The sequence below is a fragment of the Oryctolagus cuniculus genome, chromosome 2 (assembly GCF_051225735.1).
Source record: "Oryctolagus cuniculus isolate XC-2025 breed Fujian yellow rabbit chromosome 2, ASM5122573v1, whole genome shotgun sequence".
Taxonomy (NCBI): Eukaryota; Metazoa; Chordata; class Mammalia; order Lagomorpha; family Leporidae; genus Oryctolagus; species Oryctolagus cuniculus.
In genome coordinates, this window is record NC_142868.1 from 20,248,942 (window position 1) to 20,309,889 (window position 60,948).

At 53.0% G+C, this 60,948-nt stretch overlaps 1 protein-coding gene across 1 annotated transcript; it reads right to left on the reverse strand.

Annotated features, from left to right (window-relative positions):
• Positions 1–13,808: 13,808 nt before the first annotated feature.
• Positions 13,809–45,974, reverse strand: LGI2 (leucine rich repeat LGI family member 2). The gene is made up of 8 exons (XM_051830514.3): positions 45,476–45,974; positions 43,549–43,620; positions 41,364–41,435; positions 38,506–38,577; positions 34,440–34,511; positions 33,251–33,420; positions 26,468–26,632; positions 13,809–19,642 (listed from the first exon to the last, which is right to left on the reverse strand). The coding sequence occupies exons 1-8, from the start codon at positions 45,679–45,681 to the stop codon at positions 18,825–18,827; spliced, it is 1,647 nt and encodes a 548-aa protein (XP_051686474.2). The 5' UTR covers positions 45,682–45,974; the 3' UTR covers positions 13,809–18,824.
• Positions 45,975–60,948: the final 14,974 nt, after the last annotated feature.

Consider the following 60,948-nt stretch of genomic DNA (forward strand, 5'->3'; position numbering starts at 1 on the left):
TCAACAGTTGAAACTGGTGAGACAGCGCTTTTAGCAAGGACCCACACCTGCACTGACAAAACGGCCAAAGTGTTGTCCCAGAGCTCACATTTCGCAGGTGGCCACGGGAAGGAACAGGCGACGAGCCAAGAACTGAAGCTGCTGCATGGCAGGTGAGTGGTGAGAGCGATGGAGACGAATAAAACCAGTAACCAGCTTGGGGACATGGTGGGTAGGACGCAGGAAAGGGCACTAAACAGATACATTTCTGAGATCCTCATCCTACAGAGGTACCAATACAAGGAACTGCTCTTCGAGCGATCTCCCATTTGAAATGCCCACTGTTCCAATGACTACCGACGCATTAGGAACGATCCTACAGCTCAGGGACTTAGAACAGTAATGGTTTCCTTATGTCTCATTGCTTCTGGTGGCCAGGAAGTCGGAAAGTGCTCAGACAGGTGGTTTGGGCTTGCAGACTCACGCGGTAAGATCAGACAGTGGCTGAGCACCAGGGGGCTGTCCCAGGAAAGCCAGAAGACCCCGTGACACACTTTGTGGTGGACACTCCCTGGGGGGAGGACCCACGATTCCTGCCCCCTAATGACGACACCCTTTCTAACCACATCTGTGTAGGTTAGTCAGGCACTGCGACCGATTTGAACCAATCGAAAGGGTGTGATGCTGTATTAAGGTGGTGTTGTGCCTTATGTTATGCTGTGCTTTATGGAAAAGGTGTACAGACGTTTCAGTTGTACTCAAGTCCCTAATTAGTTGACCTTGACTTAGTCAAGAGGGTGATGATCCCAGTGGGACGGGCCTAATGCCAGGACATTCAGAAGAAAGGTCTAGGCCTTCCTGGGCAGGAGAGATCACAGCCCCTGAACCCCAATTCAAATGCTGACTCCCCAGTCTGCTCCCTCAAAAATATGACTGTATTTGAAGACGGGGCCTTTAATGTGGTGATTAAGTTAGAATAAGACAATCCCAGTGGACCCTAACCCAGCCTGACTATTGTTCTTTTTTATTAAAAGATTTATTTTATTTACTTGAAAATAAAATACAGAGAGAATGAGGGAGAGACAGATGAGACAGAGCCAGAAACAGAGACAGAGACAGAGACAGGGACAGAAAGAAAGATCTCCCATCTATTGGTTCACTCCCTAAATGGCCACAACAGCTGGTACTGAGCCAGGCCAAAGCCAGAAGCCAGGAGCTTCATCCAGGTCTCCCACATGGGTTTAGAGGCCCCCAGCACTTGGGCCATCCTCTGCTGCTTTTCCAGGCCATAGCAGAGAGCTGGATCGGAAGTGGAGCAGCCAGGACTTGAACTGGCACCCATATGGGAAGCCGGTGTTGCAGGTGGCAGCTTAATCCACAATAAGAAGAGGGAGAGACACGGGTTGTGTACACAATGAGAGGTCATGTGGGGCCCCACCCACACCTTGGCCTGACTTCCAGCCTCCAGGCCAGCGAGAAAATACGTGTCTGTCATTGAAGCCACTCGGCCTGTGATCTCTTGTCATGGTGCCCTAGCAAAGTAAGACACTTATCTAGAGGAAATCAGTGGCCATAAATTCTACATCTATGCCATCCTTGGGTGACCCTCAGCCGAGAACCCAGCTCAGCCATGCCCAGACGCTGGCCACAGAAGGTGCGAGTGAATGAGCGCGTGGTAAGCTGCTAAGTGTGTGGCCATTGGTTGTGCTACATGTAGACTTTACACATCCTTAATGTCCCAGCTGTGTGAGTGGCAGCTCCACTCCTGCGGTGTTCTCTTGCTTACAAGCGAGGCGTCCCTATACGCCCAGCAGGACTGCAGCATAGGGTTGGGAGGTATTGCTGGGGCAGGTTTGGAAAGCACAGCCTGTGACACCCACATAATTGAAGTTCAACGTATGGCTTCTGCTGGAAACTGTAGCTGACCTCCTGTGTCTGCATCTCCTCCAGTTATCCCGCATGCTTGCCCCTGTGGCTCTCCACGCACTGGAGCCCCCTCTGAAGGGCACCTGCCTGTCCCTGGGGAGGACCCCCAAGGCAGACCACACCAGCAGCATCATATCAGCCATGCCCTCCACGGTCAGTGACCGTGTGTCCAGCATTTTCACAGCTTGCCCCCATAGATGGAAATATTTGTTTAATTATATATATTTTTTTCCTTTTCCCCTCCTTTCCTCTGGGTACCTGATTCCATCAGCTGAACTTGGAAAGATACAAGCGTGATGACCTCAGTCCCTGACCACTGGCTGCCGGAACAGGTGCCCCCAGCCAGTTCTCAGGAGTGCACCTGCTCCAAGAAGCCCCCAGACCGGAAGTGGGTTCTTCTCGCACACCAGTGGCGTCCAAGAGCTCTGATCTCCCCACCAGGAAAGCCAGAACTGCCCGTGGCACTTCAGGAACCATGACACCAGCTCAGCTGTCCTGGGCAGGAAGGACTTGGAGGACGTGTAGGCCAAGCAGACAGCTGGTGCTCACTTCCCTTCTGCAACATCCCCACCTAGTGGAGCTGCCAGGGTGCTTCTCCAGTGGGGAGAATAGTCATTCCCAGTTGCCCCAGGGAAGCCAAGGGCGGGCTCTGTGCAGACGCTAGAGGCCGGTAACAGCTGGAGTCTCTAAGCTGCCTTCCTTGACCTCTTTAGCAAGACAATGGTCTCGCTGCCCAGTGCTGTGCACAGAAGAGGATTTTCTAGATTCGTGAGATTCTAGAGTCTATGTAAGACGGGAGAAAGAAGCCATGTTCATTCCCTCTAGTCCAGGAGGTGGCGGGGGAGGGGGAGAGAGGCCAGGGAAGCAGAGAGGAGCTGGCTGAGGTGGAGGAGGTGTGTGTGTGTGTGTGTGTGTCAGAGATCAAGGGGAGGGCCCGTGCGTCTGTAGATCCAGAGACAATACCGCCCCAGTATCCAAGTGGAAGTGCCGACTGTCCCTGAGAAGACCACCAAGTGCGTGGTGTCCAATACAGACGAAACACATGCCTTCTGCGGATCGCATGTCTGGCCTCTGATTTAGCCTTGTGGGGTGAGGACCGTGAGGATTTCCGCTCTGCAGATGCGGGAACTGAGGCCACTGCCCAACATCTCTCAGCACGATTAGATGGGCTCCACCTTCCCTCGGCGGTCCCAAGGCTGGGGACCGGGAGCAGAGGATAAGGGAATATTCAGCAGTAAGGACCCCTCACCCCCACCCCCACCTCCACAGGCCCCTGCAAGTTCTCCCAAGGGAGAAGCTGAGGGGGGTGGAAGTCTGACCTCTATGTCTTTTTCTTTTTTAAAGATTTATTTCTTTGAAAGGCAAAGTTACAGAGAGGCAGAGAGAGAGAGAGAGACAGAGAGAGACAGAGAGAGAGAGAGAGAGGTCTTCCATCTGCTGGTTCACTCCGCAGATGGCCACAATGGCTGGAGCTGTGCCAATCTGAAGCCAGGAGCTTCTTCCAGGTCTCCACACGGGTGCAGGGGCCCAAGCATCTGGGCCATCTTCTCCTGCTTTCCCAGGCCACAGCAGAGAGCTGGATCTGAGGTGGATCAGCCGGGACTCGAACCAGTGCCCATATGGGATGCCAGCACTGCAGGCGGCAACTTTACTTACTATGCCACAGTGCCGGCCCCTGACCTCTATGTCTAACTCATGACAGCCCGAAGGACCTGGTGGGAATGAACTGCCCACGGAGGCTGAGTTGTCTGCATTGGCCTGGGTTTGGTTCACTCAATACTCGATGTGGTGGAGCCCGTAAAAGTAATAGGTCAGTTAGAAGAAAGGTGCAGAATGGGACCCGAGTACATCTAAGGTCTGACTTCATTTCTTGGCCCTGCCACAGGCACCATTTGGTCTAAATTTGAGAATCAGGCAGTTCTGGGTTTGAATGCTGCCGAGTTACTCACTGGCTATTGGATTCTGAACAATTTTCTTAACCCTTAAAGGCATAATTTTCTTCCCTTCAAAAATAATGATGCATGTGCCTTGTGTAGAGTCAAGGCCAACAAACATTTCTATGAGGGGTCAGCGCTGTGGCCTAGCAGGTTAAAGCCCTGACCTGAAGCACCGGAATCCCATACAGGCGCTGGTTCTAGTCCCGGCTGCTCCACTTCCAATCCAGCTCTCTGCTGTGGCCTGGGAAAGCAGTAGAAGATGGCCCAAGTCCTAGGGCCCCTGCACCCACGTGGGAGACCTGGAAGAAGCTCCTGGCTTCTGACTTCGGATTGGCGCAGCTCCGGCCATTGCGGCCATCTGGGGAGTGAACCAGCAGATGGAAGACCTCTCTCTCTGCCTCTGCCTCTCTGTAACTCTGTCTTTCAAATAAATAAATTTTAAAAAAATAAAAAACCATTTCTACAAAAGGCTACAGAGTGAGCGTTCTAGGGTTTCGAGGTTACAGGGTCGGTATTGCAAACCCTCAGGTGCGCCACTGAAGCATAAAAGCCGCCACCGAGAATTCATAAATGTGTGAGTGTGACTGTGCTCCAATAAAACTTTATTTACAAAAGCAGACAGAGAACCAGATGTGGCCCAAGAGCCTTAGAGTGACAACTCCTGGCCACACAATACCAGAGTGCCCCAGTTTAGTGCTTTGGCTGAGACAGTGTGTTTCTCCCCCGTTAGTCTGAAGGTGAGCCGTGTAGGCTGGGCAGGGAGGAGCAGCTCTGCTCCATGTGGCCATTCGGGATCCAGGTTCTTCCTAACTGGCACGCCTGAGAAAGTCAAAGAGTAACAAAGACCAGGCCAGAGTGGCCTGAGCCAAGTAAGCAGGGGGGATGTTAGATGAGGTGGGAGAAGCTGTATGGGTGTGTGTGTGCGTGGTTGTGTGTGTGTGAGTGTGTGCCCGAGAAACAGAGAAAGCAGTTCCCATTCCTGTAGGGACTTGTAGGCTCCTGGCTTTGATCCTGCGAATGATGGCGTCTTAGCCAGTCTTCTGTTGCTGTAAGAAACTACCGACAGACTGGGTGATCGGTAAAGAGCCAAGATTTGTTCAGCTCATGGTTCTGAAGACTGGGAGGTTCAAGGTCAAGGGACCCAGTCTGGTGAGAGCCTCCCAGCTGGCAGGGACACTGCAGAGTCCTGGGGCAGCAGAGGACACCACCTGGTGGGGGCGGGGCAGTGCATCCAAGAGACAGGGCCAAAGAGGCTTGGATAACAGACCCCTTCTCAAGATAACCCATTGGTTCAAGAGTGGATTAATCCATTAGTTAATTAGTTAATGGATTAATCCTCTCAGGAGCACGGAGCCGTCCTGACCCAATCACCTCTTCAAAGTGCCGTCTGGTCCCACCTCTGGACTACCTTGCAACGGGGACTCAATTTCCACGTGAGTCTTGGTGGGGCCATTCAGACTCGAGCAGCTGGGAAGCCTTGGCTTGTTCCTGATCTGCCTTCCATTTGCACAGGACGCCTCCAGCCAGTAAGAGGACAGTGGACGGGAGGGAAGGCAGCAGGGAGGGGCCAGAGAGGTGGCCAGAGCGAAAACCGAGGCAAGAGAAAATGGCAACATGAACTAGGATTGTGGGAGGGGGAGGGGGTAGGGCGTGTGGGGGTGTAGGGGGGTAGGGATGCTTTGTGGTCAGATTCTGGCCATGTTTTTAAATGCAAATGTTTCCTTTTGCTGAGAAGGTTCACGACTTTGTCCAGGTTATCAAAAGTGGAACCTTCAAGAGGTGCAAATCACTGTGCAGGGCCTTCCCGTTTGCTGCATGAGCGAAGGCCTCTGGCCGTCCCATCTTCTGAGCGTCATCCAAGTAAATGGCTCCATGTGAGCAGGAATCGGGTCTCTGATTAGAGGGATCAGTGCAGAGCACAACACAGAGCAGAGCCTTAACAAAGGCTTCAAGAAGGAAAGAAGGATGGAAGTGAAGGAGAGAAGGGAAGGGGAGGGGAGGGAGAGGGGAGTGGAAGGGAGGGGAGGGGAGGGGAGGGAATGGGGGGGAGGGAGGAAGGGAAAGAAAGGAAGGAATTTCCCCAGCAAAATGCAAGCTTACAAGAAAGTACCCTGTAGAGCAGTGAACAGCGACCTCTGTGTCATCTTTATTAAAACACCTACACTTGGCTTGAGAGTTCCCAGTCTGCAGAACAAGAACCAAGGTGAGAGGCAGGTGTCGACACAGGCTGGCCCGTCCTTGGCTTGGAGAGCCACAGGCTCACAGCCTCCTGGGTGTGCTTCAGTAAGTCCCAAGGTCATGGGGTGTTCGTGGTCTTGATTATTGGAGCTGAGATGGTTAAAGCTGCGAATTCCAAGCAGGTGCTGTGTTCTGCTGTGTTGACAAGGCACAGCCAGAACTCTGCCCTGGAGCCAGGGGCAGCCCACCCAGCTTCTCAAGTCACCACACAGCAAGACAGACTCCTTCCCCTCCCCCTCCCCATGGTCCCCACTCTCATATGACTGCCACTGACTTTTTTTTTTTCAATGGGATTGCAGAGAATACACAGGAGTCAGCAAGTGGCATCCACAAAGCTATGCTTTTGTGCATTACCACAGCACACGCCCTGGGGCCAGAGTCTCCTGAGTGTAACTCCAGGCTCCTGCACCTGCAGGACCCGTGACTCCAGATAGGTCCCACAGCCTCCCCCCTGTGCCTCGGTGACTCATCCGCAAAGAGCGGATAGTGACTGGGCCTGCCTCGCAGAATTCGTGAATGGCAGCTGGCACCACGCAAGGGCCATGGAAGGGTCACCTTGGACAAGCAGCAGGCCCTGAGTCTTGGGTCTTTAACCTGTACAAAGAGACGAGAATATTGGCCCTGCCTGTGGGTTGTAAGGATTCGATGTACAATGTTGTATAAGGTGGGATCTGTACAGACTAACGTGAAGATGAGCTGAGTTCCCCAGAGGCACTCAGAACTTTTTTTTTAAGATTTATTTATTTATTTGAAAGGCAGTTACAGAGAGGCCGAGAGAGAGAGAGGTCTTCCATCTATGGTTCACTCCCCAGATGGCTGCAATGGCTGGAGTTGCGCTAATCCAAAGCCAGGAGCCAGGAGCTTCCTCTGGGTCTCCCACGTGGGTGCAGGGGCCCAAGGACTTGGGCTATCTATAGCTTCTACTGCTATCCCAGGCCATAGCAGAGAGCTGGATCAGAAGTGGAGCAGCCAGGACTGGAACCGGCACCCATATGGGATGCGGAACTGCAGGCGGCAGCTTTACCTGCTACACCTCAGCGCCAGTCCCACTCGGAGCTTCTTGAAGACAGCACAATGCAGTGGTTAACAGCATGGGCTCTGGATGGAGGTTGCCGCATTTATCAAGCAAAAGTATAGGAGCTCCTGTTAAATCTGAATTTCAGAAAAACAACACAATTTTTAGTAGAAGACGCCCATGCCATATATATATATATATATATATAATCTGAAGTTCAAATTTATCGGGCCATCCTGCATGTTGTCAGCCATCCTGTCCTGGAGGTGGACTCGTGTCACTGTTCCAGGTCGCATCAGCTGGGCAGGTTTGAACACGTTACCTACCCACCTTGGGTCGCTTTTTCTTAGCTTTCATTCTCTTTAGTTGTGTGACCCGGGGCTTCTTGGCACCTTCATTTTCTCTCCTGGGGGTGTCAGGGGGCCTGATCACAGAACAAGCCTCTGAGGAGTTTAGAGTGGACTAGTCCCTGCCTAGGGCCAGGCGCTCCACACATGCCAACCGTTCCTTCAGTCAGCCTCTTCCCAGCACATATGCATTAAGGAAGACTCGGGGCTGGGTGTGCTGGAGACACCGGGTGACCACAGAGATGCCTCTGCAGTGGGGATTTCCCCGCTGTGGCCTCCCACCGTGCCCGTGACTTCAACGGCTGTGGAAACTGTCACGTCAAGTTCACGTCTCTCGTTCCCTGACCGTTCCGCGAGCGCTGGCTGGAACTCACTTCTTTTCCCCGTGCAAATGTCCACTTTGGCCTTCCTTTGGGCGTCCTAACCATAAATCATTGTCTGGGAGTCCATGCTTAGAAAGAGCCTGGGCTAGAACGTACTCACTGGAGGGTTTTCCTGGGTTATTTATTGTGACAGAACATGCAAATGCATCGGCAAAAAGCTGCCTCAGCAGAGTGTGCAGAATGGAAATGCAGATGGAAATGGGGGAGGGGGGTGTCGTTTTTAGTAAGTAGAGCAGATACTCCACTTGGCAGCAACTGCGCAAGACTAGAAACTTCTCCCGACTTTCCCTGTCCCTGGAAGACCTGTTTGCTGACCTCCTTCTTCCAGGCCCCCGGAATGACATTATATTTCACTGAAACTCATGCCATCAATACGGAAAACTGATAAAACAGCAAATCAGAAGGTGACAAGGGACAGTGGAGGAGAACGGAGCTTATAAACTATAGCAACTCCCTCCGCGTCACCTGCACTGCAGACACATTTTCTCTTTGTGCTGCCAAATTTCCTTTTTCTGGTCTGTTTCATACCGAAAAGATCGTTTCCAAGTGGCTAAAAATACATTCCCCTCGTCTGCGTGCAGAACTTGGCAGTGGAGTTTGGGAAGCAGGGGGCCCCAGCTCCCCACCTCGGCTCAGGGTCACCTGGTCCTGGGTAATGAACCTCTCGCGGGAAAGGGCTTTCTGCCTCCGCCCCAGGGGTGTTGCCCCGCACCCCTCCGCGGCCGCCTGCTCTCCAGTCCTCATGCAGTTGGTGAGTCAGGACCCAGGATCTGGACCTGCTAAAGCCAAGCCTGCCCTTTCCCGGGTCTAGCTGCGGGGCGCGAATGTCCCCTCTGTTCCTCACCTGCAAACCCAAGGCCAGGTTGTCAGCCACCTTGCTCAGGGAGTCTGCCCGAGGAACTCCACTTCCTGTGGGCGGGGAGTCAGGCTCCAGGGAGCTGTGATCAGTGAGGAAGGTGCTGGTCTGGCGTTGTCCCTATTTCACAAGCAGCACGGTCCTCTGAGAACAGGGGTTCCGTTAAAGCCCACGAGCTGACAGAGAGGTGTCCCGGATGGTCTTTGGGCATCTTCATCTACCTCACAGTTATTCCTGGAGCGCAAGCCAGACGACCTTCTTGCCTCCGGGAAACCTTTCTGAGCGTGGTTAGGGAAGCTAAAGCAATCACATTCCCCTCCCATGTGCAAAGCCAGGTCAAGACTCTGTTGAAAGGCTTTCAAGCAATCTCTCGATTGTTTAGCTAAATTGAATATTTCCCACTTTTGATTTCAATACCGTTGTTTCCTCATGAGTCACGGGCCAACCTGGGCATGCATTATTTGCGGAACTGACCTTTCTCCTTTAAACAGTGTGTGTGTGTGCATGTGTGTGTGTGTGTGTCCATGCTGGTGGTGTGGCACAGCATGGTGTAGTATCTGTATTCATTTCTAAACTTTCTCAAGGTAATGGATTTATTCGGGAGAGACCTCGTTTCTGTATGCCAACAACAATGCTAGTATGGGGTGGGCGTTTGGTCTGGTGGTTAAGCCATTGGTTAGGACACCCACATCCCACATCGGAGTGTCTGGGTTCAACTCCAAGTTCCACATCCTTCCCAGCTTCTTCTAATGTAGACCTTAAAAGGCAGTAAGTGGTGGCCCAAATAGTTGGGTCTCAATGAGTCTCAGCCTCAACTATTGTGGGCATTTGGGAAGTGAAGCAAAAGAGAAGATCTCTCTCTCTCTCTCTCTCTCTTGCCCTCCCCCTGCCAAGAGGAGACAACCCAAGAGAGAGAAAGGGGAGGAAGCCAAAATACTTCTAAAACCTGTTCCGGGTTGTCCTACCAGCGCTTGTGTCCTGTCGCTGAGCACAGCTCACCCTCCAGGGGAGGGAAGTCGGGGTCCCCCTCTAGATGGGCGGGCAGCGGGGAATTTGAGGGAGCTTGGTGGAGCAGGAGAGAAGTGGTGGCAGAGGAATCTCCCATCTGACTGCATTTCAACAGCAAACACAAAGGTTGGAGGGCTTGGAGCATCCCCCACACCGTTCTGTTTCTGCCCAGGAGCCCTGATGTGGAGGACTGGGAGAGAGGGCTGGGCCGGAGGCAGAGGGGTGAGGTGAGCAAGAGTTTCTGGGAATGAGGGCTGGGGGCTGCTGCTGCTGTGTGGCTGGAGACCCACACTTTGGGGGTTGCATCTCAGAAGCAGCGTGGGGACCCTTGGGAACAGGCTCTCCTCCTCTTCCAAGGGCCACAAGGACGGATTCACTGTTGGGTCTTAAGCTGTTGGCACGAGTGCCACACTGGGGCGAGGCTGCCCCCACGGTCACACTACTGACCCCGGGATGCCTTCAGCCGCCCTGAGACTGTCCACCCCATGTAAACGGCTGAAATCACTGCTTTCAAAGCTTCTTCAGGCTTCTGTATCTTTCTGGAGGTTTTTGTATTCTCAGTATTAGCGCTGCACTGTCCAGATAGCTGGAAAGACTACGGTGGAAAGTTAATTGGGATTGTCATGTGATTCATGAATGAAGGTGCTGGGACCCAGGAGGACAAGAGAATAATGTAAACCTCGTATAACTATGTTTTGCAGTTGTAGTGTGTGCAGAATTCTTAGGAGAAACAAATGCAGGAGGAGACGACGGCTGAGTGACACCAGGGTGGGCAACAAGGTCATCGTGGGCCCAGGACAAGAGTCAAGGTCGCCGCTTTCTCCTGCGGCCCCAGCCTCACATGCCTCCCTCAGGTCACCTTATGACCAACTCAGACAGGGAGCTGGCACAACGGACAGGGCTGGCGACACGATCTGGAATCTCTCAGCCCGACAACTGGAGGAGTTGACCACAGCTCTGTGTCATTTCTGGGGCCATGGATGGCACAGACGGCTTGGCTAAGTTCTCTCTCCGCAGAACAGCTGGCTCTTGGAAGAGGAAGGGGATTGGCCTCTCCCTTGGTTTTGCGTAGATTTCCCGGAGAAGCCCCTGGAGGCGTGTGTCCTGAACTCCAGCAGGTGCATGGGCTTCTGGGGCAGCACGTCCCTTACTGGCGGCCTCTCCTTTGTGCTGCCTCGGCTTGCTGTCTGGCTGAAGGCAGGAGCAGAAGTTCACGTTTAACAAGAGGCAGGGGGTAGGGTTTGTCCAGGGTCTCGCGTCTCACCTCTGCTACCCATTTGTTGGGGAAAAAAAAGTCATTTGTGCCAATTAGACCCTGGTTAGGGAAGGGCTGTGCTGTCTGGGAGGCAGGTAAGGATGAACTCAGGGCCAGGTGACCAAGGAAGGTGACACGTGACTTAGGCCTCCAATTCTTCTCAGACAGTTAGTCCTCAGTTAGCTCTCCGAGAAGCAGAGAAAACAAGATGCCTGGCCCTGGTGAGTGCCCAGCAGAGCGCCTCAGCTCCAGGAGGCTGTGCACTGAGATGTTCAGACTGGCCTTGGCCTTAACTACTTCTAACTCACACGTCTGGGGAAACGTCACTGTTTTCTGCACTTCTCCACAAACACAGAAGAGTGGCTTAATGGGAAAAAATTACGTATGATGAGAGTGAGGAGGAACCAGGCCCTTCCCCCTCTATCTGGGTCAAAAGAGGAGTTCCCCTGCCTGCAAATGACCTTTTCTCCTATGAGCTTGTGATCTGGATCCAGGTGAAGGCTGTGATGGTTAGTGCCTGCTCTACCGGCTGGGCATTCGTCCAGCTGGGCTGGTGGCTGCGGTGGACACACCCTCTCAACCCTAACAATCATGTTCCTGGATAATCCCCTCCCCTTGACTGACATTGGACTGTGAGACCTGTTTCAAACCGATGGGATAGGGAAAGGGGGCCAGATGTCCCTCCAATGACTCCTGATGACCTTGAACAAGTCAACAGTTGAGCTGTCAAAGGTGAAGATCACAGGGTCAAGGACTTGTGGGCAGTCTCTAAGATCCAGGAGGGCCCCAGCCAACAGTGGCAAGAAAACAGGGCGTTCAGTGCTATAAGCACAAGACAGTGAACGCTGCCACAGCCTGAATAGGTTGCAAAGCAGCTCGGCTCCTGGGCGAGCTATCAAGTGAGAATGTGGTCAGGTTAACACCTTGATGGCAGCCGTGCCTGGACTGCGGGCCCATGTCAGCTGTGAGCTAATGCACATTTGGTTTTGAGCCGCTACTTGCATGGAAGTTTGTTGCATAGGGATACAAAATTCATCAGTGCTTTGCCACAGCAGTCATTAAATATTTGGCTCTGACCTGTAACTGTTTCACTACATTGTCCCACATGGCTCTGTGAAGCAGAATTTTATTAAGATCTTGTATTGCTGATTTTAACTTTAGGCAATCATGACTTTCTATTTTAACTAGACTGTAAGTCCCATGAGGGCCAGACTCTGCTCTTGCCTTTTTGAAAAAGCTCTCCAGGGTCCAGCATTGTGGCACAGCGGGTGACGTTGCCACCTGCAACATCGGCATCCCATTATAGGTGCCGATTCAAGTCCCAGTTGCTCTGCTCCTGATCCAGTTGCCTGCTAATGCATCTGGGAAAACAGCAGGAGATGATTCAAGTACTTGGGCCCCTACACCCACGTGGGAGACTTGGACAGAGTTCTGGGCTCTAGAACTCCAGTATGGCCCATCTCCAGCCATTGCCGCCATTTGGGGAGTGAAACAGTAGATGGAGATCTCTCTCTCTCTCTCTTTCTCTCTCTTTCTCTCTCTTTCTCTCTTTCTCTCCTTGCCTTTTGAGTAAATAAATGACATCTTTAAAAAGGAAACCGCTACCCAGCCCATCAAAGTACTTGGCACCCTGTTGGTCCATAGACTAAACTGAGATAGTCCACGTCTGGTTGGAGAATCAGAGATGTCACAGCGAGGATTTCACAGGCAGCAGTCTGAAGTGGCCACTTAGAAAGCTTCTGTGTGATGACACATTGTATACTTTTCTTATAGGGTGGGTATGGGCACTGAGTCTGATTTAAACAAGAAGTTTTACATGCAGTTGTCATTTGCATTAAGAATCAGCAAAGATACCTGCTAACAGTTAAAGCCTTGGTTGACGAGTGAGGACATACACTGCGTTCCCCACTGTGCAATGTCATCTCTGCAGGGAGGGGCAAAGGAGGGGGATGTTGACCCTTTTCCTACAATGGCCCCAAGACATGGAGCTCATTCCTCAACAGTAGATGCTTTCTTGGATGCAGCTGGAGTTGGTTGACAGTCCCATAGCCTGGGCACCAGCTACAGGGCTTCTGCAGCGTGGACGGCGTCTCAGCTGACTCGGGCCTCTGCGGACCCCATGGCGTTCTCAGAAGTCCACAAGAGTCATGTGGAATTTGTGATTTTTCTGAGCCGCCAGTTGTCCAACTCAACCAAATGGGGCTTGGATTAAGATATGTGCAGCAAACCATTACTGCGCACCTGCTGTGTGCCAGGTCGGAGCCTGGGCCTGCAGACAACCTGCCCTCCAGCGGCTCCCAGCTCAACCCCGCCAGCAGACCCAGAGGACGCCTGCGGTGCCTGGAGTTCAGAGCCGTGGGTCAGGATCCCACACCAGTGTTCCCCAAGACCAACAAGGTCTTGATAGACAAGGCAGAGCTGAGAAGCAGCCAATGATTTCTAGAAACTAAAATCCGATGACTAAAGTAGTGTGGTACTCTGGTCAGTCCTGGAACGGGAACTAGGACACATGCAGAAAAACTGGTGCACACCAAGTGAAGCCTGAGGTTTAATTAGTAGTGACGTGGCAGCGTTGATCCCAGTTTTGACAAGCGTACAGTGGAATCGCTGGATATTGACCTTGGAGGAGACTGCGCGAGGCATCTTTGGGAACCCTGTATCATCTCAGCGACTTTTGTGCAAACTTAAAATTATTCAGAAATAAAAATATTGAGTTTCAGAAAATTCCCTGTGGGGCCCGTCTCCCACTTAAACAGAGAGTGAGCCAGAAAGATATTACTGTCCCTTAGGGGTGTCCCTTCAACTCTGAGGCACAAGTGGACGTATCCATATTCAAACAGACCAGAGATCAAAGCCACACGAGACACGGACTACTTTTTATTCATAGGCTTACAGAGTATACCGAATTACGAGGCATATCATTTGTTAACTTTATTTACCAAAAAGGGCTAAATATATACACAGCCTTGAAATGCATTCATGAGAGCCTGAATCCTGCAAAACTTGCTTTCTTATACATATCAACGATTCGGATTTCACCTAAGGTATGCATTTCAAATACAGAAAAATGGTACCAAGTGCACACTGGCCTATTTTGTCACACCTCTTGGACGTTGTTGATAGTCACAGGGACGGACAGGGAGCATACGGTCTCCTACTAGAAAAAAAGGCGGATCCTGTACAGGCAATGGGACACGGTAAAGATAACCGTTCCTCTCGGTAGTGTCATGACGTAATCCACGCAGGTAGCACAGCAATGGGTCTTTTGCATTAAAAACTGGGATGCTGTGCATCTGCCCGGCCATTCTGCTCTCTGCTTGCTTGGCAGAGGCAAAGGAAATCATGACCAGTGTTTCTCTCCTTCCAAGTTTCTTTCTGCTTTCCCCCAAAGAGTGCCTGCCACCTGCCCATGCGTTCCTGCCCGCCCCCTTTCTATTGTCCCCCACCTTCCTCACCGCCTACACACAGGTTCACTGCATTCCACTCCAGGGAGCTGCTGGCCACTGTCCTGTTACAGAGCTTCCCCTGTGCGGGAGAGGCTGGGACCTCTGCAGGGGGCCCAGAAAGCGGGCTGAAGGAATTTTCTTTAGGTGGCATTCGAATAGACCCCCTCCTGAGACCCGTGCTGTCCTCCATCGCAGCCCCTGCCAGAGAACTTTCCATCAGGAGAGTTCCTGGCAGCCAAACTTCTGGCATCCCACGCTGATTTCTTACCTAAAAATACACAGCCTCGCACGCACTCCATGCGGAGGAAAACGCAGCACTGCCACTTCCAGTGTGTTCCCCGAAGGCCGCCTAGGGCCACGAGCCATTCATCACCGTCGTGCATTGGGTTTTAATTCTTCTCCCCAGCACGCTCTTGTACTCCGTGACAAGAGCCAGAGGCGCCCGAACCTTCGCTAAGAGTGGGGAGAGACAACCGGGCCAGCCAGCAGGCCGCTTTGAAACAGCAGACTCTCCCTGCTGGGAGACTTTCAGGAGCGGGGCCTTGCGTGTCGTAGCAGCTGTGTGGCGTTTGCTCATCGGTCAATGGGCCAGTCGATGGAGAGCTGCCCTTCATCATGGCTGTCTTCCGGCTCTGCCCGTTTTCTCGCACTTGTTACTTTATCTCTAGGTGCTGCTATATCCAAACCCGTAACAAAAAAGGAAAGTCTTTCTTTGGGAGGGTACCCCCAGAGCATCATACAAAGCAAATACAATGCCCACTACCTGACCTGAACGTCCGAGCACTGCCATCCACGACTGACTGCACAGGGGCAGGAAACACCACTTAGATTTCGCGTCTATCTCCTCCCTGAAATGAGGAGGATACCTCCAACCCACTGAAGAACCATTTACGAGCAAATGAGCTGCACACAAATGGACACACAAAATATCTAAAGCTTGGCAGGAATGCAAGGCGGGCTCAGGCCCCACTGCCAGGAACACAGTGCTTCCCAGATCAAGGGTGTTAGTGCAGACTTTATAAGACAGCTACTCCCAGTCCTGCACTGTCTGGGGACAAGTTCTCGCATTAAGGCAGTGGCCTGAAAGCCACGTGACTGTGCAGAGGAGCCACTGGGAGCCCAGCCACGGAGATGACCAAGGGAGGGACACAAGTGCATGGATGCCCGGACAGCGCCTCCTGCAGCCAATCGCCACAGGGTGGTCCCAGGGGTTTCCCTGCCTGGGACTTTTGCCAGGATGGTTGGGTTGGGGTTTTGGTTCACGTTATTACTAGAAGAGAATTTCTTGCAGAAATTACCTAAGACTTTAGGGATTCTTGGGATGGAATGGGAAGATTAATAAAGCAAAGCTTCTACTACCTGTGCCAAGAACAGCTACGCTGCTGTCCTCAGTTGGCTGGAACAACTGTCCCCTCCCCCAGCCCTAGCATTCTGCAGACTGCAGACTCTAGTCTTGCACACATTTTTTAAAAAAAGAAGAACAGAAAACCTGATTGCAGTTGAGTGGATTCTCACGCCCCACCCCCATTGCCTGGAGCTCTTTCTCCCCCAAAGGCCCGTCTATACTCACAAATATTCTTCCCCCACCCTCAGCTCAACACCCTGTGCTTCCTGCTTGTCCAGGCTGGAGGCAGTGGTCACCAGCATGGTGAGGACAGCTGAGAAGCTAGGGCAGGGAGGGAAGGGAGGGCAGGCTCTGGGGGGGAGGGGCACACTGCGAAATGATGCCCCAGGGCACCTGCTTTGCCAGTGACCAGAATGGGAGCGCCCTTCCCACCCTGTGTGAGTGCTGGGACCATTTCCATGTCTCCTTGCCAGCTGCCGCCTCTTCCACCCAGGGTCTATCTGAGGCTTCCCGGCAGCAGAAAGAACAGCTCGCCTGCCAGAGCTGTCTACCTTCAGTGGGAATCTGGACACTTGGAGCCAATGCAAAGAAACCAAGAGGGCAAAAAAAAAAAAAAAAAAAAGCAAAAGGAAGAGTTATTTATGCCTAAAAATGACAACAGGAATGGGTCTTTGGTCTACGGATTAAGATGCCACATCCGACAATGGAATACCTGGCTCCAGTCCGGTGATGGCTCAAGTCATCGAGTTCTTGTCACCCATGGGGGAGACCTCGATTGAGTTCCTGGCTCCTGGCTTCAGCCCTGGCCCAGCCCCTGCTGCCGTGGGTACCTGCAGAGTGAGGTCAGCTCCCTCTCTGTCTCTGTCTGTCTCTCTCCCTCTTTCAAATATATACTCTTTTTTTTTTTGGAAAAATACTTTTCTCCTGTTTGCTTTGTAGTTAGTCAAAATGTTTGCAGCAGCAACACTGATGTGTGTGGGCGAGTTGGTTCCTTAAGCTCCCTGGTTGCAGAATGGACGTGGGGGCTGATGGGCCCTCACCAGCTCAGCGCATCCTCCGAGTGCTATTTCTTGCCTTGGTCTGCACTGCTTACAGTCAGGAAACACAAACATTCGCACTTGCAGGCAAACATCTACCCACGCAGGCTGTGCCAACGGATCATCAAACAAATACACCACAGGGCTGCCTTCCTGGCAAGGGGAGAAGAAGTTGAGTTACCCTCCCTGGGAGCTTTCACTTCGTGTTCTCAGAAGGGCCCAGCCATGCAAGCAAGACACACGTGCGGCCCCTCCCACAAGGCCAGTCTCCGTCAGCTTCCCCTCTGCACCACACTGGAGAGCCCACCTGGTGCCCTGGGAGCAGCTCTGGTCTGGGGATTCAGTTTCTCGGCTCCTGCTGATCAGCCTGGACAGGACGACCCTGCGACAACCATGGCCCTGTGTGGGACTCCTTGCTTAAAGTTGGGGAGAGGGAAGCGTGGCCCTGTGCTGAGCCGGGCTGGGCTCCGTAGTATCTTTTTTTTTTTTTTTTTTTTTTTTTTGACAGGCAGAGTGGACAGTGAGAGAGAGAGAGAGAGAAAGGTCTTCCTTTTGCCGTTGGTTCACCCTCCAATGGCCGCCGCGGCCGGCCCACCACGCTGGTCCCAAGCCAGGAGCCAGATGCTTATCCTGGTCTCCCATGGGGTGCAGGGCCCAAGCACTTGGGCCATCCTCCACTGCATTCCCGGGCCACAGCAGAGAGCTGGACTGGAAGAGGAGCAACCGGGACAGAATCCGACGCCCTGACCGGGACTAGAACCCGGTGTGCTGGCGCCGCAAGGATTAGCCTAGTGAGCCGCGGCGCCGGCATCCGTAGTATCTTTAGTAGGACAGCGGCGGCAGCGGCAACACCAGCGACTCAGCCACACCGGACTGCTGCAGGAGTAGGGAGGTAGGCAGGTGGGCAGGGAGGTAGCTGGTATCTGTCACTTGAAATACTAAGCTGTCCAGAGGGCAAGGCCCCGCGCCAATCAAAGGCCACCTCTCAGCTTCAAAACGCACCGAGATCTGCGTGCAAGCCCCTTTGACTCCATAAAATCTCACTTCTAGCCTGCTCCCAAATGCACATCAGACGGCAGTAGCTCCTGCATCCCACTGAGGACAGGATAAAAAGCACCATTCAGTCTTTGGCCCGTCTGCTAGTTACCCACAAACTCAAAGGAAGGATTCTGGCGAGGCAGGTGCATCGTGGAGAGCTTCAAACAAGCATGATTGCCCCGGCCACCACGCGGGTCAGCTTTGAAGCACGAGGAAGAGGAGACGACGGCTTTGTCTCACTCCCGGGCCCACGGCCCATGCCGAGCGCACACGTGTGGCGGCGGAATATTTCCTCTGTGGCACAGGGGGCAACATCAAACACTGGGTTGTTAACACACCCGCGACAGGTAGCCATAGGAGCAAGGGCAGAGCCGACGTTCTGCTCCTAAGGAGGATTCGGGAACACCGGGCCCTGCCTGCAGCAAGGTAGAAAGTCCCAAAGCATCAGTGCGGAGGGCCACAGGGCTGCAGAGCCCTCAGCAGCGCCTCCTGGCGGCTAGATTTCGGCTCTCCGAGTCTCAACAAAGCGACCGCTAGGGGTGCGTCTTTGCTTTTTATTTCATTACAGAGCTGTCCCATCATCTCCACTTTTCTCCTTCTAATGAAAAAGTGAGAGAGAGAGAGAGAGAGAGAGAGGAGGGGGGAGAGAGAGGAGGGGGAGAGAGAGAGAGAGAGGAGGGGGAGACAGAGAGAGGGAGGGAGGGAGAGAGAACAGCAGCACATTACTTTTCTAAGTGGTGAGAGTAAATGCTGGATTCTTTTTCTCAGAAATTACAGGCGTTACGAGGTCTTTGTAAATGGTAGAATGGCCATGTCATGCAGTTAGCCAATAGGAGTGATCCCTGATTAGAATGTGAGTCCTAAACGTTTGAAAACTTCTAACTACTTCCCCAGTGCAGTTTGAGCTTCAGCGCTCTCAGCCTGGCTTTTGTTTCGTATTTTATCTCCATCTCCTCCAGCTTCTCTTCCGGGAGAGCTAACGCTGCGTGTCCTTCGGATCCCCCAGTCACACCCTCACAAGCTCAAGTCGACGATGATGTGTTCAAAAATCTTTGTCTTCCCTTTGAAACTGGACGCAAAAAAGAAATCTCTCCTGTCGGTGGACACGGCCGTGAAGGAGCGGGGCGCCTGCACGTAAATCTCCTTAAACTTTTTAAAGAGCTGCTTCTCCTTATCCCACTGGTATATCTGGGAGAAGGTGTAGTCACTGCCCAGGGCCAGGTAGTGATTCTCTTTAAAAGAAAACGGCTGCAGCGTCATGGCCCCTCGGGACGGGAGTGCCTGGATCTCCACGAACTGCTTACTGTTCCACTTCATGACCCTGGAGTCCCCGATGAAGCGCGTGAGGGACAGGTAGAGGGCGTTCTGCATGCGGAAGCTCTTCACGGCCAGCACGTCCTCCATGTGCGGGATGTCGCTGTGCGGGACAAACTTCTTGGAGCTCTTGTTCCACTGCAGGATGATGGGGACCTGGGAACGGCTGGACAGGATGAGGTGCGACTTCCCGTCGATGTCCACAAACTCGGCGTCCGTGTCGCGGAACCACTCGTGCAGAGACTGGTAAGAGTAGAAGCCCTTGCTGTTCCATTTGTAGACGGTGGAGAGCCCCGCCTTGGAGCTGTCGGCGATGATGAAGAACGTCTCGTCTTCGATCTGGAACAGCTCGATGTCGTTGGGCTTGGAGATGCGCGAGACTTCAATGTCCTGGAATTTCACGAACTTGGTCCAGCTTTCGTCGTATCTGTAGATGTGAGAGCCGCCGAAGAGCTGGGCCACCACCACGAAGACCTGGTCGTCGATGAGGATGGCCTTGCAGCCCACGATCGACTGGCCTGTGTGCGAGAGAGAGGGGAAGGCGTTAGTGCGACTGTGGCTCCAAGTGCACCTTGGGCCCTCCCCAGACACCGAATCTGCTCCTGCCCTGACCTTGAACTTGCCAGCCTGCAGAACCCTGTGGAATAACTTCCTGCTGCTTGTAGCCACCCAGGGATGGCACTCTCTGACTGCAGCTCTCACAGACCAAGACGCGCCATGCCCAGCGTCTTTACCCACACAGAGTCGACGCATCAGTAAGCACAAACGGGATTCGGACACACAGGGGACATTACTCAGCCTTCAACGGGAAGGCAATTCTGACACGCTTACAGCACAGACGGACCACGGGGACACCACGCTAAAGGCAACAAGCCAGTCACAAGAAGACAGATACTGAGTGACTCTGCTTATACGAGAAGAATCCGGAAGAATCAAGTTCCCAGAGCCAGAAAGGAAAGGGCTGGTTGCCCGAGGCTGGAGGCCGTGGGGTGTGAGGAGCTGTTGTTTACCGGATCCAGTGTTTCAGCTTTTTGAGATGAAGAGAGTTCTGGAGACGGACGCCACACCACGTGCACGCACCTAACGCCCCTGAGCAGTATACTCAAGAACAGGCAGGATGGTGGATTTTACGTGGATTTAACCACAATGTCAAACTTCTTTTTTTTCAAAGATTTATTTATTTTTTACTTGAGAGTCAGAGTTACACATAGAGAGAGAGAGAGAGAGACAGACAGACAGAGAGAGAGAGAGAGAGAGGTCTTCCATCCGATGGTTCACTCCTCAATTGGCCGCAACGGCCGGAACTGCCGATCCGAAGGCAGGAGCCAGGAGCTTCTTCCTGGTCTCCTACGGGGGTGCAGGGGCCCAAGGACTTGGGCCATCTTCCACTGCTTTCCCAGGTCATAGCAGAGAGCGGGACTGGAAGAGGAGCAGTTGGGACTAGAACCGGTGCCCATATGGGATGCTGGCACTTCAGGCCAAGGTGTTAACCCTCTGCACCACAGCGCCGGCCCCTCAAATTTCTTTTCAATGTCTTTTTAAAGCATGCCTCCTAGGGCATTGGCATTGTGGTGCAATGGGTTAAGCCTCTGCCTACAATACCAGCATCCCACATTGGAGCATGGGTTCAAGTCCCAGTTGCTCCACTTCCAATCCAGCTCCCTGCTAGTGCACCTGGGAAGGCAACAGAAGATGGCCCAAGTGCTTGGGCTCCTGCTACCCATGTGGGAGACTTGGATGGAGTTCCAGGCTTCTGGCTTCAGAGCAAACCAGTGGATGGGAGATTTCTCTATCTCTCTCTCTCTCTCCCTCTCCCTCTCCCTCTCCCTCTCCCTTCTCCCTTCTCCCTCTCCCTCTCCCTCTCCCTCTCCCTCTCCCTCTCCCTTCTCCCTTCTCCCTCTCCCTCTCCCTGCCTCCCTCTCTCTGTTAGTCTCTCAAATTTTAAAAACTCTTTGATCAGAATATGCCACCATAGAGATAGGGTTTGTGAGGTCTTCAGGGTCTCAGCAGTCTCAAGAGACCAGCGACACTTTGGGAAATTCACTAACTCGCAAAATGAACCGTCTTCGTGTTATTTTTTAAAAAAGGATGTTAATTCGCTTGATTGAGTCATCCCACAATGTATACTTATTTCAGAACAACATGTTGTACATGGTAAGTCATTTAATTTTTATTTGTCAATCAAAAATTCATTTAAAAAATGACCCTATAAAAAGACACTTTCTGGCTCCACAGGACAGAAGGAGGCAGTTCAAGGAGCTTCTTCGGGGAAGTAAAGGAGGGGAAAGGAATCAGTTCTTAAAGGCACAGGGTCAGGGATTTGGCAGAGCAGGGCGAACACCACTTGGGACGCCTGAATCCCACATCAGAGCGCCTGGGTTCCAGTCCTGGTTCCACTCCCAATCCCAGCTTCCTGCTAACGTGCACCTTAGCAAGCAGCAGGTGATGGCTCAAGTCCTGGGGTCCCTGCCACCCACACGGCCCAGCCCACGCATGTGGGAGTGAAACACTGCGTGGAAAGTCTGTCTCTATATTTTTCAAGTAAAAGAAAAACCTGAGGAAATAAATAAATAAGGAAATAAATGTCAAGACAAGAGAGTAAGAAACCGCAGAGCCACAGGAAGCCAAGAAGAGTGTGGATGAGCCCACAGCAGGTAGCTGAGTTCCACACTCCACCCTGCTCCTTGCACAGTCTCTGACCCTGTGCCAGGTAACTCACAAAATGAGACTGATGCGCTTACAGGGAGACTGCAAGACCCACGTCACAAGTCACGGTGGCTGTCCTCGGTCCAGAGCACGGGTGGTTAATAATTAGCAGCTACCATTATGAGACAATTGAGGCGACTGTCTAGAAAATCCTAAGCCCTGGCAGGCACAGCATAAATATCAGCGCCAGAACCGTGCAAGGAAAGGCGACCACGTTCAGCGGTCACTCTGCTCTGTGGGTCACCTCCCACACCACACCCAGGCCAGCCTGCAAACAAGGGGTCACCCACGTCTGAAAGGCTGAAGACCCTTGATCTGGGTCATCCCATTAAAAGTCATTTCTTGCCCTTAATTTCCTAGGTAATTTAGATCAAAGCAAACGGGCTCTGTAACTCACAAGGATAACCACCCGATTTCTGTCCTGGGAGCAGAGAGAGAGAGGTGTTTACTTTCTCTTGATTACAGCAGATTCTCACATTGTTTTCCGAGGATAAAGCAAAAGGTGGTGGTAATAAGGGGTCAAACTTACAAAGCAGGGCCTGCAAGGCCAACCACTTCACATGCACTTACTTCTTATCACCCTCACCCCCACTTCACAGAGAAACTTCCAACAGGAGACAGGAGAAGGTGGGAAATCTACATGAAGTAGCAAAGCTAATGTGTGCGGTGGAGCCTGGAATTCAAATCCAGGGCGTCTGGCTCTGGTCTACACCCTGCCACCCGAGAGCAGGGGCAGTGTGTAGCCCAGTGGCTAAGACCATGGTGAAGACACCCTATCTCCTATCACAGGACCTGGGTTCAATTCCTGGCTCCGGCTCCTGACTCCAACTTCCCTGCTAACGTGCACCCTAAGAGGCAGCAGGGTCGGCTCAAGTCATTGGGCTCCTGTCACTCATGTGGGACACCTAGATTAAGTTCCAGGCGCCCAGCTGCAGCCTGGCCCAGTCCTGGCCATCGTGGGCATTCGGGGAGTAGATGGGAGGTTGTCTCGTCTGTATCTCTCTCTGACTCTCTGCTTCTCAAATAAACAAATTTGTGAAAAAAGCAAAAAGATGAAAGTAAAACTCACTGTACTGCAAACAAAAAACACTAAGTGGATCTGTTTCCTCTTTGTGCACATATTCACACATGCTTCTTTTAAAAAACTGGGACTTGGACTATACATACACTTTTTTTTTTTTTTTGACAGGCAGAGTTAGACAGTGAGAGAGAGCGAGAGACAGAGAGAAAGGTCTTCCTTTTTCCGTTGGTTCACCCCTCAATTGGCCGCTACGGCCGGTGCTCTGTGCTGATCTGAAGCCAGGAGCCAGGTGCTTCCTCCTGGTCTCCCATGAGGGTGCAGGGCCCAGGGACCTGGGCCATCCTCCACTGCACTTCTGGGCCACAGCAGAGAGCTGGACTGGAAGAGGAGCAACTGGGACAGAACCGGCGCCCCAACCGAGACTAGAACCAGGGTGCTGGTGCCACAGACGGAGGATTAGCCTAGTGAGCCGTGGCGCCGGCCATACATACACTTTTTAAAGTCTAGTTTTTTCCACTGGATCCCTTTGCTGTGGACATTTTCCCATGTAGCTGAATCTTCAACAGCTTGCTTTTCTGAACACTACACAGCACCCCACTGCATGGATGCACAGCATTTTATTTAACTAATCCCTTCTCGTTGGGCACCACAGTTAATTCTAAGTTCTTCATTAGTGCTAAATAACATTTTCTTCAACATACGCTTGAATAGCAGGTTTTAAAACCATCTGGCAATGTTCTTAAAAGTAGGAACTGTTGGGGAAACATTGCATGCGTTTTTAAGGCTTTGGGGCTCAAGCTGCGTTTCAAAGGCTGCATTGATTGCTCCCTGTCCCTGCTCAAGTCACCTGGCTGTGGAGGACCCCTGTCACCCAGAGGTGGCCTGAGGCCTGCCTGCCCTGCCTGGGGAGGGGCCGTCTAAGAAAGAATTCCTTTCATAACACCTCTGTCCAGTCTCGGAGTTGTCAGGAGCAGAGCTCATCGCGCGTGCGTGTGCGTGTGTGTGTGTGTGTGTGTGTGTGCGCGAAGGCAGGAAGGGGAATTACAAGTTAGAACAGACTGGTCGCGCAGAAATCAAAAGGCCAAGCAAATGAAGCAAAAATGGATGAGCTGAACAGAGACGCAGAGAGAACAAGAGAAGATGGTGGTGCAGACCTCAGGGTGAGCATGACCGTGGGCTTCTCCCTCCCCCTTGGAGCAGACGGGCAGCTGGAGCTGTCCCTGGCACGCCACGGTCAGCAGGAGGAAGCAGGAGCCCCAGGCTTGCTGGGCTTGGACTGAGAAAACCCTGCCCCATCCTTCCTGACTCTAGAGTCACTCCATGGCCAAAGAACATGCCCAGCGAGGCAGGCCGGCCAGCGCGGGGCAGCCCGTCCAGGCTCACCGCGCTCCCGTGCAGAGCCAGTGTAGTTCCCCGGGATGCCCTGTGTTTGTGTGTGTGTGTGTGTGTGCACGGGGCTTTCCCTCACATCTCACTGCACCCAGCCAGCGAGGGGCAGCCGCATTCCTCCCTCCGCCGGGCAGTCCACCTTCTCTGCCACCACCCTGCCTCCCCCAGGCGGTCTCTGCCCTCCCCTGCATCCTTGTGCTTTGTGAAAGTCACTGGATGGTCTTAACCGAAGCCAAAAAGTTGGTGTCTGCTAGGAAAGAAAGAGAGTTGTTCCCACGTGTTCTCCCACTGGTAAAGCTGACAGCTGGGGAGGATTTCACAGGCCAGGCCCTGGGCTGCTGGATATCAGCCCCATGAAATCCTTATCACATTCCCCTGTGTCCAATACTGTGCTGATCCCTTTTCACGGATGAAATGGAAACTTAGAGAAGTCCCACTTACAGATGAAGGAGACCCATATAATGAAGTAACTTGGCCCAAGTCACCAGCTGGTAAGAGCTGGAGCCAGGAGAACCCTGACAGGCTGGGCATTGGAACTCCTAGGTGGAGCCATCACACCATTGAGTCTCATTTCTTGTGCTTGGCTGGGACAAGTCCAGGTGGGCTGCATGGAGGAGCTCACCAGCTCCCAGAAGCCTCAGATACAGAGACCAAAGGGCTGGGGACTTCCTGGACACCAGCAAGCTCCAGCTAGGGCTCCGGCCCCGGCCACCTGTACTCCACCCGCACTGACCGCGTCCTACCCAGACCTCCGCCACCTGCCCCGGCTCCCTTGCTCACGCCGCTCCAGCACCCCTGCTGGTCCTCAGACAGGGAAGCTGGGGATCTCCAGGGAAATGAACCAGTGTCGGCTCCTCGCAGGTCTCAGCGAAGACAGGGGGCGGGAAGGGCTTGGGGAGGGGAGCAGAGGTACTGAGGCCGGCCCATCTATCCCTCCCTAAAGAGCAAGAAACCACCAGGGTGGGGCGGGCCTCTCTCACCACTTTCCCTTTCAGCGTGGATTGGGCTTAGGGTTCTGCGGCTGCAGCCAGCGCCCCAGGCGGGTCCAGCAGAGCCGCTCTGTGCTGGGTCTGCACCTGGGGAGGGGAGCTCGGCACTGGGCGGCCAGCAGCCAGGAGCATCTGAGCCGGCTCTCGGCCCCAAGGGGTGAACACGACCCTCTCCAGTCTCCCTGCCTCCGTGCACCTGCTGCTGTGAAGCCCAAACCCTAGGAGCCCGCCCCACCCAGAATTCTCCTAGTGGGGCTTCTCTCTAAGGCTGCTCTTCAGAATCTTGAAAGGAAATTCTCCCACAGGGCGCTAATTAGGCTGGTGTGGCCGCCACTGTTTACAAACTCGGGGTTATTATCAGAGTGCACTTGGATAAAAGCGAAGTCCTGGTAAGATTATTTCAATTCTGCCCACTTATTGAAAGAGCAAGTCCACAGTCCATTTTGCGTGATGCTAACACACCGGGAGCCCGTGACAGCATCAAAGGAAGTGTTAACTAAGTCACACCTCAAAGGCCTGGATAGGGAGGTCCTTATTCTCATGTCGTGTGCACTTACGAAATGAAAGTGGTGATCGCCAGGACCCAGCGGGGGCGTGGGGGGGTGCACCAGGAACAGGGATGGGGCATCTGGGACCATGAGTTAACAGTCGGCTTGGTGAAACTCAAAAGGCATCATTTGACTCCTAGAACTCTTAGGCTGTTCCAACCACTCAAGACCAAGCGCTTCTTGGTGTGACTTCCGGAAGAGACGTCCCACTTCTCCCCTGCAACCCACCCCTCTCCCTTCCCCCCCAGCCAGGCATACCCCTGGTGGGAAACAGCGCCACTGCATGGTCACAATGAGCATTACACTCCCGTTCCACATCCTTAGTGCTGCCCCTGGCTACCCTGACTCGTGATGGCAGGAACACACGACTACCAGGCACGCCCTCGGAGGCCAGGAGAGTAGGTGTGGGCATGTGGAGAAATCCAGGGGAAGAAGGAGCTCTTATTTATTGATCACCAGCAATAAATAAGATCACCTCCAGAACGCCTCCAGGGTCTGCTCTCACCAACAGGAAAAAACTGGCGAGACAATGAGGGTGGGCTGCAGCGTATTTCCCTGGCCTAAGAACTTGGACAGCCAAGCCCTCCCTGCCCTCTGCCGCACCCCCACCCCATCCCCGGACGCGATGGAGACAGAAGGCTTCTGCTCTCTCGGGCTTTAGGCCGTGCACCTGCTCACGGCCACACACACCTGTGATGTTGTCGTAGCTGCGGAAATTCATCTCGATGTGGTCCCACTCCAGCACCATGCAGTTCTCCATGCCCGGCTGGGCGATGGCCACGAACACGTCGTTCTTGGAGTTGAACGTATCCACCGACACCGACTGGTAGGGCAGAGTCTGGTGAACAACGAAATCTGGGGACAGGGGTTTAAAAGAAGCGCTCATGAGCTCTCGTGGGAACGGTCGAGTCCGTACTTTTCATCATCAGATCCAAGCGGGACAGGGGGGCGGGAAGGCCGGGGGGCCGGGGAGGAGCACGGGGGCCATCGCAGCACGCTTCGCTCTAGGAGATCCCAGGAGGGGAGCTGGCTGGCGCAGGGCGATCTGTCTGACAGCACAGCTCCTGACACAGCTGCCTGTAGATAAACAGCTTCCTCGGTGTGGCCAAAGAGCTCAACGCTTTAAACAAATCTGGGGAGACCCCGCTTTCAAAAAAGACAAGATAGCAAGGAAGCTCCCAGAACAACGTTCTTGAAACCTCGCAAGTGACCCTGTGACAAAGGGCTGAATTAGTCTGGGAACACTGCACTTCCAGCCTTTGCAGAACAGCCCCTCGTAGGCAATGCCTGTTTAGTCTGTTGGATGTGCTGCCTCTCACCTGTTAAACCCCCGAGCCAGGCATCCCCCTGGTGGGAAACAGCGCCACCGCAGGGTCACAATGAGCATTACACTCCCGTTCCACATCCTTATTGCTGCCCCAGGCTACCCTGACTCTCGATGGCAGAGACACACGACTACCAGGCATGCCCTCGGAGGCCAGGAGAGTAGGTGTGGGCATGTGGAGAAATCCAGGGGAGGAAGGAGCTCTTTAAAAAGCACACACTGGGGTGGCCGCTGTGGTGCTGCGGGCTATGCTGCTGCCTGCGACCCCAGCATCCCGTATTGGAGGAGGGGTTTGAGTCCCCTGCTGCTCCACTTCTGATCCAGCTCCCGGATGGTGCACCTAGGAGAGCAACAGAGGATGCCCCTGCTACCCATGTGGGAGGGTAGGATGGAGTTCCAGGCTCCTGGCTTTGGCCTGGCCTAGTCTTGGCTGTTGAGGCCATTTAGGGAGTGAACCAGCAGGTGGAAAAACTCTCTCTCTCTCTCTTTCTCTCTCTCTCTTTCTCTCCCCCTTTCAGATAAATACTTTAAAAATAATAAGTAAATAAAACACACACTAACAGGTTTAAAAAGCAAAGTTTAAGTCGTTTCTTTGGCTGGTGATGCTGAAATGCACACTGCTACTCTGTAAAGTAACCACATCCAAGGTAAAGTGTGCGGCAAAATGGGCTCTTGGCTACAGAAAGTTATTCCGACGAGGAAGTCCGAGCTTTGCCCATGTCTTTGCATGCAGTCCTTATCCCCACTCAAGTCCCATCCCCTCCAGGAAGCCGTCCCTGTCCAGTTCAATCCTCAACACTCTTCCCTAACTCGCCAGGCTCACAGCAGGGCACTGATGTGTAGATCTTACGCACTACGACTCCAAAGCATGATGTCCGAGCCCGCTGTGGAGCTATGGGAGGCAGCTTAGAGCCTTGAGCCATTTCACAGAGCCCAGACTGTGAGTGCCAGGCTGTGGCCACACAGCCAGCAGGCCGTGTGTCCTGAACCCAGGGCTCCAGGAGGCCAGGCTCTGGGTCTCCATGTCTCCGAGCGCCCCATAGCCCAAGCCCACGACAGCCCACCAAGAAATCATCCAGAGCGGGGAGCCCCAGGTGAGATGCCAAATGAGGAAGGCATGGAAGGGGCCACTCGGGTGTGAGCCAGGAGGGAGAGCGCCAAAGGAGCAGAGGCCGGAAAGGGGGTAAGAGCGGCTGGGGGAGGGGGTTGAGAGGGGGACATAGGAGAGAGATGGGAAGGGCAGGTGAAGGTCAAGTGACAAGAGGAGATTAGGGCTGGGGGGGGGGAGAGCAGAAGGAGCTCCCCCCCGGGAAGAGTGCACCTGCAGCCACGCCCCACCCTTGAGACTTGGGGTGACCCCTTCACCTCTGCAGGTCCCAGTTCACCTACGGACCCAGGGCACTGACACTTCTTTCCCAGCCTGCTTGGCAGAGACAGATCAGGCCACGTTGGTGGAAACGCCTATTGCAAGGCTTGGCACACTGCCATGCGGGGAGCCAGGGTCAGGGAGAGGACCCACACCGGTCCTACATCTGCCTGCCTTTGGGGGCGTGTCCATTTGAATGGCATCTGAGCTAAAGGAGGCAGGAGCTGAGCCACCGCCTGCTTAGGACGGAGCCTCCAAGTGCATCAATTTGCTCTCCATGTATTACCACTCCTACTCACTCAGCCGCCCCCGAAGTGAGGCTCGGTACACGGTGGCCTTTGGAGGTGCCCCTCCCCTTGTTCTGGGGGCACAGAAGGCATTTCCTGCTGGGTGGCTGGCCTCACTCCACAGCTCACTTTGAAGACTGTCGGGGAGGGGGCAGGTGCAGTCAGGAGAGACAAGAGGGCTGTGTTGCAGGCAGTAAAGAGGAGGCTGCTTCTGCAGCCCAACAGGCAGCAGGTGACCAAGAGGTGGTGGGGACAGGTGGACAGAGTGGCCTCCACCAAGTGAGAGCAGGGCTCCCAGGTGAGGGGCTGGCTTGGAGGTCAGACAGCCTGGGCTTCTGCCCCCTGCCCTGCCACTTGACCTTGGGCAAGAAAGCTGAGCCTCAGGTTCCTCTTTGGTAAATGACAGTGACTTCTAGATCATAAGGTTGCTGTACAGACTGGATGGGAGCGCGCATGTGAGTATACAGCAAATGGTGCCTCATCTATGGGGACTGCTCCATCGTTTTGCAACTGCAACAATGACAGTAATAAGTTACCTGCTTAATGGCTTAGGAAAGAGTCCGGACGGCTGCTAGCTCACCCCTGCACCCCAAAATAACAAAGCTGGGGAACAGAACAAAGTGACCCTCTGTTCGGCCGGGCTGGCACTGGCAGAACTGGGGGAGAAGCCGGAAAACACTGCTGACTGCACAGGTTCAGTCGTCGGTGAACGGAGCAGCAGGAAACGTGCGGTTACTGCAGGCTCCTTTTTCCAGACATATGAGGGACTTGGAGAACACGGCTGCGAGCCGCCCATCACAGCCGAGAAGCCGGCAAACCATTCTCCCACCTCACCATCCGCGCTCCTCTCGTCCAGGTCTGCCAAAGGCTCTAACCGCCCCCGCGACGCCCATAACTCACTCCTCTCCTGGTTCCTGCTCGGCTCCCAGCCGTGCTTTTAATTCTCAGAAACCCGAGCGCTTGCTTAAAAGCTGCAGGCTGTTTAAAGTGCAGAACCAAAAGTTTCCGTTTATACTGAGCAATCCCAGGATGAACAAGAGTTGCCAGAACAGAAAGCATTTTACGAAGCTTGCCTTTCCTGGTCCCCTTTGAATGGACTTCCCTGCAAACAGTGGTTTCATAATATTTTCTGCGCACTGACCATCGGGCATAACAGACTGCCCAAATCATTTGCATTGCAAATCTTATTCTAAATAGGAGACCCTACCCCAAACCCCTCCCCCAGAAAGGAAGCCCCCAAGCCCCTCTCCCCAGAAAGGAAGTGGTCAAAGAGGAAGAAGAGGAAGAGAAGAGACAGGTGCACCTGTGAAGCTTGGGTGTGTCTGGAGGAACTTGGTACTTTCTCTCACCTCCATGTCCATTTACCTTTCACAAATGGAAAGGCACACGCACTGCAGAGAAATCTCAAGAAACACACGTATGGATCAATTTCCTAATGCTAAAATATGAGTGGCACGCTCTGCCCAAGCAGCCGCCACTTCCATCCGCACTGGATTAAGTTCATGATGTCAGTGGGACTGTGACAATTCAGGCCTGTCTCCCACTGGAATCAACAGATTTTTTTTTTTTTTGCCTAGTTATTTATAGCACTTGCAGAAAATAAATTATACATGATGCCTAGCCTATCGGGAGGGAAACTGCACATTAATGCATTATTTCTCTTCGCGTTTTCATCAGCTCCGAAATAGGGAAGCTAACAGGACAATTAGGATGCAGGATTCACTCCCTCTGAGGGACGCAGGGAATTATCCGCCTAACACGGGGAATCACTGGTAAGTAACAGGGATTTTTGAGGTGGTTAAAAATAGACAGAAAGGGGAGGGGTATGGCACGACCGTGATTAATCTAAAGAGTTGCAATAGCCCAGCGGTGGCTGTGTGGTGTTAATTACATGCCTTTGCCAGGCAGCAGAAGGGAAACAGGACTCGTGCCTTCCCCTGTCTGGGAAAACAGCTCCGCCGAAGGTATGTGGACTCCTTTCCTGCAGATCCGAGCTGCGAGGGAAGCATCACCCTGGGTAAGGTGCTTCTCGCCAGACCTGTAGTAAGAGCTGTGCACCAGAGAACAAAGCCTGATGGGAGCCGAACACCTAGCACTCGACTGAGCTGCTTCTTTCGCAGCTAAGACCATGGGAGGGGGCTTCCAAACGTTCATGGAAAACCAGAATTAAAAGGTAAGTTTAGCTTGGTGCAAAAATTTTGGAAATCCATGCATCGTTTTTCCATCAGCCCGTTTTCCATGAGCCTTTAGATGGCCCTCGCGTCCATGACGGTGGGACGGTGGGCGGAGTTTCAGTGTCCGCCCCCCCCACCCGCGTCCGTGACGGTGGGCGGAGTTTCAGTGTCCGTCTCCCCCCCCCCCCCCACCGTGTCCGTGACGGTGGGCAGAGTTTCAGTGTCCGTCCCTGTTTTGGTCCTGATGGAAGTAACTGAGCATTTGCTAATTTGTCGATGCGTCTTAAAGGGATAAAACAGCAGCTAAGACGGAGTTGTCATCTCCCTCCTGCCAGCAAGCCTCGTGCTGACTTTCCCAACTGCAGCGCGAAGTCTTCAAGGAAGGAAGATTTACCTAGGACAAAAAGGTCTTCAAATCTGGTAGGGGGCTCCAGCTGCTCCCCTCACTACCGCAGGTTTCAGGACTTGCTCACCTCACTTCCCAAGCCACGCCCTTTCCAATGACAATTCTCCAAGCCTGGATCAATTTTTTAACCAAACTCAGGGCCCTCCGGCCAGAAATCATGTTCTCTCCTATCAATTTCTCCTTATTCCCAAGGCCCTCGGTAGCCCACGTCAGTCCTCTCAAAGCCTGGCAAAGCTGGCATACACGATGGCCAAGTATGAACAGAGCCATGGGAAAGATGCTAACTTTTTGTTGAGGTTTAGAGAACTCTCCAGAATATTTGGAAAAGAGAAAAGGAGCTCCAGCGAGCTTTGGTTTGGCCCGTCCCACCTAGGGCCTTGAATGGCATTTTTTTGGGGGTGCAAGCATTGGGGAGGGTGGCTTCTGACTCGCTGCACTGGTCCTGCGATACAATAGCAACCTCCTAGCAGTCGCAAGGGCTAAAAGGCACCTGCCTATCGCACAGCCGAACACACCCTGCCTGGCGGGGCAAGAAGGGGCGTTCCCTGCAGCTTCAGCTTGGCTATCAACGAAGAGCAGAACTTGGAGGACTCCGCGTTTACAAAGATACCTAGAAGGAATTTTTACTTGGCAGGCTTTTCCCTTTGTTTTTGGAGAGCGGCGGCAGCAGGCACTGGTCTTAGTGTGCTGTGTTCTCACTCTGCTCGCTTCTCCTGACATGCCTCGATGCTTTGTGGACGTCACCTCTCAGCCCGGACATCTGGTTTGTTTTGTTTTGTTTTGTTTTTGACAGGCAGAGTGGACAGTGAGAGAGAGAGAGAGAGAGACAGAGAGAAAGGTCTTCCTTTTGCCGTTGGTTCACCCTCCAATGGCCGCCGCGGCCGGCGCGCTGCAGCCGGCGCACCACGCTGATCCGATGGCAGGAGCCAGGTACTTATCCTGGTCTCCCATGGGGTGCAGGGCCCAAGGACTTGGGCCATCCTCCACTGCACTCCCGGGCCACAGCAGAGAGCTGGCCTGGAAGAGGGGCAACCGGGACAGAATCCGGTGCCCCGACCGGGACTAGAACCCGGTGTGCTGGCGCTGCAAGGCGGAGGATTAGCCTAGTGAGCCGCGGCGCCGGCAGAACATCTGGTTTTATAAACAGCTGGCAAGCCAGGTTCCTGCTGTGGACGGATCCTCTCGCCCTCCACATCTGGCTGTAGAAGCCGTGGAGCCGCCGCCGAAACCTTCTGAATGGAGACACTCACCTGCTCGCTGTACACGGTGACAGTGGAGGAGTTAGGATTTTAATTTTGTCTTAGAACCTGGGAACTCTAAACAAACTCTGAAGCAGACCGTGATAACCAAGATTGTACTTTCTTTACATTTTTCCTCCAATGTGAGTTTTTTTTTTTTTTTGTTCTTGACAGTGAGTTGTTAATTAATAGTTTCTACTTTGCCATTGGTTATAAGTGACCTAGCTATGTCTTTTTACATGGAAATACGAAAGTATGGTAGAGATTCAAAAGCCTGGCATTTATCAGTTAAACTTCTGATAAACTTGATCTTACTGATGGAGAAAACAGGGCCAACAGCATCTTTTATGCCTTCGGCCCGGTTTTCCAGAAAACCTACACTGCTGAAAACATGTTCCCATGATGAACACACCAGTTTATACTTTCACTTTAAAAAGAAAAAAAAAAAACTTCAGAAAAATTTGAATTTGCTAAAGAATCAAAATTAAAGCCAGCATCGGTGACAAAAGTCATTGCCAGTGGATGAGATGGTTTCTGCACCACATCGATTGATTTCTTTCACACTGCATAAGCCTTGCCTAAAATAACCTGGATAGGAAGCACCTCGGATCACGGCAGACAGGCCACAAGAAAGGCAGGGGCCAGGCTCTGCACGTGTTGGCGGCCAGGCGCTCCTACCTGTGGTTGTGCACTCGTAGTCAAAGCTGGCCACGTCATTGAGCTTCTTCTCCTGGTACTCGGGTGGGCCGAGGCACAGCACGTCGGAGACGGTGGAATTGGTCATCTTCAGCCACAGGTACAACCACTTGGCTTTGCAGTCACATTCGAATTTATTACCCCGTAAATCTCTGAAAACCAAACCCGAGGACAGGCATAAAGAAAGCAAGAGACGCACGTGCCGTTTTTTGTAGTGATACAAAATCCCCAAACTGTTGACATCCTGATATATTGAAAACCCCCTGAAAATGGAATTTTTAAAAGACTAGCATTTCAGGGGTCTGAGTCCTTGTGCTTCTCACTGACTTCACTGCACGTTCCTCAGTGCCCAGGGTTTCAACCATGGAACACAGAGAAGACACAGCACTGTCTCTCCACCCCTCTCGAAACCGTCACCATGCCAGGCTGCAAATGGGGAAGGGAAGAACGTCTCCCAACACAGGGTCTCATAAACAAAAGCAGGACACTGGGGCCGGTGTTGTGGTGCAGGGAGCCAAGCTGTCATCCCCAACATAGGCGTCCCTTACTGGAGCACGGGTTCGAGAGCTGGCTGTACCACTTCGGATCCAGCTATCTGCTAATGCACCTGGAAAAGCAACCGAAGACATCCCAAGTACTTGGGCTCCTGCCACCCATGTGGGAGATCCAGATGCAGCTCCAGGCTCCTGGTGTCAGCCTGGTCCAGCAATAGTCGTTGAGCCAGTGGATGGAAGATAACAACCTCTCTCTCTCCCCTCTTTCTTTGTAACTGCCTTTCAAATAAATGAATAAATCTTTTTATAAATTGCAGGACACTGTAGGAAGACAGTTTCTACAAGCACAATTGAGACCTGAAGATCTTATTAAATTCAGCCCAGTAGCATGTAACAAACACTAGACAAGCGAGGAGATGGGTATGCTGCTTTGGAAACAGGGGAATCTTCCATCCAGCAAGTCAAACTTGACGTTGGCTTAACAGTGCACAGCATATTACAAAATGGCAAAAGCTAACACAATACCAACTTCTACGCTGTTAACCAGAGTGTGCTACTTTGGTAGAGATTTTTGGCTACAGTATAGAAGAAATGCAGCAAAGGGAGAGAAGGAATTGAAAGATGTGATTAGCTGGGGTACAACGACAAATGCACATGAACTTTATTTCGTTACTTACAGTTCAATCAGAGAATCCAACTCGCTGAAGACATCCCTCGGAAGGGCTCTGATGTGGTTATTGGCCAAAGAACTAGAACCAGAAAGTCACATTTTACTGCGGTTATTATCCTCAGGCCCTCTCACTGTCACATCCTTTCAATAAAGCTAATGATCTACAAGAGAGCTCTTAACCTCCTGAAGGCAACATGGTTCCATTTCTGGCTGTGGTCATCAATACTGAAATAAAGAAATGAGTTTAGTTACACAAAGATCAGCTTGTAGATGCCGCCTGACGGTGTAAGGTTTCTTTGTTGTCATTGTTCGGACTGCACCTAGTAAGTTCTGTATGCACACTCATTAAGCCTCCGATGGATGGCTCTCTGTGTCTCCTAGGAGCCGAAGTCCCTCCGATGGTAAGTGAAGCCCTGACCTCTGCATGGCTCCCTTCTCCACTCCGTTGAGCGCACCACACATTCTAATCATTTGCTTGGTTTTATTGACCGTGCAGCCTCCCAGTGCATAAGCAGCAGGGGGACAGACAGCATTGTCCATCTGTCCACTGTTGTACTCTCAGCTCCCAGATGAGGGCCCAACACACAAGAGGTGCCCAGGAAACCTTTGCTGAGTGAGTTAAGCACTGAGGTTGGAAGAGGTGTGGTCTGCTCCCAAGAAGCTTCCTACAGGGGTAGCTGGGGAACTGCGACTCTAAGAAAGGACTCGGTAAACGCTCTTTTCCATAGACACTCCGCTCTAACCCCTTGGGACAATACAATAAAATTCCAATAAGCCCCGTGAATGTTCAGGAGTGACTAGGATCAGTTTCATTTTCTCCTGAACAAAGGTTGACCCGAGGCCATGTTGCATTTTCCCTCTGAGTGCTGAGCCTCTAAGACAGTCCCCACTCCCCCTCCAGGAAACAGACGGGAAGGAGTGGCATCACTGCTCTCCCTCTCCGCTGCTGCAGGGCTCTGCAGTGGCCTGTGACCATCCAGCTGACGACGGGTGTCCACAGGGAAGGACTGCGGATGGAGACACCCCACGCAGTGAGGCTGTCATTTCCCCCGGCACCACGCTCTACTAGAAGCCAGGAAACTGATGCCTCCTTGAGGTTCTTGTACACATACGACTCCAAACACCAGGACCTATGCATGGTCAACACGGAGGCGATGCAGCACCGTGGTAACCCAGCCCAAGAAGATGAACTAGAGAAACGGTGGGTGGTGCTCCACCTTGGAGGCAGTTAGCTGGGCACAGCAGGAGCTTGTGTGCCCATTTTTAATCCAAATATCCTTGCTTCACAATACCAACTGAACAGGGGGAGACCCAGTGTCTGCATTGCGCCCTTTCCTATCTAAGTAATCGCAGCTGGATTAAAATTCAATTTCACATGCTGTTTTACCTTTCTTTCCTAAATGGTTTATTTGCACATGTTTACATGTGTTGGAAAATAGGCTGAATAAGTAATCAGACTGAATACAGGCTGGAAGTAGCCTTTTGAAATTTCAAAAAGTGTTGTGATTTGATTCTGGTGGATGGTCACTTCTGAAAAAGCAAAACACAAAAATATTTTCGCTGCTTTCGGCCAATTAAAGATGAATTATTTTGTTGAAAATGTCAGCTAATTGAAAGCCATTGTAGCGAAGTGATAGGAACATTCTGGAACGCCTAACGCCAAGCGAAGCAGAATGTTAAGCTGTTAAGCGATCCTCCAAGCATTCACCCTGGATGTCAGAAAGCAGAACAATGCAGCCGCTTGTCCGGCCACTCCCACTGAGCGCCTAAGTCTCCCTTTCACTTCACCACGTCTGCAGATTCATGCACTCCCTCCTTTTCCAAAACTATTTAGCAGTTCCCGTGCTTTGGGGTCAGAGGACCAGCTGAAAACAATGTGCTAGGCTTTAGTTACAGGCTGGCCCAGCTCCTTCAACACTCTGCAACCTGATCCATGGTTCTTTACCTCCCAGCGTGAGGTTGGGAGGTTGGGAAAGTTCAGCGCAGCTCAACCTCAGCTACTTAAACAAATTCCAGAGAGGGGCTTCCTAGAGACTCGGGAGAGCCGCAGTCTTCTCCCAGGGCTGGGAAACATTTTTTCTGCATATTTATAGCATCATACAAAATCATCAGCTTAAGAATTAGCCTCGGGGGCTGGTACCGTGGCTCACTAGGTTAATCCTCCACCTGCGGTGCCCGCATCCCATATGGGCACCAGTTCGAGTCCCGGCTGCCTGTCTTCCGACCCAGCTCTCTGCTATGGCCTGGGGAAAGCAGTGGAAGATGGCCCAAGTGCTTGAGCCCCTGCACCCACGTGGGAGATCTGTTAGAAGCTCCTGGCTCCTGGCTTTGGTTTGGTCCAGCCCTGCCCATCGTGCTCCTGGTGTGTCACGCAGAGCGGGAGGTGCCTCTTGCACACATGCACACACACTCTTACCCACGAAATACCAAATGCCCACACTTGCACACGCACACTTATGCACACACACCCCATGGGCGCAATGCACAACTCTGCCCATGTAAACGCCCAGTACCTGGGCCTTCACGCCTTCCTGCTGACACAGGAACCGTAGCCCACTGGGCTCAGCCAGTCCCACGGGCTTTGCTTTAGGTTCACAAACTGCCCAGGGCCTTCGTGCACAACAAAGCCCCTCATTCCCGGGAGCCAGACTGATCCGGCCACAGCTGTTCTTCCCCAGCCATGCACAGCTGTCTTCTGCGAGGACCCCGTTGGGCCACCCATACTGCTGGGACGTGGAGAAAATTGAGACTTCCTAAGCTGAGTTGTGGACAGCACCAGCCACACTTGGCTGCTCTGCAGGCGAGCGTTAACCCCTTACGTACGGCATCCCTTCAACGTCAGCAAAAGCACCCTCCTGCTAAGGATGAGAAAACCAGGGCCAACAGGAGTAAGTGACGGCCCAGCCCTTTGAACCCAAGTCTCTGTGACTCCAAATCCATGGTCCCCACAGCAATGTGAGGATGTGCCAGCCGGAGTCTGACACTGCAGGATGGACCGCGCTGGTCCAGAGGTCCCGGCCTCCCCCACGCCTCACTCATCTCCACAGGCTTTAGCTCTGGCCCAGCTTCTGCCCGGGACCAATTCAGAATCAAGTGCTCCCCGGGCCTGCCGACAGACAGACACCTGCCATCAACAGGACTCGGTACAGAGGGTCATCTCACCAGGTAAGAGTCCACACTGGCCAGGTCAGGGCTACATATGCTGATGGCAGGCCTGCCCAGACCCCACCCACCCCCGCCTACCCAACCCCCCACCCAAATCCCTTCAGATTGTCTTTTTAACGCATACAGGCTACAGGGAGGAGACCCCAAATGTCTGTCATTCAAATGGGATCTGGTTCCTGGCTGACACATTACTCCAACCAAGGTAACGACTATTTTTGCTTTTTCATAAACACAGCCACTATTTTAGCCAGTCGGGTAAATGTGTTCAGTGTAGGTACTGGCCTCATTCTGATATGCCAATTCAAATCAATTTGTTCAATGTTTTCCCCCAGAAAGCTAATAAGAACCAGAGAGCTTAGCTGAAGAAGCAGATCAATCCAACATAAAAGAAACAGTTATTTACATTCAAATGGGAAGAACCATAAAAACGTCTCTATCCCACTTTGTTCCAACTCCAATCCTCTGTTCATTATTCTCTAATGAGTCACTTGAGCCTCAGTTTCCAAATCTGCAAATTGGGGACTTGCAGATGATCATGAAAGACAAATAAGAGAAGGCTCAGTGAGCAAGGGGCCCCGTGCCTGGCACTGAATCGTTACAAGACCCTTGTTCACTTTCCATTTCCTCCGTCAGCGACACGGGCCCGCATAACACAGAGTGCACCTTGCTTCACGTGCAGCCAGGTGGGCCCTAAGGGCAGCTCCGGATGACGGAGAAGGTGACAGAGCCAAATGTGTGCGCAGCCGCGATGCACCTGCATCCCACGGGCAACACAGAAACCTCCCGGTCAAGGTGGAAATTAGCTTCCTGCAGGGAAACTTACAACACGGAAATAGTCGGGCAAGAGAAAGGCAGCAGGAGGTGTCACTCCACGCTAAAGGACTTGGAGCACTTTGTATAGGACTTACAGGTGGGTCAGGTCGCGGAGGCCACGGAAGGCATTTCTTGAAATGGTCTCTATTTTGTTCCCTTCGATGAACCTAGGGAGGAAAGTAGCATCAAAAAGCTGCATTTTCTCAACTTGACATCTCTACAGGATGAGGTTGGCTTCCAGAACAAACTCTACAAGGCCTGCTGAGTTACAGAAGTTGCTCTCTGAGGTCTGGTTGGTGACACTGGATTCCACGTGGGGGCAGGTGTCCGGGCAAGCGTGCAGCACGTGAGGACACTCCTCCCAGAAGCAGCACGGACGTCTTCAAATCCACAGTTGGCAATGATGGTAAAAAGAACAAAAATCCTGTACAAAGGCAAGCGATGCTCCTCTCTCTGCAGGACTGGAATGCTTCCAGCCCTTTTGCCTGCTCAACCCCTCTTCCCTGCCAGCGCCTGGCCATCCCTACTTTGTTAATATCATAGTCCCTTGAGGGGCGCCCACTGTTTCACATCTCCATATTCAAGTTTGTGTGAGAGAGAGCTCCATTACGCTTGGCTGCCAGCGCCCTGGGGTTCATCGCGTCCTGCACAGTCTGACCTCTGAGTAGTTGAGTGACAAGGCAGGGAAACACCAGAGATGGCCGAGTCGCCAGGGAGTAGGAAAGACAGCGACATTGAGGAGGGACCGCCTTGCTCCCTCTGGGCCTCAGCGGCTCAGGACTCGCACAGTGCATCAGGCAATAACAGCACCAGCCGTGCTTTAAAGGACATGGACGTTCCACAACCATTCTCTCTAGGCCACGGACTCAATCTGAGTTCACGGCATGGCACTAGGTCAAATGCACAGGAGGCCGGTGACGCCGTGGCTCAATAGGCTAATCCTCTGCCTTGCGGCGCTGGCACGCCGGGTTCTAGTCCCGGTCGGGGCGCCGGATTCTGTTCCGGTTGCCCCTCTTCCAGGACAGCTCTCTGCTGTGGCCAGGGAGTGCAGTGGAGGATGGCCCAAGTGCTTGGGCCCTGCACCCGCATGTGAGACCAGGCGAAGCACCTGGCTCCTGGCTTCGGATTAGCACGGTGCGCCAGCCGTGGCGGCCATTGGAGGGTGAACCAACGGCAAAAAAAAAAAAAAGGAAGACCTTTCTCTCTGTCTCTCTCTCTCACTGTCCACTCTGCCTGTCAAAAAAAAAAAAAAAAAAAAAGGCAAAAAACAAACAAACAAACAAACAAAAAAAAACGGAAACAAATGTACGGGAGGCTCTGGGAAGAGAGAACCCAAGACAGGACATCCCTCATGAGCCAGCTTCTCCCTCTTCCACTGGAAAGTATCTGATGGCTGTTTTCAGAAACTCAGGTGTCTTTTCGGGAATGGACTTCAGTGTAAACTGAAGCTAACCCCCCAACCCCGTGACCTTGACATTAAGACAAACTGTTCATTAAAAGACCTAACTGGGACAAGCATTTGGCTCAGTGAATAAGACGTCACTTTGGGTGCCCATATTCCCTAATCAGAGCTCCTGGTTCAAGTCCTGGCTCTACTTCTGATACCAGTCTGCTGATGGTGTGCGCCCTGGGAGGTAGCAGGTGATGGCTAAGGTAGTTGGGTCCCTGTTACTCACACGGGATACCCAGGTTAGGTTCTGGGCTCCTGGCTGCAGCCTGGCCCAGTCCTGGCTGTTGTAGGCATTTGCAGGGAGTGAACCGTCTAGGTGGAAGGCCTCTCTCTGTCTCTGTTTCTGTCTTTTAAGTAAACGTGGGGAAAAAAAAAAAAACAGCAAAACTCATAGCTTTGTCTTTGCTGCTCCACCGGCTGCTTTCTGCTTTGCTCTTCGAGAGGCCGTGGTGGATTTGGCACTGCAATGGGACTGCTCTTTCCACGTCAGGTAGGCCCCAGAGCACCAGGAGGGGACTCAGACTACGCACACACACTCTGGAGAGAGAGTTCCCCCAGAGACACCTTCCCCCAAGACACAAAACCAGCCAAGAGCTTTCTTAGACCGAGGCTTGTGTCTAGAATTCCAATACCTACCTGTTGACCCCCGATAAGAAAGCAGAGACAGGGTTTCAACAATCCCCCTGAATGCGAAGTAAGGAAATACCATCTGATATCAGGATTAACATGATTACAAAGTGAGCAGGCACAGGCATGAAAGGACTTAAGAGGGAAAAAGACATGAAAGTGAGAAAAGGCAGAAATCAGAACGAGGGTAAGCTCCTTGCTCAGAAAAAAACGCTGCACATTTGATAAGGGGAAAATAACCTTTCTTCCCTTTTTTTACAGGAGAAAATGAAAGAAAAATTAGGGGCTGGCACTGTGGCATCGCAGGTGAAGTCATCGCCTGTGACACCTGCAACCCATATGAGTGCCAGTGGAGTCCTGGCTGCTCCGCTCCTGACCCAGCTCCCTGCTAATGCTCCTGGAAGAGCAACCGCAGATGGCCCAGGTACCTGGTCCCCTGCCACCCACATGGAGGGCTCAGATGGAGTTCCAGGCTCCTGGCTTTGGCCCGGCCTGGCTCCGACCATTGCGGTCGTTTTGGGAGTGAACCAGCAGATAGAAGATTCTCTCCTTCTCTCTCTTCCCATGCCTGGTTGGGAGAGGTAAAAACACCCAGCCCGGTTCCCCTGCTGTGCTTACTATGGACACACTGTCAGCCCAGGATGAGTGGGAACTTGCAGTCTTTGTTTGCTGGCTCCCCTTTGGCTCCGACCCACCCAGCCCCAGCGTGTTTATCAACAAGAAACCCTCAAAGGTCGGGGCTGAGAAGGCAAGGGTGGGGGGTGCTGCCTCCACCACCACCACCACCCCCCCCGCCCCAGCCCTGGCAGCCGGGGAAGCCAGCCCTTCCACCACCGAAACACCAGGCTCAGCAAGTGGCCGCCACGCACAACTCACAGGTATTCCAGATGGAAGAGTCCAGCAAACGCGTCGTCCCGGATGACTGTGAAGGAGTTAGAATTCAGCAATCTGAAAGCAAAAGGGCAGATTTCAAGGCGGAGGTAGACAGCCCAAGTCCCAAGGCAAAGCCATTTCTGTTTCTTTTGCTCTGGTTCTCATCTGTGGGCAAACGCGGGCTCTGCTCAGCCTAAAGACAGCCCATCAAGGCCTCAAGCTGGATCCCGCATGCTGCTGATGGCCCCACCACCAAGGGCACCCCTTTGGCTGGGTTTTCTGGTCAACCCCAAAACTCCACCCGCCTCTCCCCTGTTGTCTCGGTGAATAGGACCAGATGGCTATTCGCTGAGAACATCTTGCTGCCAGGCACAACTGAACAGCCAGCTTTGTGATGCAAAAGCAATCATGGAATGAGAGACCTGGAAAAAGACCTATCTATCCTTGGAGAAAGCTGAGCCCAGAGAAGTTAAGTGACTAAAGTCACATAGCTGGGACCAAAAATATCCTTTCTGCTGTATAATACATTCTCATGCAGAACAATTAAAAAGTTTAGTGCCGGAGTGAAGACACTGCCTGGGATGTCCACTGTATCAGACTGCCTGGTTCCAGTCGCAGCTCTGCTGCCACTCCCAGCTCTCTGCACCCTCAGAAGCAACAGGTGATGGCCCAGGTAGTGGTGTCCCTGCCACCCACCCACATGGGAGATCTGGGTTGAGTTCCTGGCTCTTGACCTTGGCCTGGCCCAGCCCCAGCCATGGCAGGTATCTGAAGAGTGAACAAGTATACGGGAGACCTCTCTCTCTCTCTCTCTCTCTCTCTGACTTTCAAGTAATAAATAAATAAATAAGTTACAATATATATTTTGAAGGAGAAAGAAATCTTCAGAAGATTCTTTATCACCAAATAGTTTTCTACTGTATTCATTACAAAGCTTATTAGACCAAAGCCTATATTGTAATCTCTTAGGTCTATTTGTCAAAAGACTATCTAAAATTGCATTTCTGTCTTATGGAAAGTATAGTTTAACAGCATTGCAACTGTTCAGGAAATTCAGATTTTAAAATGTTACCAGCACCCTAAGTAAGCATAGAACACCTTAAGAATGAAAATATCCACCGTGAGTTTCATCACAATGAAGAATGAGCACCTGTATTCCACGTCATGTGTCTCTGTGGCCTGCTGCTGGTTTTAGTTTCAATCTCATTCGACATCTAGGAAACCTATACAGATAAAGAGAATAAGCTACATGCTCACTGCTTTGCCTGTCACTGATTTGCTTCTGGAAACCGCTTTCTGGCCATTTCTTCCTTTTAAAAAAAAAATTTATTAATTTGAAAGGCAGAGCAACAGATAGAGGGGGAGAGAGAAAGAGAGATCTTCCATCAGCTGGTTTATTCCCCAAATGGCAAGAACAGCCAAGGCGGGGCCAGCTCGAAGTCAGCACCCAGGAATTCCATCCTGAGCTCCCAGGTAGGTGGCAGGGTCGGAGCCCTTGGGCCATGTGCTCTCCATGCACAGTAGCAGGGAGCCGGATCAGCCGCAGAGTGGCGGCAGAGCAGCCCTGCCTAATCTGCTGTGCCACAATGCCAGTCCCTGGCTATTTCTCCTCATCGGCCAGCATGAACTGACCTGGGTTAGTTAGGGCCCAATGGGGGCTCTTCCCACAGAGACCTGGGTGTTGCTCCCCAGGAAAAGCTGGGCTCTGGGACAGAATCCTGGCTCTGTGATGGGCAAACTACATAAATGCATAACTTTGCTGAGCCCCCACTTCCTCTTGTGTCAAACGGGGAAGGAAAAACACCCTCGATGCACCAAAGTGCAGAGTACCTGGCTGACTGTGGGCGTGCTCAGGAAACCGGAAATACTCCCATCTCCAGAGTGACTGGGAGACCGGAACAGGGAACTTTTCTTTCCAAGCCTGATGTCTGGGGAACGGTTCATGCAGGTGAAATCCTAGCCCTGATTCCAAGCAACAGGACCTCCCTGACTGCGGGACCCTGGTGACAGCGTCACCCAAGAAAGCAGGTTCCACACTAAGGGACGCCTTGCGCATGACACAAAGGCCAGCTTACCACGGAGGGCCAGCCACGCTGTCCTCGTGCAGCTGGGCTACCAAGCAAGGGCCCCCTTTAAAGTACCACATCCCAGGGGCCCCCAGCTTGTGGAAAGAACTTCGCATACTCACAGCAGCTGCAGGGAAGGCAGGTGGGAGAACATTCGGTCCTTGATTTCCGAGAAGGTTCCATTGACCAGGCTCCTACAGCACAAGAGGACCAAAACGAGGCCTAGGTCTCTTTCAGGAAGAGCCAGGCAGCTGGGCAATCGGCCTCTCTCACCACTGGGACTTCCAGCCCTGCCTCGCGGGGTGACCCTGCCTGCAGGTGGGGCACAGGGGACTGGGGCCATTTGCGATGAGCTGCATCAATAGGAGCATGCGTCAATAGGAGCACTAGTCTGGGTATCAGAAACCTGTCTCATCCACCTGGCTCATCTCAGACACCAGCTCAATCCCCCCCCCCCCCCGCCCCCTTCCTTTTCCTAACTCCAGGAGGCCCCCGGGCTGAAAACAGAGAATCACTTTACTCTGCCCTTGGTTCTGTTTGCACACAGTTAACCTTGGCCGTGAAGCCCCGAGGTGGGATTAAGCATGCACTTGGGAGCACATCTCAGAGCACTTTCGATTCAATGCACTGTGGAAGCCTTGGGGACAAACTCAGAGACACCTGAGCTTGACTGTGCTGCAGGAGGCGGTGCCAGCCGCCAGATCAAGTGCTCACCTCAGGGGCGACAGGCATGGCTTGACCTCTGCCCCCCGGCTCAGTCCCTGTCCTTTCTGGCCAAGCACTGCCTCGGTACACGATTTCAGAATTATTTCAGTCGACACGAAGATCACCTAGGCAGCTACTGGTCTAAGGGATTTCACAAGAACTCTAATTTCTGGAATCCTCCATGCCATGCGACTTGGCAATAGTAATAAACAGGAAGGACCACCACCATCACCAGCCAGAATTTTTTTTTCTATAAATGCGAACCGGAACCCCCGCCTCCTGGCTCCAGGCCCTTGCCTCTTGCCGTGGGTAGAAGGCAAGGGAATGTCACATATAAGAAAAGTGCCCCAAACACAAGCTACGTCACCGTGGGGACTCCCTTCCTCTACAACTGAGTGGACACCCTGACTCTGCCTGGAATGAGGAGTGAGCTTAGCAGGAGACAAATCGTAGCTCCCCAGCCCCTTCCTTAGCTACTGGGAAGGCTGCCCACTTGGACTGAGGGGCTGCTGAGGTCAAGTTGAAAGCCTCTCTTAGGAGGTGGAGAAATAACTTGAAGCCTTTGCTTGTCACTTCCCTGGGTGCTGAGAAGGTAGCCAACATCACTGTGGGGGCGCGGTGGGGGGCAGGACAGGGGAGCAGGGGACAAGGACAAGAAGCCCTCCTGAACTTAGACCACTTCCAGCACGTGGCCCTGGGCAGGGCACCGGAGACCGGCCAGGGCTCTGCCAAGCCCCTCCCCCCAGCCCCCTCTTCCTGGCCACGTGGAGCGGCCCCTCGGTTCCCAGGGGCTGCAGGACCTTAGCCAGGCTCTTTGCAATCTGCAGTTTGGCGAGGTCAGGAGAAGGCCACGGCCTGACCGCCCGCCCAGCCCTGAGGTGGGGCAGCGAGGCCTCACCCTGCCAGTCTGCACTCAGTCCAGTCGTGAGCAGCGGCTCCTGTATATGCCCCTGCACACACACACACACACACACACACACACACACACGGCCCCGCAAACTTTAATACGCCCAGAATCACCCGTGCGGAATCACCGCACGGTCCAGGGCCCCACTCCGGAGACCCTGCCCCCGCGCGGGCCCGGAGTCTGCATTAGCACCAGCTCTTCTAGGTGGGTCCGATGCAGCTGGCCCGCGGGCCACACTCAGAGAAACACACTCACAGGTTCCCAGACTCTGGGGCTCGGGGTCCCTCCATCCTCCCCTCTCTCCCTCCCCTTCCCCGGGCCAACCCCCACCCACGTCCCGCAGCGCGCCCCTACCCAAGCGCCAAGAAGGGAGCTGGGGGTGCGAGGTCGGGGTCGCGCTGCCCCCGCGCCGCCGGGGCGGAAGGGGTCGCACTCACAGGGAGCTGATGTCGCCCGGCACGATCCTGGGCACCCAGGAGGAGCCCACGCAGATAATGGACTCCTTGGTACAGCTGCAAGTGGCGGGGCAGCGCGCCAGCCGCCTCACCTGCGCGCTCCGCGGGATCAGGCACGCGGCGCTCAGAAGCAGCAGCAGCAGCGGCAGCCCCAGCGCCCCGCCGCCGCCGCCTCTCCGCAGCGCCATGCCCACTGCCCGCTGCCCGCCCCGGCCCGGACCCCGGCCGCCGCGCCGCGCGCTCGGACCCCGCGCCGCTGCAGACGCGGGCGCCGCTCGCTGCTCGGCCGCCGCCGCCGCCGCCGCCGCTGCTGGCGAGGACAAGGGCGCCGCGGGTGTGGGAGGCCGAGCCGCAGCCGAGCAGCATGCTGGCCGCCACCCCCACGCGGCGCCCCCACCCGAGCCCGGGCTGCTGGGCGGCCGCCGCCGCTGCGCCCGCCGCACTCGCGCCCGCCTGACATCAGCACCCGCGCCCGCAGCCCGGCGCCGGCCAATGGGTAGGGCCCGGCGGGGGCCCGCCCCGCGGGGAGGGGGCTCGCGCCGCCCTCGTAGCCCCCCGCACCACCGCCACCACCCACCCACCCACCTCGGGGGCTGGGAGAAGGAAAAGTTGGGTGACCTTGGGGAGGGACCGGCCTGGAGGAAGACCCCCAGGGGACCGGTCCAAGCAGAGGTCGACCAGTTGTCTGCAGCCCTTGCACTCCCTGAATGTGATGGGGGTGTGGGGAGGACTAAAAGGCTGAAGATGAACAAAAGTGAGGGGGAAGCAGGGCGCTGGCGTGGCCACCGGGACAGATACTCTGTCCTGGGCGCTTTGGAAAGTACCGACTTTGGAGCAGCCTCTATTAATTGTAAAGAGGAGAAATGAAGTGAGTGCGCGGGGTGGCCGTGCTTCGCTTTTGCGGTGAGGTAGAGGAGTCTGCCTCCCGTGTTCAGGGCACCTTGGGGTTACGGAAGCCAGCGACCCTTGTCTGATGGAAGAGCGTAGACCAGCAAAGCGCGCGCCTCTGGGGCTCACACACTTGTCAAAGTTTCCCTCGCTGGGCACGATGGCTCACTGGACAGCCCACACTCCAAGGCAAGGACATGGGATAGAAATTGCTAGTAACCACAGAGGGCCTGGTGCATTCCAGACACCATGCAGCTCATCTTCTGCTAACTCTTGGCTGCAGATCCTATTAATTTCCTTCGTTTACTGATGGGAAAATTGAAGTCCAGGGACTGACTCGCGGTGGAGGAGCAAACCCCTGGGCAGGGTGGGAATGGGAGGTGGGATGGGGCTTGGTGTCCCAGCCCCTCTGAGCCCCTCTGGAACTCCTCAGCCATGAGCTCTGGGCTTTCCCTCGAGGGAGTGCGCAGCTGGGGAAATCAGAGAAAGTGACCCAAGCAGAACCAAAATAACCCAGATAGCCCCAGCAGCTGAGTGGGGAATTCAGGGCCGTCATCTGGCTGCAAACCAAGGAAAACCACTTCTTCCAGTAAGGTACACCCATAAAAGGCAGGGCTCGTGCAATGTCGTGACCGTGGGGATCATCAATACTATGGCTTCTTCAGGAATCCTTCTTAACCACTTTCCATGGGGAAAGTGCCAGTCCCTGGGGGAAGGGACAGGGAACAGGCTCCAACCTCAGCCAGCATGGAACCTAGCTGGGCAGATAGCCCTAGGAAGTGACTCCACAAGGCTGCATGGGGTCCCACACTGACCCAACAAGTTCAGGAGTCAAAAGCAAGCTTGCTGCAGGCAACTCTGTGGCGGAGTTAGACATGCATTACTGGCCACCATTTATCCTGTACCTAGCTCAGTGCAAACCAGTCTCCATTTATCTTCATTTAATTCTCACACCTGGGGCCAGCGCCATGGCGCACTAGGTTAACCCTCCGCCTGCGGCGCCGGCATCCCATATGGGCACCGGTTCTAGTCCCAGCTGCTCCTCTTCCAGTCCAGCTCTCTGCTGTGGCCTGGGATAGCAGTGGAGGATGGCCCAAGTGCTTGGGCCCCTGCACCCATGTGGGAGACCAGGAAAAAGCTCCTGGCTCCTGGCTTTGGATTGGCACGGCTCTGGCAGTTGCAGCCATTTGGAGAATGAACCAACGGAAGGAAGAGCTTACTCTGTGTCTCTCTCGCTCACTGTCTGTAACTCTACCTGTCAAATAAATAAATAAATTAATTAAATAAATAAATAAAATAAAATTCTCACACCTACCCTGACAAGTGGGTCTTCCCATTTTATGGATAGGAAAATTGAGCTCAGAGATGTTTGTCTCTGGCCCTAGGTCACCAGGACATCATGTACGCGAACTGGCTGCTTGTCTGGGGAGATGGCGGACATTCAGACCTACCCTGGTGGATGTGTGTGCTGTCTGCCTAAGAGACGGGCAGCCTAAAGAGGGGTGGATGCTTGCTTCATAGAGCAAAAGGGGCGGGGTTGCTCACACAGCACTTTCCTGCTGACCCCAGAAAAGACTGCCTCTCACCCGTGAGCTGGACCCAGGGGCAACGTGGTACCGGTGGCATCTCGCTTCAGAGCTAGCCGCATGTGGGTTTGCCACCCAGCTGTCACTGCAATGTAGTCACGGGCAAGGTGCATCTTCTCTAAGCCCCTGTGTTTTCTCGCTCGGAAAAGCTGGTGCACCCACCTTTTGGGGTTAAACATGACCAAGAAGGTCAAGCACTGAAAGCCACACAAGAGCACGGGGTGTTCCCCCAGAGTTCCACTGACCTCCTGGGCGGGGCCACCTTGAGACTGTGGGGACATGAGGGAGGGGCTGCTCAGAAAGGAGAAGAGTCTTCCCGACCTCTGTCTCGCTGGAATCAAGGTCAAGGGCACAGTCTGGTGCACTGGTTCTCAATGGCAGATGAGACAGGGGACACTTGACCATGTCTGAAGACATATGGGGTTGTTCCCGGAGGGTGGGAGCAAATGGAGTCTTACAGGAGAAGGCCAGGGATGCTGTGCACACCAAAGAGTGATCCTGCCCCAAATGTCGCTAGGACATGGGAGATTCCAGACATGTGGATTCCAGGCCTGGCTCCATCACTCATGGGCAAAACCTCCGTGGCCACGTCATTCTCATCCCCAGCTCCTATTTTCTCATCAATAAAGGGGAGGAGTGCGGGGGAGGAACAGGAAGAGACCTTCCCAGTCTTCCCTAATTAAATGTGACCTATCACCGCGTTACTCTCCTTACCCTCCCCAAGCCAGGGCAAGGTGCAGCCCATCCGCTGCCATCCAAAAAGGTAGAACACTCCTGATAGAGTGCAGAGAGAAGACTTGAGGAGCAGAGCTGGCACAGTTGGTATTTGTTTCGGCTCTGTGAGAGACACGGAGTGAGTGCTTGTAAATTATAAGGCGCAGTTTATAAATTAAGATATAAAAATGGAAATGCAGATTACTTTGGTTTGGTTCCAATATCTTCAGCAGTTTTAAAAAAAAAAAAAACCTTAATAGACAATCAGAGAGACACAATCTGTTTCCAGGAAATAGTAAGAGTTTTTGAAAATGGAAAAGCCTCCTTCAGATGTGTAGTTACTCAAGCTGTGTGTCCGTAACACAAGCATACGTTCCCACAGTGGTGGTGCAGGCTGGAGTCGTCTTCTCCAGGTTCACCTGCTATGGTTCCCTGGGTCAGCAGCTCAGCAGCATTCATTCAGGGGCTGGCACGATGGCACAGTTAGTTCAGCCACTGCCTATGACACTGCCATTCCATAATCTGAAGTTCCTGGCTCTTGGCTTTGGCCCTGCCCAGCCCAGGCCATAACAGCCATTTAAGGAATGACCCAGGGGATGCAATATCTCTTTCTTTCTGTCTGTCTCTCCCTCTCTCTGTCACTCTGCTTTCCAAATAAACAACACAAATCTTCAAAAAAAAAAAAAAAGGCATTCATTCAACCACTTGTCAGTTCATCCCGTCAAGATGGACTGAGAGCCTACTAGGTGATGGCCAAGAAGAAGAATGGCATGGTCCCACCTTTATCAGAGACGGACGTTAAATAAAGAGCATATACAAATGAATATGCAATTGTGAGGTATGACAGAGCCTGTGGAGGAAGCTCAGAGGAGACCTTACTCCGTGGGGGTGGCAGGGGACCCGGAAGCCTGTGTGAGAACTTAGCTGAGAACTTGGAGGTGAGAAGGAGCCAGGCGAGTGAAGGAGAACTACAGAGACAGGCAGAGGCTGAGGCAGGGGAAGTCCAGGCAGAAAGCACAGCAGGTGCACAGGTCCCAGGACCAGAAAGAGGTGAGCGCCTGGGAGAGCCTAAATGAAGGCCAGAGTGAGCAGGGCAGGAGGATGAGGGTGAGGGAGGCACGAGATGAGCTCTGGGAGGTAGGAATAGATAACCACACAGGGTCTCATCAGCCAAGGCCAGGTGCCCGGGTGTGCTTCTCATCCCAGAGGGAGCCACTGATGGCCGCTAACAAGACAGCTGCCAGGCTACCACAGATACCCCCCAGTTGTTTCTGATCGCCAAGTAGAGCGGAGGGAACCAGTCTTGGAGGGAGGTGATGACAGCTGGGACTTGACGGGTGGCAGAGAAGAGTGAGATTCAGGTCTGTCTTGAAGGCAGGATCCCCTGGACTTGCTCTAGGGTTGGGTTTAGAGGGAAAGTCAAGAGAAATGGCAAGAAGGCCCTCCAGATACTGGTGAGGGCCGGTGGGTGGGTGGAGGACCCTTTTCTCCAGATGAGAAAGTCTAGACGAGGAGAGGGCTTGCCTGGGAAAGGGGCATCAGGACTTGGGACTGGGGCGTGGAGTCTGAAAAATCTCCGTGAGGCGTCCCCATGCAGACGCTGAGCTGGCCATTCAGGAAGGCAGGGAGGGGATGGATGGGTGGTCGATGGGAAAGCTTCCCGCCCTACGTGAAACCTTGATTTTTTATCTCGGTAAGCCCTCAAGGGATCACTCGTGGGTCGAACGATTGAGTGACATTTCAGAATTACCGACAGTACGGAGAAAATCTCTCTCAGGTACAAATGGGCAAGGAACAACAGACATCTTACACAAGTCTGCAAAGCTAAGAATACTGCAGCTTGGGAATCTATTTTTAGACCAAAACTCATCTTGAAATCCTAAGGCAAACCATAAATCTTGTAAGAATCTCAGAGGTTTCATTACGCGGCTGCTCTCCCTCCCCCGTCTTCCAACCAAACTTTCCTCTGCTAACCTCCCCCAGCCTGGTCTGCTCCCCGAGCTGCAGGCTTTGGCAAGCCTTTACCCGTGTCTCAGATTGCTGGCTCTGATGCCTGCGGTAGTGACCAAAGACACATCATTTACCCACACCTCAGGGACATTTGGTTTGAATGGCTATAGATTGTATCCTCTGGGGTAAAATCATAATAAAGAAAAAAAAAGGTCTTGTCCATTTTCTTCCCCCAAAAGCTTGCCAATCCCTCTTTAACCGCATCACCCCAGGCTGCCACTCTGGTGGTTGGCTGCTGGCTGACACAGAGGCTGTTTCTGGCTTCCTGTCATTTCCCTTCCTTGGCAGCTCAGGGGGCTTCACAAGTCAGGGCCTCCTTGTGAACCTGCCCTGAGTGTTCTCTTGAATTCAGCCAAGTCCTGGAAGGGCCACCTGGGGATCTCTTACTTGGTCGGTTTCCTTCATCAGCCAGAAGGCACCCAGGACCTTGGCCAAGGTGTCTGGCCACCCCATCACCCCCTCCCCCCACCAGCCTATGGATACCTGTTGCCAGTTGTCAGCTGCCCTTTCTCACAACAACAGAACATGGATCTCCCTCATCCCTCAGGTGGCTCAACCAAGGAACGCCTTTGTCTCCCATGGCACACGTCAGAAGACTAACAGATCCCAGGACGTTCCATTCTCAGCCACAGCGACTGGGTTCCTGAGGCACACACCATGCCCTGGGAACAAGCAAGGGTTTTTCCCTTCACCTGGCCTGGCAGGGGGGTTGATGTGAGTCCGAGAACAGTTCCCACCTAAGAGGGAGATCATGATGGTGCTGGCTGAGTCTCAGATCAATCTATTCAACTTTTCCGTTACTAAGACAATAAATGTCCCTTTTTTGATCGACTAATCTGAGTTGCCACTTTGGTCTGTTACAACCAAATGAATGCGAACTAATCCATTCAACCATCTCTACCATCGGAAGCAGAAGGCAGATGAAACAGGTATGGACAGAACTCTGCCAGTGTCCCCAGTCTTGTCTCTCTGTGTGTTTTCCCTCTCTTCCCAGTTTTGGGATGTCCTAGCCCTTCCCTTTGTCAGGGAATTTTAAAAATTCTGTTCCCATGGGGCCGGTGCTGTGGCACAGCGGGTTAATACCCTGGTCTGAAGTGCCAGCATCCTATATGGGCGTGGGTTCAAGATCCGGCTGCTTCACTTCTGATCCAGCTCTCTGCTGTGGCCTGGGAAAGCAGTGGAGGATGGCTCAAGTCCTTGGGCCCCTGCTCCTGCATGGGAGACCCGAAGCTCCTGGCTCCTGGCTTTGGATTGGCACAGCTCTGGCCGTTGCGGCCGATTGGGGAGTGAACCAGCAAATGGAAGACCTCTCTCTCTCTCTCTCTCTCTGCCTCTCCTCCCTCTGTGTAACTCTTTCAAATAAATAAATAAATCTTTCTTAAAAAATTCTGCTTCCTATTTTTTTTGGTCATCTCTCTTCTCTTGATCAATACTGCCAGAGTTTCATCTATTTTATTAATTTTCTCAAGGGACAAGTTCTGCCTTGGTTGATTTTCTCTTTTATCGCAGTTTCCTATTTCATTACTACATGCTGTGACCTGGATCATCTGTTTTCTTCTACTTGTTCTTAAAGTGTGCACTTTGTTTAACAGTTAACCACATCAGGTCACTTTGTTCTACAAGTCACTTTATTGTGAGTCATTTCATTTCATGCTTTCGCTATGTTTACAAGTCAGAATGCTTTTAGCCACGTTCCTGGTTTTGGGAGAATGTGCCCAATCTCTTAGTGGGGCTCAGCAGATGGAAAGTTCATCTCTGAGGTCACAGTGGTGGGTGGGGTTTGTAAAGTCCACCCTCTAAGACAAGCACATGTTCTGCACGTTGAAACTTTGCAGCCTCACGCTTACAAGTCAACAGAGTAATTTATAAGAAAACCTCTTGGCTCTTCTTAGCAAACCAACCCAGTAGAAATTCTGCTCTAGGAGACCAAGTCACAAAATCAGTAGAGTTCACTTAAATTTATAATCATGGGTCTTCTCTTATCCGTAAACCGTGGTTAATCCAATGCCTTTGCATTCTTAAAGATCTTCTATCCTCCCAAGGCTCTCGCTGTTGAAGATTGTGGCCTCTGTCCTCAACTGGATTTTAATCAAGGTTAAAACAGCTGTATCTGGGGCTCACCATTCTTCTGTTCTACAGCATCTGAGTTATCCTGAGATCTTGTACTGTCTGTTCAACCCAGCCCGGCCCACGTCAAAATGTGCTCTGAGAGCGACCTCTGAGATGCAACCATGTGGAATTCCAAGGACTGCTTACTTCCTGGGCCACCCTTCCCAGGGACATCTGTGTTGGAACCTGGCTCTTAGAGCACAGCATTGGTGCTTGTGTCAAACAGAGTTCCTGATAGTAGAACAGAGACAAAGGCTTCCCTGCCAGCCACAGGCCTGGCTAGGGGTTCCTCCTGTGCGCTGCATATGTGTCTTTTGTTTTAAAGATTCATTCACTTATTTATTTGAAAGGCAGAGAGAGAGAGAAAGAGAGAGAGAGAGACTTTCATGCACTGATTCACTCTCCAAACACCAGCAACAGCTAAGGTTGAGCCAGGCTAAAGTCAGGAGCCAGGCGTTCCACCCAGGTCTCCCACTTGGCTGATAGGAACTTAAGCACTTGGGCTGTCACCTGCTGCCCCCAGGCACATTAGCAGGAAGCAGATCCCAGGCCTGTCCTCAGCTCATGGCAGACAAAGGCTGACCTCTGTGAAGTACAAAGTTCTAGGAGAGTGTGGTCTCAAGCATCCCTTCATTGGGATATTTACCTTCCATGGAAGGAGAAGTTAAACAGCCCTTTAAGATTTCTTTATTTATTTTGAAAGTGAGAGTTACAGATGTAGAGGGAGAAACCAGAGAGCCCTTCCATCCACTGGTTCACTCTCCAGATGTCCACAACAGCTGGCATGGGCCAGGCTGAAGGAAGGAGCCAAGAGCTTCATCTGGGTCTCCCACATGGGTGCAGGGGCCCAAGCACTTGGACCATTTCTACTGCTTTCCCAGGCCATTAGCAGGGAGCTGGATTGGAAGTGGAGCAGCCGGGACACAAACCAGTGCCCATATGGGATGCCAGCATCTCAGAAGGTAGCTTTACCTGCTATGCCACAACGCCAGCCCCAGTTAAGCAGTCCTTAAGGTGACAATGATGGTGTTTGACATTCATACAGATGTCACATGGCTTATTAGGCCTCTTACTCCCGTGGTCCCAACTGCAGCTCATGATAACCCTGGAACAGGAGTTCTCAGAGGAAGTCACTGAGGGTTGGACAGGTGAAGTGGCTCGCCCAAGATCAGGCAGCCAGTGTCCAAGTGTCAAAGGCCATAGTGGATGGAGTCATCCTACTCCATCCACAGGGCAGGTACTGGGGCAAAGGAAAAACTATCAATGCCTTCCGCAAGGTTCTTTTTATTTATTTATTTATTTTTTTATTATTTGACAGGTAGAGTTATAGACAGTGAGAGAGACAGAGAGAAAAGTCTTCCTTCCATTGGTTCACTCCCCAAATAGCCACTACAGTCGGCGCTGCACTGATCCGAAGCCAGGAACCAGGTGCTTCCTCCTGGTCTCCCATGCAGGTGCAGGTGCAGGTGCCCCAGCACTTGGGCCATCCTCCACTGCCTTCCTGGGCCACAGCAGAGAGCTGGACTGGAAGTGGAGCAACCGGGACTAGAACACCGTGCCCATAGGGGATGCCGGCGCCGCAGGCAGAGGGTCAACCAAGTGAGCCATGGGGCCAGCCCATCCACAAGGTTCTACAAGGCACCAGCTCTGCCGTTCTCAAGGACCTCTCTCTGGTGCTGGAATATTGTCCACAGGCAATGTTAAATGTGATGGGTCTCGATGACTTCCATGCACACATGAACAACAGGATGAACCTGTGCAAATTTCCCAGGATGCACTGGCGGGGTGCAAAAGGGGGAGTGGCAGGAGGGACACCTGTCAGTTCTCCCTCGATGCAAATGAGCCCGGGCTTGAGGCACCAATCTCAGGAGTGTAAGGTCAACAAGGGCGGTGAGAGGAAAAGGTGCAGGCACCTTACAAATCAGAGAGAATCCTCAAGGCTCTGTACCAGGACAAACCGGCCCCCCCACTCCGCACCTCCATCCCAGGACGGGCGGTGGTGACGCCCCTGCGGGCTGCAATCCGAGACAGCACTATTTATTTCTATCTGTTATCTTCCGAGAAGAATAATAGGATTCATCAATAACGTCTTGTTTTGAAACTCATTTGGGAAATCAGAAAGTTTGCCACGAGAACAGCGCTCTCTCTGATGCATTTCACTGCAGTATTTTGGGCCACAGAATTACACTTGGAGTCCCCCAGAAAAGCTAAAGGACTCTCAGAGTCCCTTCTGGTACACGAGCAGACCTCTGAGGGCCACACCATGGCTGAAACTGGCACTGTCAGACGTGCTTAGTCCTCTGTGAGCCTTCGCCTTTGCCCAAGGGAGCCCCGCTCGCGGGAAACGAAGCCACGAGCCTCCTTGGGTGCAAAGGGGAGCTGCTCTGGCGCTTTGGGAAGCAGAGACTGAGCTGCAGTGGACAGAGCAAAAGGCTTATTACAGGGCAGAACAGACACAAGGGACAAAGTCTCTGCCAGCGCAGCAGGGACCACCTGCCAAAGAAGTCTGCACGGGGCAGCAGTGGCTGGGCCCCATATACAACCTGGCTCAGTTACATCACGGGGACCTGGGAGAGGAGCCACTGGGCTTGTTACGGAGGAGCTAAGGGCTGGAGGCAGCGGCTGAGCGCACTGCTTGAGGCTGGGCAGCCGGGCCTTTCAGGAAGACAGATCTGGGCTGCCCTCCTTTGTCTGCGACAAACGGTGGGAAACACATGTGGGCTTGGCCAGCGGACACAGACTGAGATCAGCTCAGGAAAAGCCATCACAGACCTCCAGGCCTCTCTGGGCCCAGGGAATATTAACTGTGATTTATTCGTAGAAATTCGCTGCCTAACAGAAGTTGGTGGCCACTTATTAAAGTCCGTTCTTTCATAGTTCATTGATTAATTCAGTAAACATCTAGTGAGCCCTTTCAATACACAAGGGAACTTCAAAAAGTCCACAGAGGGGCTGGTGCTGTGACATAGAAGGTTAAGCCTCTGCCCGCAGCGCCAGCATCCCATATGGACACCAGTTCAAGTCCTGGCTGCTCCACTTCCGATCCAGCTCCCTGTTAATGCGCCTGAGAAAGCAGAGGAAGATGACCCAAATGCTTGGGCCATGAACCCATGTGGGAGACCTCCTGGAAGAAGCTCCTGGCTCTTGGTTTCAGCCTGGCCCAACCCTGGCTGTTGCAGCCATTTGTGGAGTGAACCACCAAATGGAAGATCTCTCTCTCTCTCTCTCTCTCTCTCTCTAATTCTGCCTTTCAAATAATAAATAAATCTTTAAAAAATAAAGCATCTGGGGCTCAGAAAAGGTATTTGCCTAAGACTGCACAGTGAGTGGCAGCGTCACTTTGCAGTCAGATCACTGGACTTGAAAGCCCGTTCCCAACCCTCCACGGGTGAATGTGAAGGTGCTGATATCATCAGCCTGGGAGGGAACCCCAGCAAAACGAGGAGGAGAAGGAGCAGGGATTCTGGGGGTCACGGCCATGTTGGAGGTGGAGACCTGCTTGTTCATTCTGGGAGAGAGAAAAGTCTGTTCAGAAAAATGCTCTCCGTGTGAGACCCCCCAAGGGCTGTGTCGTAGGAGAAGAGCAGAGTGCATTTTGCTGGATGGGAGGGGCCTGGGGAAACAGGAAGAGAGGAGGGAAGACAGAGACACAGAGAGAGCTGAGGCAGGCCCTGCTGGCTCTGGGCCCTTCCTCCAGACTTGCCAGCCTCTGGGACAGCCACCAAAGCCACACATGCTCCACACCGGTGATTTCACTTTAGCAATTGATTTTATGAAAACCAAACAGACTGTGCCCTTGGATCCGGGCCCCAGCAGAGGGACCCCAGGAGCCACACCTGGACTCTGGCATTTTCCAGGATGGAGCTTTGAGTCCATCCTGCCAGGTTCTCCATGATGGAGGGAGGCCTGGCAGGCGACAGTGCGTGAGGCCACTGTGTAAGAAGCTTGCAGAGACACCAGACCCAGTGGAGGAGCCAGCAAGGGGCAGAGGAGAGGGCGGATGGAGGTGAGGAGCACGCTGCCCAGAAGCAGCTGTTGGGATTGGAATGAACCAGTGGAACACCTCCAGGTCTCGTGTCCCCTGCAGGGGAGCCCCAGACCCCATGACCTCAGGCCTCTTCAGTTTATGATGCTTATGGGCAGCTAGGAGCAGGAAGAAGAGCCCCAGTGTCCTGAACCCAAAGGGGACAGGGACAAGGAGGCAGCTCCCAGCGCTGTCTGGAGGTTGAGAAGATTGAGGACTTGGAGTTGCGGCGGGGTACGTGAGGTCACGTGGCTTTGGGGCGAATCAGTAGGACTAGATCACTGGTGTCTAGTCTAGAAGACCCGTGTCCATGCACAGCTGCATTTAGTTGTCCAAGGCACAAGTGTCTCTGGCCCGAGTGGAGTGGCCCGGCCCCAAGGTGCATACTTGGCAGGGCTGCTTGCTGCTCAAGGGCGGCACATTCTGTCCTGGCTGCTGACCCATTTCCCAGCACCAGGCGACCGGAGCCCCGCTGCTCAGATGCACGGCCCCGGGGATAATTAAGTTCAGAGCAAGCAGTTCTGGGAGGTGACAGTCCCTCTCAGCGATGGATGAAGGACTCCCAGGAGGCGGGCGGCACACGGGCCCACGCAGCGCGTCTCCCATCTGTCACTGTGACTTTGTCTGCCCCAGCTCTCCACACTCCCGGCTGCACCGTCTCCACGGAGAGAGAGCATGGAGCAGCTTCAGACAGGACTGCATTGGCCACAGGGCCTGACGGAGGGAGGCTGGGAAGATTCCCACCTGACCATGACGGGGACCAAGACCCCAGGGGAGCCCTTCCTGGTCAGCTCTGCCCTTTTGGGGGGATACTAGTCCACTGCTCATCTTCACAAGCCCCTCACTTTATTCAGGTCTTTTCCCAAAGGTCCCATGTTCAGCAAGGCCTTCCATGGCCATGGAGTCTTAAATGATGCCTCCATCCCTCCCACTCCGGTCACCCAGCCTGTTCATGAGTGAGCGACTTCCACTACCCCCAGAGCGTACACTCATTTGCCGATTCATTTGTTAATGGTTGCTTTCCCAGTTAGAATGGGACCTCCCTGGAGGCACAGACCGCCCTGGCTAGTCTTCTGCCCAGTCCCCCAGGCCCAGCAAAGCCCACTTTGGAGAATCAGGAAGTGAGTGCCAGGCATGGACCCTGTGTGTTCCCCAAGGAGCCCCCTGGGCAGCCCACTGCGGAAGTCCGTCCCCAGTGCATCCCAGCATCTCACGTATTTGTCGAAGGAATACATGAAGGGAGGAAGGACCCAAAGGGTGGTGAGGAGGTGGCCTGGGCAGCCCTGGGATTTGGAGCACTGACGAAGAGGGGAAGCATTCACAGAGAAGCCCGAGGGACCAGGTGTTCCCAAGGGCCTGGGGCTACTGGATCTTGATCTAAGGCCAGGACATTTCTACCATCGTGGGAAGGTTGGCTGCTTAACTTCTGCCTCCATCATCGGGAAGGAAGCCATCTGCCTCCGGGTGGCCACTGGCCTCTCTGCTCACCATACACGGTAGCTCGAAGTGTTGCATGCAAGCACCGTGCTCTAGGGACTTCCAATGGTTCGGACCCTCCATGGAGCACTGAGGCAGAGGGGAGCTAGACTGCAGGTGAAATGAGATTGCATCGAAGATGTTCTTCCAGCGCTAACCAACTCCATGTCCATTTTTCAAGGTGTAGATGGAATTTCTTCACTGGTTAAGCACCCGAGGATTTCAAAGGCTGCAAGGCTGAGCTTGGCAACACACCCAAGAATCTGTGCCTCTCTCCACTGTGTTTTGCTCAGCCGCCTCCCAGAGCAGTGTCCTCCACACGCCCAGCTCAGCAGAGAGGATGAGGGGGACTCAGTTCTCTTCCGGGCAGAGATCAGAACCTAGCGGGTCTCACCCTGAGACGCTTAGACGTTGCTAGGTTACTCTCTCTGCTAACCCTGGAAGAAGGGCTCCTCCCGCCAGGGGTGAGGAGTCACCATAGGGGCATGCTGAGCCGATTCTGTGGGGTGATGACTGGGGAGTGTTCTGGTCACTTAAAATTCTTCCCTTTGGTTACAGGCTCGTTCTGTCTTCCAAGCATCTGTAAATAATTAGATTAATTACTTACTCTAAGCTTTCAATTATATGCCGTGAGCCCAGTAAGCTGTTGAATTTTTGTTGATTTGTTTTGATTCCTTCTTTCCAATTCTATGGTCATGATTTTGTACTCTCCTGCCACTCAGCAGCCATGGCTGGGATTTTAGGGGACCATTTACCCCATAGGCATCAAATGACTTGGGGCCACAGGGATGCTTCATTTGGGGGGGAGGGCTCAGGTGAGAGCAGGATTTTTCCTGTTTGTACAAACTGTTCCCTCCGCCGGGAGCCCTGTGCCCTGCCACATCCCGCCACATCCCACTGGCTCTGCTCTCCCTGTTAATTAAGCCCTAGCGAGTCTCCAGCCCTCAGTCTGAACACCACTTCTTCAGGGATGCTTCCCCTGAATTCCCTAGGTAGGTCAGGTCTCCCTTGTATGCTTCCAAGTGTTGGTGCTTAGCTCCTGGAAAAGTGCTACTGAACAGAAATGAAATGCAAACTATATGCATATGTTGTCTTTAAACCTTTTATTAATCATATTTTTCAAAGTTGGAAAAGTGAAATTGATTTTGAATTTTTTTATTTAGTGTTTTATTTCTTTGAAAGGCAAGCAGAGAGACAGAGAGAGGGAAGGAGGGAAAGAGAGATCTCTCATCTTCTGTTTCACTCCCCAGATACCGATAAACCCAGAAACTCAATCCGGTTTCCTACAGGCACTGTAGAGACCTAAGTACTTGAGTTATCAGCTGCTGTGTTCACAATCAGGAAGTTGGAACAGGGAGCAGAGCCAGACAACTCCAACATGGACTGCAGGCATCACAGGCAGCACCTTCACTGCCACTCCAAACACCCACGTCGGGAAATTAGCTTCAACCATGTATTTCACATAATGCAACTGTATTCATTTCTGCAGCTGCCAGAACACAGTATCACAAACTTCGTGGCTTAAACAACAGGGCATTGTGACCCTGCACATCTGGAGCCTGCAAGCCCAAGGTCAAGATGTTGGCAGGGAGGCCAGCATTGTAGTGCAGCGGGTTAAGCTTGAGACTCCAGCAGCCCATGTGAGCACCAGTTCGAGTCCCAGCTGCTCTGCTTCTGACCCAGCTCCCTGCTGATGCACCTGGGAAGGCAGCAGAAGATGGCCCACGTGCTTGGGCCCCTGCACCCACATGGGAGACCCAGATGGAGTTCTAGGCTCTTGGCTCTGGAGTGGTTCAGCTGTACCCATTGCAGGCATTTGGGGAGTGAACCAGTAGATGGAAGATTCTCTCTCTCTCTCTCCTTTCTACCTTCGTCTCCCTCTGTCACTATTATTTAACTATTATTATTATTATTGGGGCCGATGCTGTGGCGTGGTAGATTAGGCCTCCATCTACAGTGCCAGCATCCCATATGGGCAGAGGTTCCAGTCCTGGTTGCTCCTCTTTTCATCCAGCTCCTTGCTAATGCACCCGGAAAAGCAATGGAAGATGACCTAAGGCCCTGGACCCCTGCACCCACGTGAGAGGCCTGAAGGAGGCTCCTGGCTCCTGGTTTCAGATCAGCACAGCTCCGGCTGTTGCGGCCAACTGGGGAGTGAACCAGTGGGTGGAAGACCTCTCTCTCTCTCTGTCTATCCCTCTCTGTGTCTGTAATTCTGCTTCTCAAATGAATAAATAAAATCCTTTACCTTTGATATTTGCGAAGTGCAGGCACACAGAGGGTGTTCAGTCCTGAAGCAGGGCGTGGCGAGTGCCAAAGGCTCAGTAACCGGGATCCATCGCAGGCCTCCCTCCCGTCCCACTGGGGTGTCGGGGTGTCCTGGGAGGACCTCTGCAGCACAGTGTCTCAGTCCACATGCCTCGGATGGTTTTGTTCCAGCAGCCAATCAATTCTCTCTTTTTAAATTTTCGTCCATTTGAGCTGAGTTTTCTGCAATTACAGCCAACAAGAGCTCACTTAATTTCCACATCGGCGCTCACTGCTCTCGCTTCAGAGCTAAGGAAACGGGTTCAGAGAGTCCACGGGACAGTTCTGAGTCCATGCAGCCAGGAAGCAGCAACTCCCGGGGCTCCGCGCCATTCCTACGA

What these genes read in the sequence shown, in the direction of transcription:
- LGI2 (XM_051830514.3), bottom strand. Translation starts at nt 45,681, where the DNA reads ATGGCGCTGCGGAGAGGCGGCGGCGGCGGGGCGCTGGGGCTGCCGCTG. An exon ending in CTCCGCGACCTGACCCACCT is followed by an intron (nt 34,512 to 38,505) that starts GTAAGTCCTATA and finishes TTCTGGTTCTAG; the next exon opens with TTCTTTGGCCAATAACCACA. An exon ending in CTACGAGTGCACAACCACAG is followed by an intron (nt 26,633 to 33,250) that starts GTAGGAGCGCCT and finishes CCCTGTCCCCAG; the next exon opens with ATTTCGTTGTTCACCAGACT.